The sequence below is a fragment of the Zea mays genome, chromosome 10 (genome assembly GCF_902167145.1).
Source record: "Zea mays cultivar B73 chromosome 10, Zm-B73-REFERENCE-NAM-5.0, whole genome shotgun sequence".
Taxonomy (NCBI): domain Eukaryota; kingdom Viridiplantae; phylum Streptophyta; class Magnoliopsida; order Poales; family Poaceae; genus Zea; species Zea mays.
Window position 1 is genome coordinate 81,978,424 of NC_050105.1, and position 72,089 is coordinate 82,050,512.

Genomic DNA, 72,089 nt, shown 5'->3' on the forward strand with positions numbered 1-72,089 from the left:
TCCAAAATGTTAGAAATGAAGAAACAATCCATATGCATCTTATAAGTATTTATTGGCTCAATTCTAAGCAACCTTTGCACTTACATTATGCAAACTAGTTCAATTTTCGACTTCTATACTTGCTTTGGTTTGTGTTGGCATCAATCACCAAAAAGGGGGAGATTGAAAGGGAATTAGGCTTACACCTATTTCCTAATTGATTTTGGTGGTTGAATTGCCCAACACAAATAATTGGACTAACTAGTTTTGCTCTAGTGTATAAGTTATACAGGTGCCAAAGGTTCACACTTAGCCAATAAAAAGACCAAGATTGGGTTCAACAAAGAGAGCAAAGGGATAACTGAAGTGTGCCCTGGTCTGGCGCACCGGACTGTCCGGTGTGCCACCGGACAGTGTTTGGTGCACCAGGGGACTTCATGCTGAACTCCTCACCTTCGAGAAAATCCAGAGGCGCTCCGCTATAATTCACCGGACTGTCCGGTGTACACCGGACAGTGTCCGGTGCCCCAAGGAAGAGCAACTCTGGAACTCGCCAGCTTCGGGAATTCGCTCCGCTATAATTCACCGGACATGTCCGGTGTGCACCGGACTGTCCGGTGAGCCAGCGGAGCAACGACTACTTCGCGCCAACGGTCACCTGCAGAGGCATTAAATGCGCGCCAGAGCGCGCAGAAGTCAGGCACGCGTGATGTGGCGCACCGGACACTCTACAATGCATGTCCGGTGTGCCACCGGACATCCAGGCGGGCCCAGAAGTCAGAGCTCCAACGGTCGGAACCCAACGGCCTGCTGACGTGGCTGGCGCACCGGACACTGTCCAGTGTGCACCGGACTGTCCGGTGCACCATGCGACAGACAGCCCCACCAAACGTCTAGTTTGGTGGTTGGGGTTATAAATACCCCCAACCACCCCTCATTCAAGACATCCAAGTTTTCCTACTTCAACTACTTACAAGAGCTCTAGCATTCAATTCTAGACACACCCAAGTGATCAAATCCTCTCCAAATTCCACACAACGCCTTAGTGATTAGTGAGAGAGATTTGCTTTGTGTTCGTTTGAGCTCTTGCGCTTGGATTGCTTCTTTTCTTTCTCAATATTTCTTGAGATCAAACTCACTTATAATTGAGGCAAGAGACACCAATTGTGTGGTGGTCCTTGCGGGAACTTTGTGTTCCAAGTGTTTGAGAAGAAGAAGCTCACTCGGTCCGAGGGACCGTTTGAGAGGGGAAAGGGTTGAAAGAGATCCGGTCTTCGTGACCACCTCAACGGGGAGTAGGTTCGTAAGAACCGAACCTTGGTAAAACAAATCTGCGTGTCACACTCTTTATTTGCTTGCGATTTGTTTTACACCCTCTCTCGCGGACTGGATTATATTTCTAACGCTAACCCGGCTTGTAGTTGTGATTAACTTTGTAAATTTCAGTTTCGCCCTATTCACCCCCCCTCTAGGCGACTTTCAAGGGGTGTTGGGAGTATCCCTAATTACGGTACCCGAAAAAAGTGGTCTACTATGAGACCGATTCTTCATCGGCCTCCACCTTCGGCTCCGACGCGCCGTCCGTCACTTCTAAGCGCCATGAAAGCAAGAAGTTTAGTAAGATCCCCCTACGCTATCCCCGCATTTTCAAACGCGCTCCTTTACTTTCCGTCCCATTAGGCAAACCACCGTTTTTTGATAGTGAAGACTATTGTATGTGGAGTGATAAAATGAGGCATCACCTAACCTCACTCCACGCTAGCATATGGGATATTGTTGAGTTTGGAGCGCAGGTACCATCTGTGGGGGACGAGGGCTATGACTCGGACGAGGTCGCTCAAATCCGGCACTTCAACTCCCAAGCCACTACTATACTCCTCGCCTCTCTATGTCGAGAGGAGTATAATAAGGTGCAAGGGTTGAAGAGTGCCAAGGAGATTTGGGACATGCTCAAGACCGCACACGAAGGAGATGAGGTGACCAAGATCACCAAACAGGAGACGATCGAGGGGGAGCTCGGTCGTTTCGTCCTCAACCAAGGAGAGGAGCCACAAGCCATGTACAACCGGCTCAAGACCTTGGTGAATTAAGTGCGCAACCTCGGGAGCACAAAATGGGATGACCATGAAATGGTCAAGGTTATTCTTAGATCACTCGTATTTCGTAATCCTACTCAACTTCAATTAATACGTGGTGATCCTAGATATAAGCTAATGTCTCTCGAGAAGGTTATAGGAAAGTTTATGAGCTTTGAATTGATGATCAAAGGCTCCAAACAAATTGTCAACTTGGAGCAAGGCGGCACCTCCACACCCGAGGTGCAACCCGTCGCATTCAAAGCGACAGAGGAGAAGAAAGAAGAGTCTACTTCAAATAGGCTCCCCATCAACGCCTCCAAGCTCGACAACGAGGAGATGTCGCTCATCATCAAGAGCTTCCACCAAATCCTCAAGCAAAGGAGGGGGAAAGATTACAAACCCCGCTCCAAGAGGGTGTATTACAAGTGTGGTAAGCCTGGTCATTTCATTGTTAAATGTCCTATGTCTAGTGATAGTGACAGGGGCGACGACAAGAGGGGAAAGAAGGAGAAGGAGAGATACTACAAGAAGAAGGGCGGCGATACCCACGTGTGTTGGGAATGGGACTTCGACATGAGCTCCACTGACTCCTCCTCCGACGAGGATGCCGCCAACATCGCCGTCAATAAGGGTCTCCTCTTCCCCAATGTCGGCCACAAGTGCCTCATGGCAAAGGACGACAAAATGAAGAAGGTAAAATCTAGAGCCTCCACTAAATATACAACATCTAGTGATGAGGGTAGCTCTAGTGAAGATGAGGATAATTTGCTTACCATTTTTGACAACCTTAACATGCAACAGAAAGAAAAATTGAATGAATTGATAGGTGCTATTCATGAGAAGGATGAACTCTTGGATAGCCAAGAGGACTTCCTTATTAAGGAAAACAAAAGGCATGTTAAAGTGAAAAATGCTTATGCTCAGGAAGTAGAGAAAAATGAAAATTTAACTAGAGAGCTTAACATTTGCCATGACACTATTTCCATCCTTAGAACTGAAAATGTTAGTTTAATTGCTAAGGTTGAAAAGTTAAATGTTTGTGATGGTTCAATTGTCAGTCTTAAAAATGAAAATGCTAGTTTAATTGCTAAGATTGATAAATTGAATGAATCAATTTCTAGCCTTAAAATTGAGAATGATAATTTAATTTCTAAGGCTAAAGATTTAAATGTTTGTAATGATGCTATTTCCAGTCTTAGAAATGAGAATGCTATTTTACATGCTAAGATTGATGAATTAAATGCTTGCAAACCATCTACATCTACTGTTGAGCATGTTGCCATTTGTACTAGATGTAGAGATATTAATGTTGATGCTATTCATGATCACATTGCTTTAATTAAACAACAAAATGATCATATAGCTCAATTAACTACTAAAATCAATGAGTATGAGATAGAAAATGAAAAAAATAAATTTGCTAGAAGCATGCTCTAAAGTGGGAGACGCCCTGGCATTAAGGATGGCACTGGTTTCCAACAGGGAAGCAATGTCAAGCTTAATGCCCGCAAAAGGTTGTCTAATTTTGTTAAGGGCAAGGCTCCCATGGCTTAGGATAACGAGAGTTATATTTTATATCCTGCTGATTATGCTGAGCACAAGATTAGGAGAATTCATGCTAGGAAGTCTCATTCTGTTTCCCATCATGCTTTTATGTACAAGAATGAGGCATCTAGCTCTAGGCATTCTACCCATGTTAAAATGACTAAAATAAAAACTCCTACTGCATCAAATGATCATAATGTTTCATTCAAAACTTTTGATGCTTCATATGTGCTTACTAACAAATCAGGCAAAGTAGTTGCCAAATATGTTGGGGGCAAACACAAGGGCTCCATGACTTGTGTTTGGGTACCCAAGGTGCTTGTTTCTAATGTGAAAGGACCCAAGACCGTTTGGGTACCTAAGAATAAGGACTAAATTGTTTTGCAGGTTTATGCATCCGGGGGCTTAAGTTGGATCATTGATAGCGGATGCACAAACCACATGACATGGGAGAAAAGGATGTTCTCCTCCTACGAGAAAAACGAAGATCCCCAACGAGCTATCATATTCGGGGATGGAAATCAAGGTTTGGTCAAAGGACTTGGTAAAATTGTTATATTACCTGACATTCCATTTCCAATGTTTTTCTTGTAGATTCTTTAGATTACAATTTGCTTTCTGTATCTCAATTATGCAAAATGGGTTACAACTGTCTTTTTACGGATATAGGTGTTACTGTCTTCAGAAGAAGTGATGATTCGGTAGCATTTAAGGGAGTATTAGAGGGTCAGCTATACTTAGTTGATTTTAATAAAGCTGAACTTGATACTTTCTTAATTGCTAAGACTAATATGGGTTGGCTCTGGCATCGCCGACTAGCCCATGTTGGAATGAAGAACCTTCACAAGCTTCTAAAGGGAGAGCACATTTTGGGACTAACCAATGTTCATTTTGAGAAAGACAGGGTTTGTAGCGCATGTCAAGCAGGAAAGCAAGTTGGTACCCACCATCCACACAAGAACATCATGACAACAGACAGGCCACTGGAACTACTCCACATGGATTTATTCAGCCCGATAGCTTACATAAGCATCGGCGGGAGTAAGTACTGTTGTAGGAAACGGGTGACGCCTAAGAGGGGGGGTGAATTAGGACTTTTAAAACTTTTGCTAAACTAGGCCACAAATAAATCCTTAGTGCAAAACCTATGCAAATAATCAAACTAGAATGTGCAAACTAAGTTTTGTCTAAGTGTTGCTATCTCTACTGCAATGTCTAAGTTTCAATCTACTATATAAGCATGAATACAAGATTGAAACTTAAATGCTTAATATAAATGCGAAAACTTAAAGAGCAAAGTAGAGAAGCAAACTCTCGTGGATGACGCCGGTATTTTTACCGAGGTATCCGGAACCGCGCAAGGTCCCGACTAATCCCCGTTGGTGCCCCTATGCAAAGGGAAGCCCACGCGAGGGCCAAGCACCTCGGTCGAGTAACTCCGTAGAGAGTCGCGGGCCTTCTCCACACGCAAGTGGTGCTCCGCTTTCGGCTCCTCTCAGACGCTCCCCGCCGTCTCCACTATCGAGCTTCCGGCCGAAACGCCGCGGGCCTCGTTCCCTCCGGTACACGGTGGCGGTCGTGACACAAACACGATTGTCACGGTCTCGCAAGACTCTCACCCCACTCGGTACAATTACAACGGCCCGCGCAAGAGCCGAGGGGTTGTGTGGTTTGTCTAAACTCACTCAACTAACTAGGATTCACCTAGAGCAAGCGCTAATGCGGTCTAACTAACCTAAGCACTTCGCAAAGCACCTACGCTAATCATCGAGTGATTATATTAAGCACTTGGGTGTTTGAGCACTTGGAAATGTCTACAATATGCCTTGGTATGTTGCTTGGGCTCCCACACCTCTAAATGGCCGGTTAGGTGAAGTGTATATAGGCCTCAACTCAAATATAGCCGTTGGAAAGCAGTTCTGCAGCTTTCTGCGGCGCACCGGACAGGTGCACCAGACTGTCCGGTGGTGCACCGGACATGCCACGTGTACTAGCCGTTGGAGCTTCCGAAGATGGCGCACCGGACATGGCGCACCGGACGGTCCGGTGTGCACTGGACAGGTCGTGCTCACTTGTCGTTTGCCATAACTTTTAGCTCCGAACTCCGATTTCGATGATCTTGTACTTTTTGGAAAGCTTATGAAATTATCTATATCCCAGAGTTGAAGCCATACCAGTTTGAGCAAATTTGGCACACCGGACAGTCCGATGTGCACCAGACATCCCATATGCTGCTCTTGTTTTTTCAGCAATTCCGACTTCGTATTGTGGGCACAACTTTTAGCTCCGAACTCCGATTTTGATGATCTTGGACTTTTTTGGAAAGCTTATAAAATTATCTACATCTCAGAGTTGAAGTCATGTCGGTTTGAGTAGATTTGATTTTGTGAAACACTTCCAATTCAGTCAGTCCTTCCTCTCAACTTTGTCAAGTTCACTTTTGTTTTGCATCTTTGTATCTCACTTCTACTTCTTGATGTGTTGGACTCTTAGCATGTATAACGTGTCTTCAATATGACTTTGTAATGTCTTATATGAGTATTATAATGTCTTCTTTGAGGTGTTGCCTCCTCAGAGCCTCAGTCCAATCCACTTCGCATCATGTGAACTACAACACACAAACACTTGGAAAAATACATTACTTCATAGGTTGTGTTAATCATCAAACACCAAAATCTATTAAGCCAAATGGCCCGGTGTCCATTTTCCTTACAACTGTCTTGTAATTATGGATGATTATTCTCGCTTCACTTAGGTATTCTTTTTACAGGAAAAATCTCAGACCCAAGAGAACTTAAAGGGATTCTTGAGACGAGCTCAAAATGAGTTCGGATTAAGGATCAAGAAAATAAGAAGCGATAATGGGACGGAGTTCAAGAACTCTCAAAATGAAGGATTTCTTGAGGACGAGGGAATCAAGCATGAGTTCTCTTCTCCCTACACACCTCAACAAAATGGTGTAGTGGAGAGGAAGAATAGAACTCTACTGGACATGGCAAGGACCATGCTTGATGAATATAAGACTCCGGACCGGTTTTGGGCTGAGGCGATTAACACCGCCTGCTACTCCATCAACTGGCTCTACCCTCACCGAATCGTCAAGAAGACATCATACGAACTCCTCACCGGTAAAAAGCCCAATGTTTCATATTTTAGTGTCTTTGGTAGCAAATGTTTTATTTTTGTTAAAAGAGGTAGAAAATCTAAATTTGCTCCTAAGGTTGTAGAAGGCTTTTTACTTGGTTATGACTCAAACACAAGGGCATATAGAGTCTTAAACAAATCCACTGGATTAGTTGAGGTTTCTTGTGACATTGTGTTTGATGAGACTAATGGCTCCCAAGTGGAGCAAGTTGATCTTGATGAGCTAGTTAATGAAGAGGCTCCATGCGTCGCGCTAAGGAACATGTCCATTGGGGATGTGTGTCCTAAAGAATCCAAAGAGCCCACTCATGCACAAGATCAACAATCATCTTCCAATCAAGCATCTCCACCAACTCAAGATGAGGATCAGGCTCAAGACAATGAAGATGAAGATCAAGAGGATGAGCCACCTCAAGAGGAGGACAATGGTCAAGGGGGAGATGAAGTTAATCAAGACAAGGAAGATGATCAAGAAATACAGGGTCAAAGACCGCCACACCCAAGAGTCCACCAAGCGATTCAAAGAGATCACCCCGTGAACTCCATTCTCGGTGACATTCATAAAGGGGTAACCACTCGATCTCGAGTCGCTCATTTTTGTGAACATTACTCTTTTGTCTCCTCTATTAAGCCATACATGGTAGATGATGCACTAAGAGATTTAGATTGGGTGTTGCCAATGCAAGAGGAGCTCAACAACTTCACGAGGAATGAGGTACGACATCTAGTTCCATGTCCTAACCAAAATGTTGTAGAAACCAAGTGGGTATTCCGCAACAAGCAAGATGAGCATGGTGTGGTGACAATGAACAAAGCTCGACTTGTAGCCAAGGGATATTCACAAGTTGAAGGTTTGGATTTCGGTGAAACCTATGCACCCGTAGCTAGGCTTGAGTCAATTCATATATTACTTGCATATGCTACTTACCATGGCTTTAAGCTTTACCAAATGGACGTGAAAAGTGCCTTCCTCAATGGACCAATCAAGGAAGAGGTCTATGTTGAGCAACCTCCCGGCTTTGAAGATAGTGAGTACACTAACCATGTTTATAAACTCTCAAAGGCACTTTATGAGCTCAAGCAAGCCCCTAGAGCATGGTATGAATGCCTAAGAGATTTTCTTATAACTAATGACTTCAAAGTCGAAAAAGCCGATCCTACTCTCTTTACTAAAACTATTGCAAAAGATTTGTTTGTATGCCAAATTTATGTTGATGATATCATATTTGGGTCTACTAACAAATCAACTTGTGAAGAGTTTAGCAGGATCATAATTCAAAAATTCGAGATGTCTATGATGAGGGAGTTGAAATATTTTCTAGGATTTCAAGTCAAGCAACTCCAAGAAGGCACCTTCATCAGCCAAACGAAGTACATTCAAGACATACTCAACAAGTTTGGAATGAAGGATGCCAAGCCTATCAAGACACCCATGGGAACAAATGGGCATCTCGACCTCGACATGGGAGGTAAATCTGTAGATCAAAAGGTATATCGGTCGATGATAGGATCTTTACTCTATTTATGTGCATCTCGATCGGATATTATGCTTTATGTATGCATGTGTGCAAGGTTCCAAGCCGATCCTAAGGAAGTTCACCTTAGGGCCGTGAAAAAAATCATGAGATATTTAGTTTACACTCCTAAGTTTGGACTTTGGTACCCCAAGGGATCCACCTTTGATTTAATAGGATATTCAGATGCTGATTGGGCAGGGTGTAAAATTGATAGAAAGAGCACATCAGGGACTTGTCAGTTTTTGGGGAGATCCCTGGTGTCTTGGGCTTCAAAGAAACAAAACTCAGTAGCTCTTTCTACCGCCAAAGCCGAGTACATTGCCGCAGGTCATTATTGTGCACAATTACTTTGGATGAGGCAAACCCTCAGGGACTATGGCTACAAATTGAGCAAAGTCCCTCTCCTATGTGACAATGAGAGTGCAATCCGCATGGCGGATAATCCCGTTGAACACAGCTGCACTAAGCACATAGACATTCGGTATCGCTTTCTGAGGGATCACCAACAAAGGGGGGATATCGAGATAGCTTATGTTAGCACCAAAGAACAATTAGCCGATATCTTTACCAAACCATTAGATGAGAAAACCTTTACCAAACTTAGGAATGAGCTAAACATTCTTGATTCCCGGAATTTTGATTAAAACATTGCACACATAGCTCATTTATATACCTATGATCATATCTCTTTTATGTCTACGACTAATGTGTTTTCAAGTATATTTCTATGCCAAGTCGTAGATTTAAAGGGAAATGGAGTCTTCGGCGAAGACAAGGCTTCCACTCCACTCTATCGATATCATTTACCCTTCGCCATCACTCCACATCACTCTCAAATTGGTATAATCTTTCACTCATATTTACTTTTACCAATGGGGGAGATATAAATAAGGCTCTCAAAAGACTCTATTTTTGGCGATTAATGCCAAAGGGGGAGAAATATTAAGCCCAAAGCAAAAGGACCGCACCACCACCTTTCGAAAAAAATCTCAATTGGTATATTTTGGCATGTTTACTTTAAAGAGTTTTTCAAATTGGTATCTAAATATTGCTCAAATTGGTAAAACCCTCTTGAAAGCTAAGAGGAGAATTTCATCCAGGGGGAGTTTTGTTTAGTCAAAGGAAAAGCATTTGAAACAGGGGGAGAAAATTTCAAATCTTGAAAATGCTTCTCGAAATCTTATTCACATACATTTGACTATTTGCAAAAAGACTATGCACTTACCTTATGCAAACTAGTTCAATTCTGCACTTATATATTTGCTTTGGTTTGTGTTGGCATCAATCACCAAAACGCGGGAGATTGAAAGGGAAATAGGGTTTAACCTTTTCCTAAATGATTTCGGTGGTTGAATGCCCAACACAAATAATTGGACTAACTAGTTTGTTCTAGATTATATATTCTACAGGTGCATAAAGGTTCAACAGAAACCAATAAAAGATCAAAGTTAGGGTTCAAAAGAAAGGAGCAAAAGAAACCGCAGAGAACCCTGGTCTGGCGCACCGGACTGTCCGGTGTGCCACCGGACACTGTCCGGTGCACCAGGGTCGTACGACTATGAACTTGCCACCTTCGGGTTTCAGAAAAGCCGCTCCGCTATAATTCATCGGACTGTCCGGTGTGCCACCGGACTGTCCGGTGCACTAGCGGAGCAATGGCTACTTCGCATAACGGTCGACTGCAAAAGTACCTGACACGAGGAATAGTGCGCGGTAGAGTCAGAGCGTAGAGCCAGAGGCGCACCGGACAGTGCACAGTACTTGTCCGGTGCGGCACCGGACTGTCCGGTGCCACATGAAGACAAAGCTCCAACGGTCGAAACCGTCAGAACCCTAACGGTTGGGTGACGTGACTGGCGCACCGGACTGTCCGGTGCGCCCTTCGACAGCAGCCTGCCCCAACAGTTGAATTGGTGGTTGGGGGCTATAAATACCCCACAACCACCTCCACTCCAACCATCCAAGCATTCAGCACACTCCATTCAATACAAGAGCAAAACACAACACTCCAAGACACAAATCAAGGCCATCGATCCGATCAAAGTCCCCAATTCAATTCTAGTCTTTAGGACTTGTGAGAGGATCGTTCTGGTGTTTCTTTGTTGCTCTTGTTGCTTGGTTGGCTTTCTTCTTCCTCATTCTTGTTCTCTAAGTGACTTGTAATCAAAGCAAGATACACCAAGTGTGTGGTGGTCCTTGTGGGGTCTAAGTGACCCGTTTGATTAAGGAGAAGCCTCACTCGGTCTAAGTGACCGTTTGAGAGAGGGAAAGGGTTGAAAGAGATCCGGTCTTTGTGACCACCTCAACGGGGACTAGGTTCTTTGGAACCGAACCTCGGTAAAACAAATCACCGTGTCATCTGCTTTATTTTCTTGGTTGATTTGTTTTCCCCTCTCTCTCGGACTCGGTTTTTATTCTAACACTAACCCTGGCTTGTAGTGTGTTTAAAGTTGTAAATTTCAGATTCCGCCTATCCACCCCCCTCTAGGCGACTTTCACAAACGAAGCCAGTGACTGCATAAGCTTTGTTCTAGTGCACGCAAGACCATGAGGAGTACTTGCAGGCATACTTCCGAAGGTTCTTGTGGCTGAGAGCCCAGGCGCCAACGGTGCCTAATGAAATCGTCATTGAGGCCATGATCAAGGGGCTCCGACCAGGGTCCACCACACAATATTTTGCAAGGAAGCCACCACAGACGTTGGAGAAGCTTCTCCAGAAGATGGATGAATACATCCGAGCTGACAACGACTTCCGTCAGAGAAGGGATGAATCATACATGTATTATGAGATGACTAGGGGCTTCAGAGGAAGACTTCACCCAGGCATGTCCGAACGATCCACAATCCCAACACAAATGATGACAGGGCCAATCATACCCAGAGCATCCAGCAAAGCTCACAGTCTTCGGGAATGCAGCAAACTTCCTATAGGCCACCAGCCCCGAGATGCAGAGGAGGTAGAAGCTTCGGAGGAAGGTATGGTAATCAGCCCAGGAGACTGTTCTGCCTATTCTGTGGGGAAGATAAGGGACACATGACAAGGACGTGCCAAGTCACGATCCAAAAGCAGAAAGAAATTGTTGAAGCTGAAGCATGACAAAACCAGCTGAAGTAGGTCTTGCACACTGCTTCATGCTACTCTCCATATATCCCTAAATATGTGGGCAATCAACAATCTACGACGTCTATTGCTTCGGCAAGTCACTCCCAAGCCTCCTGGGCTCAGTTGCCACCACCGCCACCACTAGCGCCTACATTGATCCATAATCAACAGCCAGAAGGGCATCGCCAGGCTCAGCAACAGCGCGACACTCGGGAGGAATCCGAAGCTCGCACAGTCAATAGTATTGTGCCCGAGTCAAGGCATATCTACTGAGTGTCTTAATCCAATGTATCTTTCCCCTTTTTGCCTTTATATTTTTCTTCTCAAAAGACAATACAAGAAGGGTTAACCTTCAGCTTGATGTAATAAGTCTGTGGTTACACCATCAAGTGTAACAAAAAAGGATCACGAAGTTCCAAAGTCATTCCTAAGGGAATGCAGAGCCAAGTTACCACCTAAGTGAAAGGTGAAGAAGCTCCAAAGTCGTTCCTAAGGGGATGAAAAGCTTAAATGCCACCTAAGTCAAAGGTGAAGAAGCTCCAAAGTCGTTCCTAAGGGTATGCAGAGCTTAAATGCCACCTAAATGAAAGGTGAAGAAGCTCCAAAGTCGTTCCTAAGGGGATCAGAGCTTAGCTCCAAATTCGTCCCTAAGGGAATGCAGAGCTGAAATGTCACCTAAGAAAAAGGTGAAGAGACTCCAAAGTCGTTCCTAAGGGGATGCAGAGTCATGTCTTTTATGATTCGTGCGCCAACATCATTTGCATCATGCCATCACATCATACTGGATCATGACATCGCATCATACATCATTTTGCATCAACAAAAGCAGTGCAAAATGGGGATTTCTCCTTCAGCTTCGGCAAACATTTATGAAAGAATATTAAAGATGCACGGTTCATGCTTGAAGCTACTGCCATGTGAAGATTATGCTTCCGACAAAACTATTTCCACGCAATGTCTACACCAAGAATCAAATATCATACGATAGCTTCAGTAAAGAAGGGGGGTTTCTCCCTGAAGCGTGAAAAGAAGGGAAGGTGTTTTTTCGCCGCAGGCTCAAAAACGGTATGTACAAAGATTCCACGCTTCATAAAGAAATATATTACATCAATATACACACAAATTGTTTACAAGTGTTTCTTACAAAACTAGGAAGCATCTTCCATGACATTAAATTAGCAGAGGTATAAAGTTTTTAGTCCTCCCTAAGGACTTCATCGACAGCTTCATTCAAAAGTCTATCGACAGCATCATCAATAGCATCATTAGCAATTTTAATAATGTCTGATGCCTCTTTGATAGACGGGTCAGCCTCAGGAATGTATGGTTTGGGAGGTGGAGAGAGCTTAGCTGCATTGAGGCACAAATATCTGTTAGTGTCAAAGCTGAAAAACTTACAAAAATGAGTTAAAAATGCATACCTATGAGTCTAGCCCGCTCGATAGCTTCTTTAGCCCTTTTTGCCTCTTTTGAAGCATCATGAGATTCCTTTTCATTTCTTTTGATGGCTTCATCGACGATTTCTCGCCCGCCCTTCAGCCATACTTCGGAATAAAATTTCCCACCTAGGGTAGTAGCTTCGACTGAAGGGTTTTTGATATCATCAGCTGAGAAGGCGAAGTCTGACTGAGCTATAGCCTTAGCATGATCGCAACCACCCTTCTCCAAGATGGACGTGGCCCCACGAGCACCAGCAAAGGCACAAAAATCTCCTCGATCACTAAGAACTTCTTCGAAAGCTTCAACTTTGCCATTTATCCATTGAATGATTTCATGAGGATTTCCACGAATACACATCTGCTCGGAGGAATAGGTTCCAACCTTAGCAAAGCTATTTCTTAAATTTTTAGTGCATTCCAAGGATACTTCATAACATTTTTCTTTGGTGGCACGAAGCTCATCGACATTCTTTTGCGCTCTTGATCTTTCAATTTCACATATCTCATGCTTCACCACTTCAACTTCAAAGTTTTTAGTTGCTTCGGCAACCTTCCTCTTTAGTTCTCATACTTCATCTTCATGAGCTTTGGCTTGAGCGGAAAGCCTGGCCTCGCTAGTTTTCAATCTTTACACTAAAGAGAGTAATATTTTATCCTTTTCAAGAGCTTCGTTTCTTAATGTAATAACTTCTGAATGAAGGTTCCCAAGAGCTATTCGGCAGCTCTCATCCTCTGCATCTTTCTGGGCCTTCAAAGACTTACTTAGAATCAAGCCCTGGAAAACGAAGAGTGAGCACGTAACGATGACAAGAAAAATCATAAAAATAGTTTATCGTAGCACAAATTGCAGAATGACAAATCAAAGTATACACACCTTCAGGATGTTGTAAGCGAGACTGTCTGCAAGTTGATCTTTCAACATTGCAGATAGGCCAAGTTCAAGCTTCGGGTATCCCATGTTGTCCATTATTTTTGACAGACATTTATCTCTTTAATGTCTGATAGACAGTAAAGGAAGTCATCTTCTTCATTTCCACCATATACCAAGGACCCTCGGGGGTACGTTAGATCCTTGGCATAGTGTTGCACTTCGGCAATCTGCTCTTCTGATAGTTGCTTTCCCGAAGCATGTCGAACAATATTGTTGGTCACTTGTTCTCAAATGTTGTACATCAAGAACAAGACAACACAATCGTTAGTTATTACAGACCTTCGTCTTCCGAAGCATATTTCCACATGGGCATAATGCTCATCAGACGAAGGTCAAGTAAGACATACCTTCATCATTAATCATGTGAATAAAAATGCATAAGGATGAAGACAATAACTGCATCTTATTAATTCATTCATATTTGTATTCCATAAAAAACGTATGAATATTAACAGGATTAATATTACATTGATACCTTCGGCTTGCTCGAAGGCGTGGATGTGAGAGAGTGATTACAATCCAGCGTGAACAGTATGATATTACTGTTCATCTATTTATAGGCACGGGACGTAGCCTGGGTAAAATTACATCCATGCCCTTGAACATTTGTTTATAAGAAACTTAAACTAATAAGGGCTATCTAGTCTTTTCCTTCTTTGCTTGATCTTCGTCTTTGAGAACCTTCGGCAGAGGTGGGTAGACCTCTTGTGGCATTTTGTCGAAGGTGTTTATGTCTTGAGGACCTTCGGCGGAGAAGAAGACCCCCAACAAATATTGTCCAAATCACCCTGGGAAGGTGCTTTGGGAGCAGGAGCCGAGGGTTTCTCTGGAAGGCTCTCTTCCGTAAGATTTTCTGGTACAACCTCCGAAGGTCCCGCCTCAGCATGGGCAGAGGTACTGCCAGCAATCTTCTCTAGGACATCTTCAGTTTTACTGCTAGAAGCTTCAGCAGAAGAAGGAGGCGGCGTTTTTATAGATTCTAGAACAACTTCCAAGACACTAGCCATCCTCCTCTTCCTTGGAGTTCCTGTGGTAGTTGGCAGCCTCGGCAGTGCTGTCATCATCATCTTCGGCTGCTCTGGTACTTTTTCTGCTACCTTTTCTAGCTCTGGCTGTATCTGCAGTAGTTTCAATAGGCACATCAGGAACAGTCTCTATGGCCAGGGGTTGTTTTCACTCTTTCACTTAACTTCGGCACATCGGGCATCTCGATGCGCCTAGGTCTATGTGTCAAAACCTTGATTTTCTTTGACCTCGACACGCCAGTAGATGCCGACGCAGCGGCCTTCCTTTTTCTCCCTTGCTTCTGGGTAGGGTAGCAGTAGTTTGGGTAAATGAACCCAATCACATCAAACACTCTATTCAACCTCTTCTTGCCGCGAGCGCCAAAGGCAGCCGTCATAGCTTCATCTTCTGCCTTCGAGTACGCCCCAAGTACCTCATCACCTGTTGCTTCTAAAGCATCCAACCAATCATCATTTGGCTCATTAAACTGGTTTCTGAACCGAAAAGTATACTTCAGATAAACAAGACCACCCTGGCTGGAGCCAGCGGTGGTCTCCTTCGGCATTTCCCATTCGCTCGCAAGGGGCCACACTTTGTAAGCAATATGCTCTTGAACTAAGTCTCTTGTGCCAATATAGGTGCACACTGTGTTGAAAGCAGCCTGGCACGCTTGCACATCATTCCCAAGTGCAGTGGATGGCCTTCTAATGCCAAAGCGAGACCATATAGGGCGTTGGATAATTTCTTTCACTTCTTCCCTCTGATTCAGGTCATTCTTCACGTAAAACCATTCCTCCATCCAAGAACTCGACCACCTTTTCTGAAACGTGGGCACAGGGTAATTCGCCTCAGATCGAGGCACGAAGCTGTAACAACCAAAATTGTTATGATACTGCTCCTTTTCGGTTGCCTTCGTCTAATAGGACAGCTCATGAATATTGTAGAAGCATCTTGCATCTGGCTCCAGTCCTTGGCTCCTCATGGCCCAGACAAAAACTCACACTGTAATAAGAGCTTCGGGGGTAATCTGATGAAGATATATCTCAAATGTTTTTAAAAGATCGACCAGCATCTTATGGAGCGGGAAACGAAGCCCAGCTTTCATGGAGCTCCTGAAGATAACCACCTCATCACTTTTAGGTAGGGGAACAATGTCTTCTCCTCCAGCCCTCACTATAGATACATCATGAAAGTATTTGCCTTTCATTGCTTCAATTTGACCTTGTTTGATTGTGGATATCCCAAAAACAACATGACTGGGTCTCCATGGCCGATCTTCGACATCTTCATTATCACTCTCCACATCAAAACTGTCATTATCGCTGGAATCGCTAGATAGCCCAGCTAATATCTCGTTGGTGATCTTCTCTACGTTGGTCCCTTCCATGGCTTCGTAAAAACCAGCGAGTGTGGGGTCAGTGTTTTTCTTGTCTTCGGCCATTTCGGGGATGGTCGCGTCAGAAAGCCGAAGCTCGCAAACAATTAAACTCAGAGAACATGAAAACTAAACAGCAGCTACAACACGAAAGCTAGATGACATGAAAAATATATGTGACACAACCTTCTATATATATACTCAGAGCCCCAAAGCTCGGTGGGCCCCACGGGTCAGAATGATTCGCTATTCTAGCGAAGGGAAGGTGTTTTTTCGACCTTCGGCTAAAGGCCTTCGTTCACGTCGCAGTCTGAATTTGCTATAATAAAACAAATTAATACTGTGAGGGGCTACTGTTGGGGGCCTTCGTCTTCCGAAGGTCCTCAAAAACATAATTAACCATTTGTTTTCAGCATAAGCTATTACATGAAGCTTCGTGTTCAGGATGCAAGCCTCTTCCTCATAATGAAGGCATATGAGATGAAGATAGATCTAAAGATGATAAGAGTAAACGCCGAAGCTATCGCCAAATGGACAGCTTTGGCTCATAACAGAGATGAAGTATGATGATGATGATGATGACCGAAGGGGAAAAAGACTACTTAGTCCTTAATGATTTGTATTACGGTCATACGTGAATATTGGGGACATAAATGTACTTTTACCTAGGCTGTGTCTCGTGCCTATAAATAGATGAACAGTAGCAGCGTACTGTTCACGCTGAATTGTAATCACTCTCTCACGTCTTCACCTTCGAGCAAGCCGAAGGTACCAATGTAATATGAATCATGTTGATATTCATATATGTTTTGTAGAATGCAAATATGAATGGATTAACGATATATAGTTATTGCTTTCGTTTCTTTGTATTCTTGTTCACATATTGAATGATGAAGGTATACCCTTCATGACCTTCGTCTGATGATTATTATATCCTTAGGGAAATAATGCTTCGGAAGACGAAGGTCCCTAATGATTAACAATTGTGTTGTCTTGTTCTTGATTCACATCATTTGAGAACAAGTGACCAACAACAGGCAATCACCTTCCCCACGATCTGAGGGCACGAGGATGGTACACTTTTGGGTCGACGGTGGCGGCTACGCTCCTAACTCAGGCGCCGGACTCCTAACCTCACACTAGTATGGCGTCTCGGCTAGATGGTTCAAGGAAGAGGTCTCAGGTTATTTAGCCGCTGAGGGGCACTAGGATCACAACAAACTCTGATTCCCCGATCATTCCAGCTGGCGGCGGTTACGACGAGTCGGTTCTCGCGAAGAAGATCCATAGGGCGAGGGGAGAGGGATTGACATGAGGGGCCCTCGGGGCAGTGGTGGAGATGCTCGGGTGCGCGCGTGCATGCGGCGAGGGGCGGTTGGTGAGCGGGCCTAGGCTGCCAGCGAGGGAAAAGGGAGAAAGGCGCTGCCGTAAGATGACACGGCGACTCGGGACACTGACAGGTGGGGCCATCCTGTCGACGCGGCTAGTGGGAGCGGTGGCCAACTGGGCCGGCCAGATTCGGCCCAGCCGCGAGGAGGAGCTTCTTCTTCTTCTTTTATTTATGCTTTCTATTTTCTATTTTTATTTTCTCCTTTTGTTTTCCTATTTCACTTTTCAAATCTCAACTTCAAATTCAAATTTAGATGCAACATCATAAAATAAAATTCAACATGATGCATTATTTTGAATATTTCTTTTAGTATCTATTTTAACAAAGAGAAACATGTTCCATTAATAAAACACATAATCATATAACACTAACATTACTTCTTAAATGACTCAAGCAGTGAGAATTCCATGTTAGGGTTTACATAACAATGGCGGCATAGGTGGACATAGGAGAAGAGCGAGGACTGAGGAGGGTTGAAGGCGGAGGCGGACCTCAGGCCGAATTTTTTGCATTTTAACCCTTCCTCGAAAAAAAATTCACGTTTAGACCTTAGAAAATTTTAATGTCATTTTTGGACCCTTTGCTCGGCGCCGTAGCTTATGGCGCCGAGGTAACACACCTCGGCGCCATAGTCTATGGCGCCGAGGTACGTGCTGCGTTGGCACAAACGGACGTCGTGGCGCGCGATGTGGCACCGAGCTCGGCGCCATAGATCTTGGCGCCGAGCTCAGTTTTGTACAAAAAGTTGGTTTAGCTCAGTTGGCAAAACACAAGGTTCTTAACCTTGATGTTGCGGGTTCGAGCTCCATGGTGGACGTTTTTAATATTTTTTGTCTTTGTTACTTATTTGTTTTTTTTTGTTGTACAAATTTTTCGTTTATGTCACTAATTTCCTTGATGTTTGGGACAATTTGCTGGAAATTCGGTTCTAGAAGGTATGCTCCCTGATTGATTTTACCGCTAGCAAATTTATCTGAATACTTACACAATTTTTTTTCTGCTGAACTGAAGCGACCAAATTTTTTTTGTTGATGTGTAATTGCCAGGGAGACCCAACATGATATATTCAATGCGATGGGTGCCATGTATGCAGCGGTGCTGTTCATAGGAATTACCAACGCCACTTCTGTTCAGCCTGTGATCTCGATCGAATGATTTATATCTTATAGAGAGCGAGCTGCTGGGATGTATTCAGCGTTGCCTTTTGCATTTTCTCTGGTAACTCCTGTCAAAGTGTTACCCCTGTTAGAAATAATCGTTAATGCTTACCCCCTGCTAGAAATAATCGTTAATGCTCATAAACAAAAAATCTGAACAACAAAAAAAACAAATTAGTGACAAAGACAAAAATATTAAAAAATACTCACTGTAGGGCTCGAACCCACAACCACAAGGTTAAGAGCCTTGTGTTTTACCAACTAAGCTAGGCAGGCTTTATGTACAGAATGGAGCTCGGCGCCAAGATCTATGGCGCCGAGCTCGGTACCACGTCGACGCCACGACGGCTGTGTGTGCCAGCGCAACACGTACCTCGGCGCCATAGCCTATGACGCCGAGCTGTGTTAACTCGGCGCCATAGGCTACGACGCCGAGCAAAGGGTCCAAAAATGACATTAAAATTTTCTAAGGTCCAAACGTGAATTTTTTTCCGAGAAAGGATTAAAATGCAAAAAATTCGGGACCTCAGGGGGTGTCGAGACGATGATGCTAGCTGGCGAGCGGCCGGCGGTAGCCATGCGGCCCATGCCAAAAGGAACTTTAAAAAGAAGAAGAGACAGTTTGGTATTATCACGCCAATCATGCTGCACCGGGACGGCGGGTCGACGTCGTCACGTCACCAGCGCCTGCCTCCCTTTGTTTATCCCTCGCAGGTCGCAGCTACGGCTACGCAAAAGCTTCCCTTCCTTCCCTGGAACGGCAACGAGACGTGGGAGCTGGGACGGGCAAGTAGTAGAAACCTTCTCTCCTTCCCCAGCCAGGACGCCATACAGAATCCGACGCGATCCAGAAGAAGCCAAGGGCCTCTTCATATCCTCCCGCCTCCCTCTGCGAGGTTCCCAGACCGAGCCATCGCCGGCGCTAGGCTCGGGGATCTTGTCGGGTCCCGTCCCGTCCTACCACTTCGCCGGCGCTGCGTCGCCGTCACTCGTCAGTCAGGACTCAGGATCCCCAAGGTGAGCTTCCTGCTCCCGCGCGCGATTCTCTGCTGCCTGCTGCTTGGTCGTCGGAGCTGGGACGGGCACGAATCGTAGCGTGCGGTACGCGCAAGCGCAAGCCATTCGGTTCAAGAAATCAAGAGTTTGACGGGCGGTCGAGGCTGGTGCCCGATTAATGACTTCGTCAGGTTCGAGAGCCTGATTCGGCTCAGCGGGAGCTTCTTGGGGGTCTCTCCTAGCTCATTGCTCCTGCTTCTATGCTGCCCCTGGGCAAGTTCTTGCTTGTGGAGTAGCTGGATAAGGGACTTGGATTCTCTAGCACAGTGTAGAGCCCTGCGAAAAAAAAGAAGATTTTGCCCCTTTTCTCTGCAGTTGTTGAGCTGCAGAACCTTAAGCCCACAGGGGGACGTTCCCAATTCTGCCAGTCACTCAAGGAACTGAAGGCGTGTGGTAATGGAATGGAAGAGTTTAGAGCTAGAGGTGTTTCTACCTCCATAGTTGGAAGCAAACATTACATCGGCAAAGCTATGCCCTTCTTGCTGAACTGGAACTAATTATGTAGGCGTCCAATTGTCACGGTTGCATCGTAGTTATTTGGTCCTAGTGTTCGGTTCCACATTACCCTGTTCTGGCTGTATAATGCTTCTTCATGGTTGGATTGCCTCCTATTTTGACTATTTTGTTGTGTAAAAAAATGCTGCTCTGTGCACTACACTATTAGTGCTACTCTCCGGATTACAGCCATGCCACGGAGTGTATGTTAGGTTAGTGTTTGGTTCCGGAGCTAGTTCGGATGGAGCGACTCTATACCAGTAACGGCTCCGTCCGAGAGATTTTGGAGAGCCGGATCATTCAGCATTTAAACATATTTTTCCTTTTTTAGAGCCACTCTGTCCTATGCAGAACCAATCTAAATAACAACAACAAATTAGGACTGGAGTGGCTCCGTCAGTCTTATCATACTCCGGAACCAAGCACTAACTTAATCTTAGCCTTCTGGAACTACTGTTTTTCCATAGTTGGTGATACGTTTTTTAGCGAAAGAGTAGGGGAAACCCTTAATGTGGTAAGTATATTTTATTATATTGAAAAAATGAAACACATATGGAAAAACTGTACATGGCCTCAAGAGCCAAAAAAACCCCCCAAATCCCAACAGAACAAGCACCGATTAGTAAACATTCTTGACGATGTGTTAATCACCAACTACTATGCAAATTTGATCACTCACCTAGATGTAAAAGCCATTTGGAAGAAGGATTTTTCGTCAAATATTAACATCGCATTAAGGCGGTAAACGTCTTCATTCAATGTTACAGACCTATATCCCTTATTTGCGAGCAAATTTATGAATTTACACAAGTCGGTGCTTTTGCTGGTGCAATCTAAATTGTATTGTAGTAAGCATTATCATTGCTCTGCTAGCCTTGTGCAACCTGTATATCATAGTCTGTTTCTATTTGTGTGAGAACTCTCAGTTTTAAAAGTACGCGTGTAACTCACTATACCTGGGGATTTTTTCCCTGTAGATGGCTTCTTCAAACGGTGAGGCTGAGCAACAATGGATAGAGAATATCAAGTCAGGAGGAACAGTTCCCTGTCTAGCACCTGAAAACTGTCCTAATGGCTGGGCTACTCCTCCCGGTGATTCATTTATGGTCAGAGGCCCAGAATATCTTACAAACAAGGTAAAAATACCAGGTGGAGAGTATCTTCTGAAGCCTCTCGGCTTTGATTGGATCAAAGGACCAGCAAAAATCTGTGAGATCCTCAAAGACAGTAACCATCGAGTTAGAAAAGCTATCGATGATGAGGTTTCACGTAGTAACCAGCCTTTTGTCTGGGCATTCAACCTGCAACTGCCCAAGGATAACTTCAGCGCAATATTCTACTTTGTGTCGCTGGAGGCTATACCTGAAGGCTCCCTTATGGACCAGTTTTTGAAAGGAGATGATGCCTTCCGAAACTCCAGGCTTAAGTTAATAGCGAACATTGTCAAGGGGCCCTGGATTGTCCGGACGGCTGTTGGTGAACAGGCCATCTGTATACTGGGGAGAGCCCTCTCGTGCAAGTATGTTCAAGGATCAAACTTCATCGAAGTCGATGTGGATATCGGGTCTTCTATAGTTGCAAATGCGATCGTTCATTTGGCATTTGGCTATATCACAACGCTAACTGTAGATTTGGCCTTTCTCATTGAGAGTCAAACCGAGCCGGAGCTCCCTGAGAGACTTATTGGAGCAGTAAGGTTTTCTGAGTTAAATCCAGGATCAGCTGGTTTGTTTGAAAGGCGGTCTGAAGAGCATCAGGAAAGCACTCAGTCTCGGCCTGTAGGATTTTGGCAGGGTTTCTCTCAACTGTTGAACAACCAAGGCAATACAAGGGAGCCATCCCCTAATTTACAGAATACTAATGGAACTTTGCGCAAAGAAGAAGCAAATGAGGATGCCAAATGGTAAGTACTTATCTAAGTGCTTTGTGAGTTGTTTGCCATTGGAATTTAACCTTGCCAGATACACAAAATATCTCTAGTGCATTTTTTTTTAAAAAGAAACAAACAAAGACTGTAGTGTGAGTATGAAAAGGTTGAGTGGATAAGTTATGGCATGCCTCATGACTCATGAACAGTGAAGTACTTTCCTTGTAATTTTCTGTGTTATGTTGAGGACGCTACTCAATCAAATGGCTGTTGCGTCAGCATCATTCTGCTATATCTTTGAAACCTGTCAAAATAAAGGTTTTCTTTTGTTTGATGAAGCTTTATCATGTGAAATAATGGTATATTTGCATGTGCCTCTCTCTTGCAGATTCAGACCCCTACCATTGTTTCGGGGACAATTTATCAGTAGATCACGGCGTTACAATTTACCAGATAGTCCCAGGGCTTTGTTTCTTTGCCCTCACATCTGCTGTAAAAATTATAACTTTGGCCACAGACAAACTGCATAACTTTGTACATAAACTGAATGCTTCCTAAATATTTGTTCCCTTATATAGTTATATGTGAATTGTATGAAGCTCAAGGAAAGATGTTTCATTCCACAGAATGTGATAGTTGAAAGCATCTGCATTTCAAAAAGATAAAAAAGTTTAGGATATCTTATTCCAGTAAAGACGGAGAGGAATGCATCTGGCGGTGAAGTGTAATAAAAGCTATTCTCTTTGTTCCAAATTATAAGACATTTTGACTTGTCTAGCTATATTGTTTTTGCTAAGCATCTAGATATATGTCTATGTATAAATACAATAATGTTTCTAAAACAGAACAACTTGTAACAATGAATGAAATAGGGCAACATATCTAGTGTAAAAACGATTAAGGTGCTAACTTGCTAACATCAAATATTGTCCATCAGATTCACCAACTATGGTTGAGTGTAATCTCACATGGAAACGACACACCATATTCTATGAAAACGCAAGGTTTCCTTAAAATAGTCTATCATCGACTTTTTTCGCAATATCATGGAGTTTGCTACTAAGCTTGGCTCCACCGCTCCACCGATGCTCCTCTACACAATGAGGTCCTCACCTATCTGCTGGCGGCTTTCGACCGATTAGACCCATTCGTCGTTGTCATGACAACCAAGATCAAGCCATTCTCACTCGACGATGTGTTCGCGCGCCTTGTTGCTTTTGAGGCTCGCCATCTTCAACATTTGGTCAATATCAGGAAACCTTTGATTGGTCCACTATTTGGAAAGGTTTGTAGGAATCTAAAATTAATTTCATACTGTCCAAATTGAAGGGGTGTTAAATATAGAAAATTTTACATATTAAAAGTAGAAGGCTATATATATGAAAGATAGAAGGTCACATGTAGTAGGAAAGTGTGGGGGGACAGATATCCCCCGGGTCTACTGGAAGGATAAAAGACCTCACGAGAGGCCCAAGGGCCAAATAAATCGTAAGGTCATCCCTTCGTGGGCCTGGGGAGGAACGACCAGTGAAGCAAATTGATGTAAGGCCGGATCGGTGCGAGCCCAGACGGCCCAATGACTTCGAGCAAGTAATCACAACAGTGACCCGACCTTCCTGCGCTGGAACCCCGTACAACGGAACCAAGCGAGGATGGGTCGGCGGAACTATAGGAAGATAGACTCAATTGGTTCACTATCATTTAGGCGCATACTGTTATCATATCCGCATGTAATGCCCCACGGTCGAATATATAAGGCCTAGGGGCACCCCTTCAGAACGATCGAACTCACTACTCAGCCATCCACCTCAACTCTCTACGTTTCCCGCACTAGAGAGCTCCCTTGTAACCAATCACATAAAGCATTCTCGCCAGGACGTAGGGTATTACGCATCTCAAAGCGGCCCGAACCTGTAAACCATTGTTTACTATTTCTCGTGCACCCGGCACGAACCATTGAGCTACAGTCGGTAACACCGTCCTACTCCTAAAAACACCTTGAGGGGCAACCCCGGGTGTTTGGTCGGACCCAAAACACCGACAACTGGCGCGCCAGGTAGGGGGTGTGTCTCCGATCCAAGCTAGCTCAATGGCCGTCACCTTCCAGCACAAGATCGTCTTCCGCCCTGGGTCCACATTCTGCTTCAGAACCATCTCATCTGTAGCGGATGAGGAGGGAACTCTACATCGCATCGCAGATCCGCCAAGGAGGAAGTCTCCTCCAACAACCTCCGAAAATATCGAGGCGAAGCAGGGAAAACCGCAACCTCCAGCGCTCCGAAAAAAGATCGCCTCCAGCAAGCCAGGAGCCGAAGGCCCGCTGACCCGGAGAACTCCACTGTCTACCTCTCCGACGAAAGAATCCAATGGACACAAATTGCAAGTAAGAAAGAAACAAATAAAACCGGGAGGAAGCAAGTTGTTCTTTCTGTGCCTCCACCCTCAAAGGAGAACAGAAAGAAGATCGCCACGACAGCTGCACCATTCTACCCCGACGTCCTCTTCATCGGGAGAGTGGAGTCGCCTCCCATCTCCGACGACGAGCCGACTGCACCCGGAGAGGAACCTCCTCAGCGGGAATCCCGCCGACGAAGGAACCGATGTCGAAATATCCGACGACATCACGAGGCCGGAGAGCGGGACCCGGAGCAGCCTGTATCGCGAGATGAGGTCTTAGAGATAGGAGAAACTCCGGAGGAACGTGTCTTCAGGGAACGAAGGAATTCCCGACGGCGTGATCGCCGACGGGCTCAGGAACAAGCCGAGCAGGAGGCAAGGCAACGTCGGGAAAATCCACTCTTCGGGCGCAACCTGAACCTCGACTTCGCCCGAGCCATGAACACGCTGAGTGAAGTCGGAGGGGTGCTGGCTCGGATAGCTGATGGGCTCCCTCAGACTCCCGACGTCGAGGGCTATCGGCGGCTGTTCACTCAGGCAGCCAATCACCTTCTACCTCTCGCTCACCCGCCGAACGATCTACGACACACCATCAACAGTCGCCGGGACGCACGGAGCTCCATCAATGCCTCGCGTGAACGACGACACGAGAACGAGATCCGCCGCCGGGAAGAGTACGACAGGGACCACGACATCCCAGCCCGGAGTCAGGCCGCCAGGACTGAGTCGGCAACGGCTTTGACTGGCGGTACCACCCGGGGACGGTCGAGGCACCACGACAACCACTCCCCTCCCCGGGACAGACATCATCCCCGACGACAGGAAGACACGTGTGGAGTATCTGCACTTACTCCACGCCTCAGGGCCATTCAATGGCCTCCTAACTTCAAGGTATCCAATGTCGACAAATATGAAACTAAGCAAGATCCAGGAGGCTGGCTGGCCGTCTACACCACCGCTGCTCGAGCTACCGGGGCGACCGAGGACATAATGACCGCATACTTACCCATTGTCCTCGGGCAAGACGCGCTGCAATGGCTGCGACATCTACCCCGACACTGCATCGACGACTGGAGCGACTTCAGTCGACGCTTCATCGCCAACTTTCAGTCCCTCTCCGAAAAACCGGCGCAACCATGGGACCTCAAATCCATCAAGCGTCGGGGGGGACGAAACTCTCCGGTCATACCTCAAAAGGTTCCAGACCATGAGAAATCGTATCCCCGAGGTCGCGGAGGCAGCAGTGATCGAGGACTTCTACAGAGGATCCAACGACTCGGCCTTCGTCCGCACCATATTACAGAAGGCGCCGACTACCTACGAGCAACTGTTCCGGGAAGCCGACCTCTACATCACCGCCGACGAGCGAGCTCAGGACCTCATCGGAGGAGCGAAGCCTGCACCAGCAGCACCACGATGCAATGCAAACCAGCAACCCGACAAACGCTGGGAGAAGAGGCCTCGCGAAGAAGTTCACGCCGCCGGACCACCCGCCTCTCGCGCCCGGGGAGGACCTCATGGAGGCGAACGTATGCTGGATGACATCCTCGACGCCTAGTGCCCATACCACAAGGACATGCGCCACACCCTTTGGAACTGTAGAGACTTCAAGCACTCCGTCGGGCACGGCCGACCCTTCCAACCTCTACCTCCTCCTCCGCCGCGGGGAGGACCAGGAGAACCGCGACAACCCCATCAACAGGAGGAGGGAGGAGGTGGAGCCTTCCCGCACGTCGATAGAGAGGTCAATGTCATCTTCGGCGGACACGGATCGCAGGAGAACAAAAGACAACAAAAGCTCAATGATCGCCAAATACTGGTGGCGACCACCGGTCCTCCCGCTCCGTACCGATGGTCGGAGCACCCGATCACCTTCACTCGGGCGGATCAGTGGCTCAACTTCAACCACCCAGGCAAATACCCGCTCCTCGTCGATCCGGTGATCCGAGAGAGCAGGGTGAAAAAGGTATTAGTGGACGGGGGGAGCAGCATCAACGTCACCTTCCCCGGACACTCCAAGGCTTGGGAGTTCACCTCAAAGAGTTCCACGAGTCAGATATTCCTTTCTTCGGCATCGTGTCGACTGAAGGAGAATACCCGCTGGGCCACATCTACATGCCGGTCACCTTCGGAACCCCGGAGAACTACATAACCGAGTTCCTAAGGTTCGAAGTGGCAAACTTCGACTACGGGTACAACGCCATCATCAGGAGGCCTGGATTGGCGAAATTCATGGCCATTCCACATTACACATACATGATATTGAAGATGCCAGGGCCGCAAGGGATCATAACTGTGTGCGCTGACTTCTAAGGCACCGCAGAATGTTTCCGAGTGGCCATCCAGGCGGCACTCACCACCAAACCGTCGGCGACTTCTTCTGTGCAGGCAAACTCTAAGCCTGAGGAAGACCTTGCAGTACCTGCAAATGAAGCTCAAGCCGCGACCTCTATGCGGCCGACTGAAGAAACCAAAAGGATCAACCTCGGGTTCGCTGATGAACGCAAGACCGCCATCATCAGCTCCAGCTTGGACGACAAATAGGAAAGCGCGCTCGTCCAGTTCCTGCAAGATAACCGAGACGTATTCGCATGGCAACCTGCGGATATGTCGGGAGTCCCGAGAGAACTGGACGAGCACAAACTGAAGGTCTACCCCCAGGCGAGGCCTATTCGACAAAAGTTACGTCGTTTCACGCCCGACAAAAGAGAGGCCATTCGCGCTGAGCTGGCTCGCTTGGTCGCGGCTGGATTTATTAGAGAGGTGTTACATCCCGAGTGGTTAGCCAATCCTGTTCTTGTACTCAAAAAGAATAAAGTGGATTGGCGCATGTGCGTCGACTATACAGATCTCAACAAACACTGTCCAAAGGATCCCTTCGGGCTCCCTAAGATAGATCAGGTGGTAGATTCCACCGCTGGATGTTCTGTGCTGTCTTTCTTGGATTGCTACTCTGGATATCACCAGATTAGCCTGGCGAAAGAAGATGAGGAAAAAACAGCGTTCATCACTCCATTCGGTGCTTTCTGCTATACCTCCATGTCGTTCGGCCTCAAAAACGCTGGAGCAACTTATTAGAGAGCTATTCAAACATGCTTAGCCGATCACTGGGGCAAGCGTGTGGAAGCTTACGTGGATGATGTGGTAATCAAAACAGAAAATTCGGAAAATTTCATTGAAGATTTATAGCTGGTTTTCAACAGTCTACGGCGATATCGATGGAAGCTTAATCCTGAAAAATGTGTCTTCGGGGTACCAGCAGGAAAGTTACTCGGGTTTATTGTCAGCCACCGGGGAATTGAAGCCAATCCAGAAAAGATCGAAGCTATCATGAAAATGGAGGCACCACGATCACAAAAGAAAGTTCAAAGACTTACCGGATGTATGGCAGCCCTGAGCAGATTCATATCCAGGCTGGGAGAAAAAGGCTTACCATTTTATAAGTTACTCAAGAAGGTGGACAAGTTTCAGTGGACTTCAGAAGCACAGGAAGCCCTAAACGCATTGAAAAAGTTCTTGACAACACCACCAGTGCTGAAACCGCCACGACGGGCCACGTCGACTCAACCAACTGAAGATTTGCTGCTATATATCTCTTACACGACTCACGTGGTGAGCACCGCGTTGGTAGTCGAGCGAGCAGAAGAAGGACATGCCTACCCAGTGCAACATCCTGTTTATTTCATCAGTGAAGTTCTGGGTCCCTCGAAGAAAAAATATCCTCAAGTTCAGAAGCTATTATATGCAGTACTTCTAACTGCACGCAAACTATGTCACTACTTCGACGACCACAAAGTCATAATAGTCACTGGTTTTCCGATAGGGGATATTCTTCACAACAAAGAAGCCATTGGCAGAATAGCCAAGTGGGCTTGCAAGCTGGGGTCTCATGACATTGAATTTCGACCTCGCACCGCCATCAAAACTCAAGCACTGGTTGATTTCGTATCAGAATGGACTGAACAACAAGTACCAGATAACCCAGAAACCACATAAGTATGGCGAATGTATTTTGATGGCTCGTTAAAGCTACAGGGAGCAGGCGCGGGGATCCTCTTTACCGCACCTGGAGGCGAGCACCTCAGATATGCCCTTCAGTTGTTATTTCCAGCCTCTAACAATGCAGCTGAATATGAAGCTCTGATTCATGGAGTGAACATTGCTATATCACTGGGCGTCAAGAGACTGATGGTATACGGAGATTCTCTGGTAGTCATAAGCCAGATAAACAAAGAATGGGAATGTTCGAGCGATTCAATGGGAAAATACTGCACTGCCGTCCGGAAACTAGAAGATAAATTTGAAGGTCTAGAATTTCACCATATAGAGAGAGATCGTAACACGACAGCTGATGTATTGTCCAAGCTAGGATCCAGTCGAACTCAAGTCCCACCTGGAGTCTTTGTTCAAGAAATACCACACCCAAGCATCTCACTGGATCAGACAGAAGAATGTATTACCTTGAGCCAGCTAGAGTCAGATCCCAATGACTGGAGGAAGCCGACCATCAGATATATAAAGAATGAAGAGGAACCAGATGACAAAAGTGTAGCCGAGCGCATTGCTAGACAGTCAGCTCACTACACGCTCATTGGGGAAACACTATACAGAAGGGGCGCATCGGGCGTCCTCATGAAATGCATTCTCTTATCTACTGGAAAGCAACTTTTGGATGAGGTCCATGCTGGGCAATGTGGAATACACGCAGCATCCAGGACACTAGTCGGGAAAGTCTTCAGGTCCGGATTCTACTGGCCAACAACAAAAAGTGATGCAACCGAGTTAGTTCAGAGGTGCGAAGCCTGCCAGTACTTGTCAAAACAACAGCATCTACCAGCACAACAACTGCAGACCATACCAGTAACCTGGCCATTTGCATGCTGGGGACTGGATATGATTGGACCTTTCAAGAAAGCTCAAGGAGGATACACTCATATACTTGTAGCAATCGACAAATTCACTAAATTGATAGAGTTCAAACCCATTGCTTCTTTAACTTCAGCTAAGGCCGTGGAATTCATACAAGACATAATATTCAGATTTGGAATACTGAATAGTATCATAACTGACCTGGGATCCAACTTCACAAGTTCAGAGTTCTTCGATTTCTGCGAACAAAAGAGCATTCAGATCAAATATGCTTCGGTGGCACACCCAAGAGCCAACGGGCAGGTTGAAAGAGCTAACGGGATGATATTGGAGGCACTCAGGAAAAAAGTCTTCAATAAAAATGAAAAGTTCGCAGGAAAGTGGATAAGGGAGTTGCCCTATGTCGTTTGGAGCCTAAGAACTCAACCCATTCGAGCTCTGCATGGAAATACTCCTTTCTTCATGGTCTATGGTTCAGAGGAAGTACTACCTGCTGATCTCAAATTTGGGGCGCCAAGGTTGATCTTTGAAAACATAGCAGAAGCCGAGGCTACTAGGCTGGAGGATGTTGATGTACTCGAAGAAGAACGACTGAACGCGGTAATTCAATCAGCACGGTACCAACAAACTCTGAGGCGCTATCACGATAAGACCATGCGACATCGATCCTTCGCAGTAGGAGATCTCGTCCTCCGCCGAATTCTAATGGGGGAGGGACGGCACAAGTTGTCACCTCTATGGGAAGGACCATTCATAGTAGCAGAAGTCACTCGGCCGGGATCATATCGTCTCACTCAGATGGATAGCACGGAAATTGGGAACTCATGGAACATAGAACACCTCAGGAAGTTTTACCCCTAGCTGTATTCCAAAAGCTATTGGGGCGACAATGTACTCTGTAAACTGGGAAATATATCATCAATAGAAAGGCTTCAAGAGCGCTCAAATTATTCATTGTCGACCTGCATTCTTACTTAACTCGGGGTGACCACTATGCCCTATCCACGGAGTAATCGACTTAAGTCAGCAATGACTTAAGACGGTGCAACATGCTCACGCTTACTTAACTCGGGGTGATCACTATGCTCTGCTAACGGAGCAATCGGCTTAAGTCAGCGATGACTTAAGACGGTGCAACATGCTCGCGCTTGCTTAACTCAGGGTGACCACTATACCCTACCAACGGAGCAATCGGCTTAAGTCGGCGACGACTTAAGACGGTGCAACATGCTCGCGCTTGCTTAACTCAGGGTGACCATTATACCCTACTAACGGAGCAATCGGCTTAAGTCGGCGATGACTTAAGACGGTGCAACATGCTCGCGCTTGCTTAACTCAGGGTGACCACTATACCCTACTAACGGAGCAATCGGCTTAAGTCGGCGACGACTTAAGACGGTGCAACATGCTTACGCTTGCTTAACTCAGGGTGACCACTATACCCTACTAACGGAGCAATCGGCTTAAGTCGGCGATGACTTAAGACGGTGCAACATGCTTAAGGGCCCAATAACTCGGGGTGATCACTATGCCCTGCTAACGGAGCAATCGGCTTAAGTCGGCGATGACTTAAGACGGTGCAACATGGTCGCGCCTGCTTAACTCGGGGTGGCCACTAAACCACACTAACGGAGCGATCGGTTTGAGTTAATTCTAGCTTAAACTGGCGCAACACACTCGACGCGCATACAGTTACTCATCGAGGGGGCGGCCTCTATGTCCCATGAAGAAGTCTCGAAACCATCACGCTGCATTTTACTTCTACAAATTTAGATACTGCTGAATTCTAAACAATAGGCGAATAATAGTAGCATTCAATACTAAGAAGGTGTCCTCTAACAAAATATCCGAGCACATTAACCGCGTGCTCAAAGCACGCAATGTTTTTCTATTTTGCAACATTCTTCTCAGGAGCAACCGACGAAGAAGGGCGACTTGAGGAATCAGGAGCAGCGTTCACATCAGCCCTTATGTCGTCGGGGACAACCACACCAGGTCTCCTCATCAAGATCCGCCTTGCGCGAATGGCTTTATCCATAGCTCTATCGCGCTGGGCCCTCAGAGTAGTGGAAGTTTCTTCAGCAACCTTGATAGCCAACTGAGCGGTCTCTAGCTCCTGGGCGACGGATTTCTTGGAAGCACGCAGTTCCTTGATGACAGCATCTTTAGCCGATATCAACTGCCTAAGGCGAATCACATCATCCAAGGATTCCTGCAGCTTATAACGATGATTATCTAACTCTTTCCTGGTGAAGCGATGACTCCTCTCCAAGATGGTCAACGAGTTGCTGGAATCACGGTATAGCCTGTCAAGATTATCACGAGAAGTAACAAGGGCACATTTTTCTTCCTGCAAACAAGAATCAGATTCTTCAAACGTGAAGCAAGCAATAAGAACATGGCAAAACAAAGCCCTGATTCACAGGTCACCTTTTCAGAGTCGAGCTGAGCGCGAAGAGTAGAGTTCAGCATGTTAGCATCATTCAGAGAAGCAGAAACCTGGGCCAGCTCAGTCTGGCTTTGGGAATACTTTTCCTCAAGATCAGAGCACCGCCGGACCAGTTCAGTCTGACTTTGAGAATGTTTTTCTTCAAGAACAGAATACTGCCGAACCATATCTGGCGAGAAATAGTCAAGCAAAAGAGTTAAAGTAAGAAACAGTTTAATAAAGTAGCCAAAAGGAAGCAGAAGAGCTCTAACCAGCATTCGCCGCCTCTAAGTCAGAAACACGCTACTGAAGCAGCATCGGATTCCAACGCGCCAGAGACAAAGCTCCTTCTGGAACAGAAGCACCCTGCAACTTCAGCTGACTAGCCATCCCGTCCACCAATGCCTGACATTAAGAACAGATGAGTATAATAACAGCAGTTTATTCGGTGTAAAAGTCAGACTAGGATAAACCACAATACCTGGAGGTTAGAGAAGAATGAGGGGACTCCCAAATCGTGAGAGATCAACTGATGGCTCGGTGAAGGATCACCACCCGGAGCAACTTGCAATGAATCAGCAGGAACCAATTCAGTGTCATCAGTAGAACCCAAAACTTTGTCGTCGGGTACGCTGTCCTCTAAAGCGACTCCTTGACCAAAGGCTTGGGCTACCACCATGCAACCAGAGTGTGGAGGAGAAGACCCTATGTGAACATCCATGGAAGTGCAAGAGGGAGAACCCGCTCGGACACCCTCGGGGGATGGGTCATAGTTTGCGCTACCCATTCGAGCCGGATCGTCTCCGGCAACACCCTCGGGGGCTGGGCCGCAGCTTGCGCTACCCATCCGAGCCGAATCATCTCTGGCAACACCCTCGGGGGCCGGGTGAGCGCCAACACCACCTTTGAGGGCCGAGTTCTCTGCAGCAGCCACCTCTAAGGCTGAAGGTCCCTCAGTCACTTCCATGGGAGCAGGGTAATCCAAGTCAGCTTCCTGACCCTCAAGACCGCGCTCCAAGGTCAATGAGGCGCGGGACGCTGCCCGGGATGACCCCAGCCCGGCGTCGAGCACATCAGCACAAACATCCATCGCGTCACCATCCGCCGGTTCTGATAACAGATCCTCTGGAACCATATCTTCAAGAGTTTGATCAAAGTTCGCCAGAGATAATTCTTGTAGACCAATGAGGGCAGACAAAGCAGAAGGAACTCCACTACTTTCCCCACTGGCTATGTAGCACCGACTGTTCTTCCGAATCAGAGGGATTTCATCTTCTTCTTCCTCTTCATTTTCATCAGCAACACGGACAGCACACCCATTGGGGTCAGCGTCAGATGGGTCACACCCATTGGGATTAGTTTCAGTAAATTCAGGCACGGGCACTTCCTCAGCAGCAGGAGCCGAAGGACCAGCATCCCGATCAGCAGCAGGAGAAGCAGGCTGATTGGCTCGGCAAGGGCGTTTCGGGCGAACACTGACAGGCCTCTGAATATCCAAGGCTTTACTAGCTTCTGGGAGAGGCGCCACCGCCAATGTTCCAGCAGGAGCGGCATCAGAAGAATCCTCGGCTAACATATCAAGCATAGCACTTATCTCTGCATCACTGGGATCCAAAGGCACCTCAAAGTGAACCTGCCATTCATCATCAGGAATTTCTTCAAGCAAAGCAACCAAAGCACTAACTTCTTCGGCAGAGGGTCGCACTCTAAGGCCCAAACCGCCATCACCAGCAGGAGGATTTGACACGAAAAGGGTAAAGGCCTTGGAAGGAGGCAAGTTCCAGGCCGAGTAGGCAACAAGGGCACCAACATTTGATACCTTGCCTCTAAGTATCATTTTGAGCCGGCTCACCAAGTCCATAGCAGGAATTCTTCTATTGGTGACCCGGGTGGAGTCAGCTAGGCCTCGGTACAGATAGGCCGGGTATGCCCTGTCCTTCAATGGCTGAATATTCTTGAAGACAAAGTCAACAACCACAGCCTCTGCAGTCAGACCCCTCTCCTTCAACACTCCAACTTCAGCTAGCAGAACTCCTGCCTCAGCCACATCCTGGTATGTGGGGGATTCGGTCCAGCTAGGAGCGCGAACATCCGGCTGTCTCCCTGACCGTGGGGGGAGAGAATTTCCGTGATTCTCAACGACAAACCACTCCAAGCGCCATCCTTTAATGCTGTCCTTAAGGGGGATGTCGAGATAATCAGTCTTCCTTCCGCAGCGCATCTCCAAGCTCGCGCCCCCACCAGCTGATGCTGTCCTCCGGCCATCCCAGGGCAACAATGATACAAATATTTCCACAGTCCAAAGTGTGGCAGGATGCCAAGAAAAGCCTCACATAAATGAACAAAGATGGAGATTTGCAGAATAGAATTGGGGTTCAGATGGGTCAGATTCAAGTGATAGAAATCAAGAAGACCGCGGAAAAAGGGGGAAATTGGAAGAGTAAGACCGCAGAGAAGAAAAGGAACATAAACAACGGATTCGTGGGTGTCCTCTGTTGGAACAGTGACCCCGTGGCAAATCCGCCAAGAACAGAGCTCCTTCGGAGGAAGAACTCCGATGGACACGAGATGGAGAAGATCAGACTCAGAAACAATAGACATATGGTTACCTGCGAAAGGCAACTGGCTGTTGGGATCGATGGGGGGAATGACAGCAACGGATGAACTTGATGCTTTCCGCTTGGGCGCCATCTCAATCTTGCTGGCAAGCGGAGCGGAAGCAGTATCGCACGGGCGCAAAGAAGGCTTGGATGCAAAAAAGCAAGAACTAGGGCACGAAAAGCAGAGGCGCGCAACAATGCAGTACATATGGGGTTTTCCCAGGCCAGATACCATTTCCAGAAAGCGCCCAGTCATCACCCGACGGTTATTTTTAAAATACTGGCCTGCCATGTCATCACTCAGCTGATATTCCTAAAAAAGCTGGTGTGCCATGTCATCACTCGGCCGTTATTTCCAAAACGACCAACGCGGCCTGTTCTAACTCGCCTGTTACCTCTAAAACGTCGACGTCACAATCAGTCATTCGGCTGTTACCTCTAAAACGCCGACGTTGCCATCAATCACTCGACTGTTACCTCTAAAACGCCGACATTGCCATTAAGTCATTCGGCTGATTACCTCTAAAACACCGATGTCACATCCATCACTCGGCCGCTATCACTAAATCGGTAAGGTAGCTCCAAAGGATTCAGCCGTTACTTCTAAAATGCCGGTATCATCAGCAACCGTTCGGTCGTTATCTCTAAAACACCGACACGACCCACCGTAACTCGACCGTCATTCTTAAAGCAACGACGGGATTTCGGATGACTCGGCCGCATCCACCAAAGCGGTATCATTACAAATAAGGCAATCAGAAATGTGATTCGATGATCACAAATACTCCTCGCGCATTGATAAGATTGGCGAACAGCGAGAAAGCAACATAACACACACAGAAGTGGAGCGAAATCACTTTTCATTATAAAGGGAAGATATAGAACTTACAAATCAACTCGTTATGAGTTGATGACCTCCCTACTACTACATTACACTTCACTACTCTATACTACTAACTACTACTACATTATTTCATTATACTACTTCTAATCTATACTAACATTTAAAAAACCAGTGGCATCTAACCACTGGCCTTGTTGCTGCCCTTGCTGCCGTTGCCATTGCCGCCCTTGCTGCCGCCGTCGCTGCCCCTACCGCTGTCGCCGCCGCCACCACCGTCGCCTCCGTCATCACCGTCATCACCGCCATCGCCGCCGCTGCTCTCCTCGGACGAGTCCGAGGAGTCCTCCTCGTCCGAGGAGTACTCCGACTCATCCGAGCCCTCGAGCCCGGAGCGCTCGACGGCCCGGATGTAGGTCCAGACCTCCGCGGCAATCCCCTGGGAGTCGTTTGAATCATCAGACGACGCCGGGTGAGAGACGGGAGCCGGAGATCCCTCGGACTCGGAGGAGAACTCCTCCTCCGAGTACTCCGAGTCGCCGAAGTCCTCTGAAGGAGGAGTCGGCTCACGTTTGCGCTTGTCACCAGAGCGAGGAGAAGAACCGCTACCTTTCTTACTCTTGCCCATGGTGGCAATGGAGGGAAGAAGAGGAGAGTAAACAGCAGCAAGAGATGTGAAAAAACCGGAGAAGCAAAGGCACTATTTATAGAAGAAGAAGGCAACCGCTCACCTCCTACCACGGTCACTGAATAGTCGCAAAAATTCAATATGCACTTCAAACCGTCTGAAGACACGTCTGACAGCTGACGCCGCTTCACGCAACACAACACCCATTGGGACTCCAGTCAACTGCGCGGGCGATATGATCACACCCACGGTCACATCAAATTACTACTCAGAAGCAGTTTGCCAAAACACTCAGCGTACCAAGCCGTCCCTTGCCTACACCCATTGGGGGGGAACGCCCAGGAATTATCAGTATATTTTTCAAAACTGTCACATCCGTGCAGTGCATGCAATGAATACCTCAAGACAAAAGTGAGATATCAGCAAGAATCAAAGGAAAGCCAAATATAGCCGGTGAGGTACAAGTCTGATCGACAGAAGCGACATGAAGACTAGCCAGGGGACATCTATCGAACGTCCAATCAGTTGCAGATCAAATAAATTGCACTACCTAGCAAGATATGGGCAAATCATGAACTCGGCCTCAAAGACAAAATATATGCTGACCTCTAAAGCATAATATCAATAACATAATGCTGACCTCTAAGGCATTTGGCAAGAAGAGAGGGTGATTCTCAGAAAAAGGGCATGAAATGAAGACCTTCGAGTGGATTATTTTCAAAAAACTCACTCGAAGCTCGGGGGCTACACCTCCGGTGCACCCAATGAATCGTCATCTTAGATCAAGACAATGCTGACCTCTAAAGCATAGGGCAAGATCAAAACAAGGCTGACCTCCGACAAAGTACAAGTGGAAAATAAAAGTGATTTCTGATAATACTCGAAGTGAAGACCTTCGAGTGGATTGTCTGCAAAAATCCACTCGAAGCTCGGGGGCTACACCCATTGGGTGCACCTTTGGTGCGCCCAATGAAGTTCGAAGTCCTACAATACGAAATGCTGACCTCCGAAGCGTGAGTCTGAGACAGAACACCAATTTTCGAGTGATAAAAGCAGAAGGAGACAGAAAGAAATCGTTTTTACCGGATTACCCAGAAAGCACTTCTGTTACAAACAAAGATCGCAAGCTGGACTTAGGATCTTTGGGCCGATTATTTCAAAATCAACCCAAAGATCGGGGGCTTGTGGGGGACAGATATCCCCCGGGTCCACTGGAAGGATAAAAGACCTCACGAAAGGACCAAGGGCCCAATAAATCGTAAGGTCATCCCTTCGCGGGCCTGGGGAGGAACGACCAGTGAAGCAAATTGATGTAAGGCCGGATCGGTGCGAGCACAGACGACCCAATGACTTCGAGCAAGTAATCACAACAGTGACCTGACCTTCCTGCGCTGGAACCTGTACAACGGAACCAAGCGAGGATGGGTCGGCGGAACTATAGGAAGATAGACTCAATTGGTTCACTATCATTTAGGCGCATACTGTTATCATATCCGCATGTAATGCCCCACGATCGAATATATAAGGCCTAGGGGGCACCCCTTCAGAACGATCGAACTCACTACTCAGCCATCCACCTCAACTCTCTACGTTTCCCGCACTAGAGAGCTCCCTTATAACTAGTCACATAAAGCATTCTCGCCAGAACGTAGGGTATTACGCATCTCAAAGCGGTCCGGAACTGTAAACCATTGTTTACTATTTCTCGTGCATCCGGCACGAACCATTGAGCTACAGTCGGTAACACCGTCCTACTCCTAAAAAACACCTTGAGAGGCAACCCCAGGTGTGTGGTCGGACCCAAAACACCGACAGAAAGAGTCATGCCTCTAATCTTGGTAATGTTGTTACCTAGCATGTAAAGTTTGAGGTTACGCCCTCTAATCTAGACAATATTGTTACTTGCCATGTAAATCATATTCTATATATACATGAGTACAACTTAAAATAAACTTTTACTTGTGCCAATTTAACACGACGCATTTGAAGACAAATAAATACGTCATATATATTTATGAAGAGCTTCGTTGAAATGTAGGAGTAGGGATTTTGCAGAAACTATACAGAAAATTTATGAAAATCAGTTATTTCTATAGAAAAACAGATGAAACAGGAAAGTTTCCTACACTCAAACGGGGCCCAAACGACAAAAACAAATCCAATTCGCTCCTTTGCTGATATTGATTTGGCGACTGAGGTTGCTCTAAGAAAACAAGAACTTTGGTGAGACTTTATAGACCCTGTTCATTTCAGTTTTTCTGTAGAGAAATCTAAGTGTCACGAGGATTACATATATAGAAAGATAAATGATTTTATAGAGTTTAAGATCAAGATAGTGACGGATGCATACTATCACGATATGCATACTATCATGATGGCTCTGCAGATTCTATATTTACGTTAATTTTAGATGGTTTTCACTAAAAACGATTCTCACAAAAGCGAGCTGATTCTGACGGTCAGAAGCTGAAACAAACAAGCCCGTTATCAAAGAAGAATTACAGGAGTTTGTTAAAAAAAAGAATTGCACAAGTAGGAAATTATGCTTGAAAATCCTAATTTTCCGGTAACACCATGGACCATGGTGCGCGGGGTAGTTGCAGCTGTTAGGAGCACCGAGCACAATAATTTGTCTGTTCTTCGGCCTCCATCCCCGCAGGATAGAGAAAGAGGGAGCTCTAGACGGGGAGGCTCCCAAATCGATATTTTTTCGCATCTGTTCGTTCTCCGACGCGGCGGCGAATCTGAGAACCCCTCGCTGAGTGGTCGGCGGCGAGTCCGTGATGGTCGGCGGCCGGCGGGCGCGGACATGCACAACCGCTCCTCCTCCTCCGCCGCCGCTGCGTCGTCGTTGCCGCTCTCCCCCGCCGACGGCTTCCTGCGCGGTAGTAACCGTGACGACCAACCTCCCTCCCCCGTTCTCATTCTCGCTACTCTTCTGGGATTCCCGTCGAGCACCTCGCTTACCGCATGATTTTCGCCTGTTTCCTGGGTCGTCTGGTGGTGGCTGTGCAGTGAAGGACGGCGTGGACGGAATGATCAAGTACGTCGCCAACGAGCCCTCCGTCGGGCTCTACTTCGTCCAGCAGCACGCCCGGGCTTCCATGCCCCTCCTCCTTGACGTCAAGGTCCACCGCCTGGCCTTGCTTCGCTTCCTTCCCTTTGCGCATGTTGAGCTGTGCTTTGGGGGATTAGGAGGCGATTTGTCTGTAAGGAAAGCATATCACCCAAGGGATGGATGAAATCAAAGATTTGTGCTTTATTGGGAGACAAGCTGAAAAGAATAAGATATTCTTTTGTGTGTCTTTGCTGCATTACTAGCAAATTAGGGTGTGCATATCTAGTAGCTTGTTAGTTGGTTGCATCGCAGATTTGAGTTTATGCACATCCTTACTAGATTACCATGATACCGTTCAAGTGCTTGGTCTAATATAATTTCTTGCTGTTGGGTATCTATATGGTTTAGTTTGGATACAGTTAAGCTTTAGTGTTGTGCTTGATTAGCAACTAGGTTTCCAGTGGTGTAGGATTGCAGGATATAGTTTCATGAAAACTATTCACTGTTTTTAATGGCTTTATGAGCACAAATTTGTGCCACTTTTTTAGTGTAAGATAAGATGTAGGCCCGTTTGGTTAGAGGGACTAATCTTTAGTCCCGTTTAGTCTCAATTTTGCCAAAAGGAAGGACTAAAGTAGGGACTAATTGGTTCTAGTCCCTCACATGGGTGCTAAAAGGGACTAAAGGGCAACATTTACTCCAATTGTCCTTGCCTAGAAAACTGGTGTGAAACAAGAAAAGAGGTATTTTGGTATTTTTGTGTTGCATTTAATGTTTAGAATATGTGTAGTCCCTACAACTAAACAAGGTAGGGAGTAAAGTTTAGTCTTTGAGCTAAACTTTAGTCATAGGACTAATGGAACCAAACGGGCCATACTATCATCTGAATTAGTCAAATACAATTCTGTAGCAAACAAAGTAATATTTGTCTTGCTGCTGGTAAATCTGCTGAACCGTCTGTTGGTGTGGTCTGCTATTGGTAGTTGGTACAACAAATCAAGATGCTGCATTTCATGATCTTTGATCTAACACAAGTTTTGTTTCTGTCATCAGGGTAAGCTCGTAGAGAAGACGCGTGAGGTGACATTGCACACTGAAGACATGGAGGATTCTATTTGCGCTGTGAGATCCATGGCTGATTTTGGACTTCCACTTGCTGATGACATGATCAAGGACATAAATAGATCACTGCAAATAATGTCAAAGACCCAGCCAAAGAGAGGGTACAGATATACTAATTCTTGGGAACTTTACTTTATTTTTACGATTATTAGCTTTACAAGTATGCTAGACTTTTTTCTTCACCTTTTTTATGACTAAAATGTCTTGGCCTTTTTGCCTTATTCATTTAAGAGCAGTCCAACTTCATATCTTCTATATATAGTCTGAAGTTAATTATCTTTTGCATAAGCTCTCCAGTTAGGTTCCAAACCAGGATCTTGCTTCTTAGCCAATAAACTACTATAGAACTTCACTTGTCAAACCCATAATGCCCTGTTGTACATATCTTGTTTTGGCTGAACGTCATCTTGTATGGTTTGTTTTAAGACAACTTTCATTGCTATCAGGTTGATCCAAAACCCCAGTTGGGGGTTCCAGTCAAGGAAAAGCTCAGGAACTTGGGACGAACTGGGCTCTACCAATGGAAGTAGCAGCAGGAACTACCTCTCTTCAATGTTCAACACGGCGAAGCAAAAGGCATCGGGTCTCAGGTGGCCGCAGCCTAATTTTGCAACAAAAGATGATACTAGCGAGAACTCGGCGTCGTCTTCTGCCCTGGAATCGCCACAAGCTGGTGGGCAAGGTGCATCTACACCAGATACAGAGAAGGATGAGCTCCCCATTTCAAGTCGGTTGTCAGAGGGTACGGCCGCAAACCGTAGCCTGCCTGCTACCGGCGTCTCGGAAACAGTGGAGGCTTACAACAAGTTCAAAGAAGAGCAGGAGCTGAAGCTTCGTGAGTGGCTAAGAGACTCTGAAGAAGCCGTCAATGATAAAGACTGAGTGTGCTAAAGCTGCTTCGGCCCTGTGCCTCTGTTATTAGATATATGGTACATTCTGAACTAAAAAGAAACATAGCACTCTGTTAATGAAACAGAGGTTGATTGGTATAGATGCACAAGATGCCGAAAGACTGTAGTTTGTGATGAAGGGGTTGGTCCGGACGATTGTAACGTGACTTATTTATAGATGCCATTGCATAGTGTTTGTCTCAAGCCTCATGTGTAATTGAATCACGATAGATAATAGATAAAAGATGTTGTCTGTTTCTGTTCTTGTGATCCAAGTATACAGCTCCCAGCATATAAGCATTGGAAAGTTTCTGTATCTGACTCCTATGATCCTATCAGCAGTTGCCCCAACAGCATCTCAAGTTTTCAACACAGAACAAACAAGATCACAGCTGCTCCGCCTGTGTGGTCAGTTCATCTAGTTCTTGTCAGAGCACGCAACGCCGTGTCAGCCGGTGCTAGTTTTTATTCCGAAACTGATTCTATTTTTTTACAGTATTTTATCTCTGAATTGTAGCAGTAGCGTTCGAACAGCTGGTTTAACTGGTTTAAAGCTGCAGCGAACAGAATTGGTTTGAAGATAATTTTAACGTCTCCTGATTACGCATTCCCATGTGCGTACATGCCGAGTGCATTCGCGTATATGCTGAACTCTAAAGCCTTAGACGAGTCTCCGTGTACCAATGGATTGAATATGGCAATCCAAAAAGGATTTCGCACTAAACGAGCTACACTTGAAATTAGGAATAAAATATTTTTTTAAGTTTGGGTAAAATAAACAAACATCTAGAGTTATCCTAATAACTCAGACTATATTTTAAGTTGGACCGAGGTAGCATTTGAATGAATTAATGGTTTACTGCCTTGTTTAGAGGTAAATTGAAGTCGAACGTTAAATAATGACAAATGAAAGAAGCCACCAGGATACCGCGCATTTATCTCATGCTAATCTTTCCTGCTATATAAACCAGACCAACCCTGCAGGCTGCAGGGTGAAGCAGCCGGTAGTACTCAACCCTCAACACACCCAGTCACAATGGCGACATCCGTGAAGCGCAGCCACAGCTGCAGATGCCAAGTACTCTTCCTGCTTGCGTTGGTTCTTCTGGCATTCGTCTCTGCGAGTCCTACACCCATCAGCGGCAAGTAGTGCACGACTCAGTCTCGTATTTTGGCCATATACGTTTCGGTTTGTACCCGTCGTCGGTTCATCTGTTCCTTTTCCTTGGACATGGAGAAGATCGATTACATGTCTGTTTGCGATGTTCAGGTCAGAGCATTGACGACGGCAGGAAGAGCAAGACAACGGTCGTCGTCGGCGGCGGCAACGAGGCAATCGTCGACGAGGACAACGACATATTCAACGGGTGCCACTACAATAACCAGAATCCCCATTATTCGTCGGCGCTGTTCTGCTGCAGCAAGGACAAGCTGTGCTGGGCGTCGTTGCCGGAGTGCGCCGCCAACTGCCCTTGCAAGACGAACTGCTAGACGATGATGAGCTTCGAGTCTCCAGTTCATACATGATCCATGGTTGTGTTATTGGATGAAGATGTACTAGAGAGGCAATCGCCAAAGATGCAGTCTTGATAGCAACTGAGAATAATCGTACGATAGATATTGGGCTAAACCAGGACCAGGAGTATCCAAAAATTGTTTTATAGCACCCTTGGCCCCGGCGCCCCGCCCTCACCAATCATGCATGCGCACTGCTCCACCTCACGCCGCCTCCTCCTCTCCGCCCCCTCGACCGCGCTTCCACTACCGGTGGTCGGCGGCTCTCGCTACCTCACCTCACGCCGCCGCGATCTCATTCCTACCCTCTCCTGACCACAGTGTTACCAACGACCACTTTGCCACGACGCCTCTGCCCTAGCTCCGCCCAACCGTTGCCTCGAATTGCATCCTCTCATGACCCGATTGTATCCTCTAATGGCAAAATAAACACAACACATCACCTTGGACCTTACCACAATGCGGGCGATCCAAATTTTTCCTTGAGACTCTTAAAAATTCTAGTTCAAAAATGAATACAAATAGAGGCTGATTATAATCCGATTCGATCCTTAAATTTTGCTTACATTTTGTAGTGTAAAATCTAGAGCCCGTTATCACCCCTAACCACACCGCATCACATCTATTGGAAAATATGACATATGCTCAATCCCCCAATGGATGTGACGGTTATCTCGCCAAGCAACACACCTTTTCCTTCACTTTTATATATATATTAGGTGAGTGCCCGTGCGTTGCAACGAGACCACTACATTGCAACCTTTAATATCATACAGACTTCTCTATATGATAGTACAATACTTGCACATTGCTACGGTTTATATATATCATAATAGCTACATGTTAGATCAAGGACACACATAATTGAGAGGTAAAAATTAGATTCCAATACTTTCTCAAGTAGTTTAACTCAAATTTTAGCCCGCCCGTCGTCTGGGTCGTCGTCGAGCCCGCCGCCGACGCGCCCGCCACCGCCGAGGTGCTCCGCGGCACCGACATCATGTACAGGCACCTCGCCTTCAAGCCCGAGGACAACTTCACCACCGCCGACACCGAGGCTCACGTGCAGCGGAACGCCGCGCTCGCGCACGTCGAGAAGCACCGACTCGCCGGCGTCCTGCACTTCGCCGACGCCTCCGGCGTCTACGACGTCGGCTTCTTCGACCAGATCCGCCAGATCGACGCCAGATTGATAAACTGTCACACCCGTCTTTAAGGAACAAAGCCGGGTGCATCTCATACATACGCCAAGAAGATAACATATATAATAACAGAGTGTATAGAGATAAATGTCACAATAATCAGAGTATTTATTACATAGCAGAAGTCTTATTACAAAATAAAATATAAATATAAAACGAACTAAGGATCGTCCTTGACGCAGAAGTCAACTGGGGAAATGCCATCTAGATCAGATCAAACTCCTCGCCTTGTGGCTCTTCCAGAACCACCTGTTCTTCTCCTGTGGGGGTGTGAGACAGCAAGGGTGAGCTCACACATGATCATAGCTCAACAAATTGTGGGGAACCAGTGGGCATGAACTCACCAAAGATGGGAGTTCATGTGATGTGTAAGGCTAGTCAACAACAGGGGTTAAAGCTGAGCATTGCTTTTAATTAGTTGGTCAAAATTTTATTAGCAGTTACTAGATGTAAGTAAATACCAAACCTTAAATAAAGTAATAGAACAAAATTTAATAATAATCCCATGCATATGCAAATGATAAAATTGAATTTAAGTTCCATAAATTAATCATCAGAGAGTCCTGAGCTGCTCATGACCGTGAGCTCGGCTAGTATACCAGTTTTACACTCTGCAGAGGTTGTACCCTTTACCCACAAGTCATGTTACCCATTTGCCAAGGGATCACGACTCCTATACACCTCTACCTAGGAAGCAAGGCAGGGAAACACTACGACGCCTTTACAAAGTTCCACTAGCTTCCGAAAACCCGCTACAGTTTATGGGAAGAGCACTTGCAAGAATCCCCCGTCTGACCACCATCGTAGCAAAATCAACCCGAGAACCTCCTTGCATGCAACTCCCCTACTGCCCTTGCTCCTTTCAGGTAAGGTAGTCTTCCACTAGCTTTCCTAATTAGTTAGCCAAGGGGTTCCATTCCTCCCTTGTGGTGGCACATGTTTCTCAAGTTAAGCTCTATGTTCCAATTAACATTAATGATCTTGACATGAACATAAATATAATAACAAAAGAATTGGAACTTAGATATAATAAATGATTATCCCAGAACCATGTAAAGCAATAGCAAACTACCCAAGTGATTCAGGGGTAAACAAGGTAATGAGATAAACAATCTAGGGTGACCTATCGGGTCCCATCAAAATTAAACCTATGCATGAGTAAGTGACATTAAAGAACATTATTGGGTAAAAAGTGGTCAAGGGCACAACTTGCCTTCAATGAGCTCCTGCTCAGCTACTTCTATCTGCTGCTCACCCGGATCCTCAGTCACGGGCTCTTCTACTCGCCACAATACAAACAAGCATAGTATATATAGAGAAAATGAACATCACACCAAACATATAAACAAAATACACAGTAATAATCTACACATTAAAATAAAGTCCTAGGAACAGGAATCATAATTTTTGGAGTTATAGATTTTAAGATATGAATTTCCAAAGGTTTTATGTGCTTAAAATAGGATTAAGTGAGAATTTATTTTTACTGTTGTTTTCATGACAAAACAGAGACTCTATGTGATAGAGAATAATATTACAAAATTTTAGAAACTGGAATGGGTTAATTTGAATTAACAATGAATTTATAAGTTCTAGACATTATTTATACATTAAAAATCAATTTATAATTTAAATTCTCGGGTTAAATACCATTCTGGAGTGGGCCTCATTTTCCAGAGAGTACAGGGGTGCCTGGGTAAAATTTCTAAGACATAGGGAACAGTGTCCCTGGACCGTGGGTTCATTCCTCTGTTTCACGTGGACTCTTTAGCAATTTGCGCAACCGAAGGGGTATCGCAAGATTCTGGCCGCTAGATCACGATTGAACGGCCCGGATTAGATCGTCATTATAATGAAGCGGTACGCGATCATGGCCCTTGGATCTAAATCCAACGGTACAGATATAATGAAGCCGAGATCCCGCCACAGCCCTTGGATTCCGATCTAACGACCCGGGGAAGTTCTAGCGAAGGGGGGGGGGGTACGTGTGCGCAAATCCGGGCATCCATCCGCAGATCGACGGTGCGCCCAAGTCAACACGCTCCATCATCAAAACAGAGCGGCACCTCCATCCGACCGTGGCGGAGGCCATGGCCGGAGTTGCCGACCACGACACAATCACCCAAAATTCCAAGCTAATCAGTGCTACGCGTTTCAGAAAGGAAAGTAAACTTAAAGGCGCGGCTCATATCGGAAATCGCAGGGCAGAGTTATCCCGACCACGATGCTACGGAGGCGATACTCGACGGCGAGCAAATCCAAGGTCCACCTATAAATACCCCCGTACAGTGCCCTTGAGAGGCTGGATGAACAGAGCAAATGCCATCTTGAGTTAAAACCTTGTTTGCATTCCTTTCACTCCCCCGTTGGATCATCTTGTCCAGGAGAGCAAGTTCCAACATTTGACGCCCACCGTTCGTGCTACGAACAAACCACCCGCGATGGCACCCAAGAGAGCTAGCTCGAAGGCAGCCCCATCCGTTGACGAAGCAGCAAAGGCGGCACTGCTAGCCGAGAAAAAGGGCAAGGCCCTTGCAGACACTACCCATCAAGAAGCCTGCGAAGACGATACTATCAGCAAGAGACAGCGCAACGACCAACCAACTCCCGAGGACAGCCTCCGCACCTGTAGCTCCAGTGGACAGCCATAGGAAACACCCCCAGGCTTCGCTCCGCTAGAGGGCGAGGACGCCACAGAGGACGGCGAAGTCATCGGCGTTTCAGCAGAAGAACAGCTATAGCTGCGGGCCCTCCGCATCAAGAACCGCAACCTCCAGAAGCAGAAAGAAATCCTCGAGGCCAAGCGCCAACATGTTTCCGCGTAGGCCAAGGTGTGCCAGATGATACGAGACGAGGAGCAGAGGGCTCAGGAACTCGAGCAAGAGATTGCGCTCATGCAGCGCGAAGGCCAACATGATCTGCAGCACGACCCGCCCCTCCAACAACGCGTGCCAGTCGGAGACCTATTCATTCCTCAGCGTGGACCCTTCATCCCGCACACCGCAGCATTCCAAGGCGCCAACTACCTTGATGAGCGGAGTCCCCTGGTGCCGCAACTGCAAGTGTCATCGTGGCCCGCCAACTTCAGGGCAGGGACCTACCCCAAGTACAACGGCAGCACCGACCCAACACAGTACATCATGAGCTATCAAGTCGCTGTCGCATCATCCGGAGGGGACGACGTCACGATGGCCAAATCCTTCATCATCGCCCTCGAGGGTCCGGCCCTAACCTGGTACACCAGGTTGCCCCATTGTCCATCGAATCCTGGAGAAGTCTCAGGGACAAATTTCTGCTCAACTTCCAAGGGTACCGCCCAGACACCGATGCTCTGGCCGAAATGTCACTCTGCAAGCAGCTGGAGAAAGAAACCCTGTGGGAGTACTACCGCAAGTTCCTGACTCTTAAGTCACAACTGCCTTCGGTGAACGACCAAATTGCCATTCACTACGCCATCAGTGGCCTTCGGGCTGGCGTCCTTTGCAGTCACTGCATCAGGGACCCATCCAAGAACCTCCAAGAGCTCTATCAGCTGTTTGAAAAATATGCCAGATCCGAAGAGCTCCACCAGCGCAAGGTCGAGTCCTAGAGGAAACCCAAGGACCCTCCGCAGTCCAGCCGAACATGGACAAGACCTTCGCAGTCAGACTCCGGTCGGGACAGCCGCAGTCAGGAGCAGGTGCATAACATTGCCAACCAGCACCCCACCGGTGAGGCCCCTTGCCGTCAAGATTACCCCCCAGGGACACGGCAATGGCACCCGTGGTCGGGGCCGAGGACGGGCGTAGCAGCTGCGTAGATTTTACTGCCAATTTCACGGCGAAGACTGGCGCACCCAACGAGGGACTGCCCGGAAACGAAGGCCACCAGGGATAGGATGTCTCGGGCGCAACCAGCCGACAACCCAAGAGTTGTCGCGCACACATATCAACACCACCTCCCACAACCATACAACCACGGCCTCGCTCAGCATCCACCTAACCACGCATACCAACACCACCAGGAGGTACAAGTCATACCACCTCCACTACCGCCTCCGCACCCGCATCAGCCAAACATCCACCACCCAAATCACCCCCAAGCACCAAAACAAGAAGACTTCGCTGAGCAGCCGTATCGCGGAGTCATTCACATGATCACTAGGGGGTCCAACGTCGACTTTGACACGAAGCGACAGAAGAGGGACCACTACCGAAGCATCAACCACGTCGTCGTCACTGGCCCAGTCATGCAAACGAAGTGGTCCCACGTGCCGACCTACGCAGCGCACCCCACATTGACGCGATGGTAATCAACTGCAGTGTGGCAAGCTAGGACCTACACAAAGTCTTAGTTTACAACGGCAGCCAGGCGGACATCATTTTCCTCCATGCCTTCGACCGCATGGGCATCAACCACAGTTTACTTAAGCCTTCAGACAACCCCCTATATGGCTTTGGCGGCAAGGGCACCTTTCCCGTGGGCAAGATAGAGCTACCCTTGTCCTTCGGTGTAGCACCCAATGCACGAAGTGAGCAGGTCACCTTCGACATTGTCGACATGGTATACCCGTACAACGCCATAATGGGTCGGGGCTCCATCAACAAGTTTGAAGCGGCCATTCACGGACTTTACCTGTGCATGAAAATCTCGGGTCCGCAAGGCGTGATCATAGTCTATGGCAACCAGCAAAACGCGCGCAACATTGAAAGAGACTTCGTTCCAGGCCAACGGAACGTACACTGTCTTACGACGCAGCGCGAAGCTCCCGAGGCTACCCGCCCAACCGCCAAAGAGCATGAAAAGGCACAGCTGCAGAGCAATGATGGAACGCAGACAAACAGTCATCATAAGTGAAGACCTGACTTCGCAAGACGAGGAGAGACTCATCTCCTGTCTTTCCAGAAATAAGGACGTCTTCGCCTGGTCTGCCCTCGACCTGGTCGGAGTCAGTCGCACTATCATCGAACACAGCCTGGGCATCGACCCTTTGGTGCGGCCGAAGAAGCAGAGGCTGCGCAAAATGTCTGATGAAAAAACAGAAGCCGCTAAAGCCGAGGTACACCGCCTGCTTGAGGCCAATTTCATCGAACCAATCGCCTACCCTACGTGGCTCGCTAACGTAGTCATGGTGCAAAAGAAGAGTGACAAATGGCGGATGTGCATCGATTTCACCAGCCTCAACAAGGCCTACCCCAAGGATAATTTCCCGCTGCCTCGGATCGATAAGGTCATCGATAGTGCGGCTGGATGCGAAGTCATGTCACTCATCGACTGCTTCTCTGGCTATCACCAAATATATATGAAGGAGGAAGACAAGGCCAGTACCAGTTTCATCACGCCCTTCGACACGTATTGCTTCGTTAGAATGCCGGAGGGACTAAAGAACGCTGGGTCCACCTTCTCTCGCCTCACCAAGATGGTGCTCGAGAGCCAAGTAGGCCGGAACATTTTCACGTATGTGGACGACATCGTCGTCGCCAGCAAAAACAAAGAGGACCATCTAGCCGACCTCGCAGAAACATTCGCGAACATGCGGGAAGCACGACTTCGCCTAAACCCCGAAAAGTGTGTCTTTGGAGTTCGCCAGGGGAAGATACTGGGCTACCTGGTGTCGCACCGTGGGATCGAGGCCAACTCAACCAAGATCCAGGCTATCATCAACACGATGCCTCTGCAGTCAACCAGAGACACCCAATGCCTGACAGGCAGATTGGCCGCCCTTAATAGATTCATTTCCAAGTCCGCAGAGCGAAGCCTACCCTTCCTCAAGACGCTATGCGGCGCAAAAGACTTTGCATGGGGACCAGAGCAAGCGGCGGCCTTCGCATCACTCAAACAACACTTGTCAGAATTGGCAACCCTTACAAGCCCCGACCCCTCGCTACCTCTGTTGCTCTACGTCGCAGCTTCGCCACACGTAGTCAGCGCAGCGTTGGTCCAAGAGCAGGACAGAGAGGGCACAACTCGGCAGTGTCCAGTTTATTACGTCTCCGAAGTCCTCACGATTTCCAAATGCAACATGACGGAGTTGGAAAAAATTGCCTACGCAGTCGTCATGGCATCGCGCAAGTTGCACCACTACTTCGAAGTGTTCAAGGTGCGGGTCACCACGGACAGGGGACTCAACGAATTATTCAGAAATTCGGAGGCGTCCGTCCGTATCACCAAATGGGCAGCTGAACTCTCTGAATACCACATCACCTTCGAGCCCAGGACATCAATCAAGTCGTAAGTCCTCGCAGATTTCATCGTCGACTGGATAGGGCCGACACGGCAGCAAGAAGAGCCCTCAGAGAAGGTGTGGACAATCCACTATGATGGCGCATGGTGCCATGCGGGGGCAGGCGTGGCTGCAATTATCACATCACCCACCGGCGTCAAGCACAGATACGTAGCATGCCTCAGCTTCGCTCTGGAATCCGACAGGTGCACAAATAACATAGCAGAATATGAAGCCGTTATCCTGGGTCTTCGCAAGCTGAAAGCACTTGGCGTGGCCACCTGCATAATCAAGACAGACTCCAAAGTTGTTGTTGGCTAGATCGAAAAAGACTATTCAGCAAAAGACCCTGCACTTCTGCAGTATCTTACGACCGTTCGCAGTCTTGAGAAACAATTCAAGGGTTTCACCCTGCAGCACATGGACCGCGCTAGGAACGAAGAAGCCGACACGTTAGCCAAAGCAGCAGCCAGAGGCGAAGCCCTGCCCTCCGACGTGTTCTACCACGTCATTGGCACACCAGCCGTTCGCAACCCAGAGGGTCTGCAAATAACCACCAACGCCAAGGGCCATCGCATTGTCAACCTCATCATGGCCGAAGACTGGTGGGCCCCAATAACCCTGTTCTTGCAAGGATATTACCATCCAGGCGATGTCAACGAGGCCAAGCGCCTCAAACACCGAAGCCGGGACTTCACACTCATTGAGGGCTAGCTATACAAGAAAGGGATCAGTCAACCCATTCTCAAATGTGTCATAGAGACCGAAGGCCTCCAGATCCTGCGCGAAGTCCACAGCGGCACTTGCGGCTCTCACTCAGGGCCCAGGGCCCTCGCTGCCAAGGTGATCCGTCAAGGTTTCTACTGGCCCGCTATAATCTGTGCCGTAAATCGAGTCACGAGGTCGTGCGAAGCTTGCCAGAAGTTCTCTCCCCGTTCGGGCAACCCCTCGCAATTCACAAAGCTGATCGCCCACACATGGCCACTTCAACGCTGGGGGCTAGACATTGTCGGGCCACTACCCACGGCCCAAGGGAACCTCAAGTTCACCTTCGTCGCCGTCGAGTATTTTACCAAGTGGATCAAGGCAAGAGCAGTATCCACAATAACGTCGAAGACTGCCCAGAAATTTTTCTACCAAAACATTATCTACCGATTTGGAGTCTCGTCTGAGCTCACAGTCGACAATGACAAACAGTTTGACAGCCATGACTTCAGGGATTTTTGTTTCTCCATTGGCACCAAGCTTGCCTTCGCCTCAATATATCACCCACAATCTAACGGCGTCGTGGAGCGCGCCAACGGCAAGATTTTCACTGCCATCAAGAAAATGCTTCTCGATGACAAGAAGGGTAAATGGGCCGACCTGCTACCTGAAGCAGTCTGGGCGCTGAACACGACCGAATGCTGGGCAACTGGATTCACTCCCTTTCGCCTGCTATACGAATCGGAGGCCATGACCCTGCAGGAAATCAAACATGGGTCACCATGGACAAGCGCTTTAGCCGTCCCCGACATAGACGAACCAACAAATACCAAGCTCAAACGAAGGCCTGGCGCGACCACAAAGTCGTCCCAAGAGAATTCAACGAAGGGGACCTCGTACTCGTTCGGACAACTCGGACAGTCACGAGGCAAGCTGTAGCCAAAGTGGGAGGGTCCTTTCATCGTCAAGACGAAGGCTTCCCCCAGCGCGTACAGGCTAACAACGCCATCCGGCGAGGACCTAGAGCATTCCTAAAATATCGATAATCTCCGCAATTTTTTTGTTTGAATCCTCAAGGCCAACATGCCCTTGTAATTCACCAAACAATATCATTCCAGCTCGCACTCTTTTCCTCCTGGGGGGGTGAGGTTTTTAATGAGGCGGAGCCATGTAATATACCCGCAAAAATCCCCCACAAAAACTAAGACACAATATGTCGAAAAAGACCGCATCAACGGTCTTCGGCATTCGACCACACCGAAGTCATCGCGAGGGGCAGCGCTGACTACCCTCGCGTGCGACACTCCGTGCAAAAGTCGCCTAAGGGTGCAACCAGACTAGCACAATAAGTGCGCAAAATCAAAGTCTTTTCGAAAAGACTTTCTGTGCAAAAGTCGCCTAAGGGTGCAGCCGGACTAGCACAATAAGTGCGCAAAATCGAAGTCTTTTCCAAAAGACTCTTCGTGCAAAAGTCGCCTAAGGGTGCAGCCGGACTCTCCGTGCAAAAGTCGCCTAAGGGTGCAGCCGGAATAGCACAACAAGTGCGCAAAATCGAAGTCTTTACCAAAAGACTCTCCGTGCAAAAGTCGCCTAAGGGTGCAGCCGGAATAATAGACGCGCAAATTCGAGGTCTTTCCCAAAAGACTCGCCGTGCAAAAGTCGCTTACGGGCGCCGCCTGAACAACACAACAAGTACGCGAAGATCGAAGTTGTTCCCAAAAGACTCCGTGCAGAAGTCGCCTACGGGCGCGACCGGATCAACGAAGGCGCACAACCTTATCACATAAATTAATTTACGGTTACATACACACAGCGAGGGCATCATATATTACATTGGCTCAACCTTCGGGATGATACCCATCTCCCTATAGTTGAACAACATTATCCTCAATTCCTCACCCTCAAAAAGATTTCGCAGCTCCCCCTCACCTACATTCACCCCAATCGGCGAGGACAACAATTCTCGCTTACCAGTCCCGTCCACGCGAAGACGACCACTCTCCATCTCACTACGATGACGCCTACCACTTCGCGACAATCCACTCACTCTCCGTTTCGCCACCGCCCTTCACCGCCTATACCCAGTACTCGCGCCCGGGAGCTCCTCGGAACCCTCCGCACGCGGCGAAGGCTCCGCTGCAGCCACACCTAACGCTGCAAAATAATCCAAGTCCTCGTCTGAAGACTCCTCCGTCCACACAATCAAACTCCCAGAATCATCAGACTCAAAACACTTAGACACAGAGCCAAATGAATTGTCATCAGCAGCCACGGTCGAAGCCACCACAAAAATAGCATTGTCAGTAGTGGTTGCATGCGCAGGCCCAAACCTCAGAACCTGCGCAGCAACCGAGGTTCAGTATCACATAGACAAAATTTACAAACTCCTCAACACCTATTCAGCCACCTGCGAAGGCCCGGCCGCGGTTGTGGGGTCTTCGGCCGCCGGCTCGGCTGCCAGCTCGGCCACCACCTTCGAGGCGTCTTCGCCCGTCGGCACAGGGGGTGGTGCGGGGATTTCGCCGGCCGCAGTCGGCACGGGGGTCGCCGAGGGGCCTTCACCGGCAACAGATGGCGGCACCGGATCGACCTCCGCAGCCCGGGCAGTGCGCCGTCAAGACCACCAAGGTCCTCGACGTCTTTGGCATGCGCCATCTGCAGCAACAGCACACTTGAAAGGGAATTAGGCTTACACTAGTTCCTAAATAATTTTGGTGGTTGAATTGCCCAACAAAAATAATTGGACTAACTAGTTTGCTCTAGTGTATAAGTTATACAGGTATAAAAGGTTCACACTTAGCCAATAAAAAGATCAAATATTGGATTCAACAAAGGAGCAAAGGGACAACCGAAGGCACCTCTGGTCTGGGGCACCAGACTGTCCGGTGTACACCGGACAGTATCCGGTGTGCACCAGAGGACTCCAACTCAAACTTGCCACCTTCGGGAATTTCCAGAGGCACTCACGCTATAATTCACCGGACTGTCCGGTGCACACCGGACAGTGTCCGGTGCTCCAAGGAAGAGCGGCCTCAGGAACTCGCCAGCCTCGGGAAAACACAGCGGCTGCTCCGCTATAATTCACCGGACATGTCCGGTGTACACCGGACTGTCCGGTGCAATCGCGGAGCAACGGCTACTTCGCGCCAACGGTCACCTGCCGGCGCATTCAATGCGCGCCAGAAGCGCGCAGAAGTCAGGCACGCACGCGCTGGCACACCGGACATTGAACAGTACATGTCCGATGTGCATCGGACATCCAGGCGGGCCCAGAAGTCAGAACTCCAACGGTCGAATCCCAACGGAATTGGTGACGTGGCTGGCGCACCGGACATGTCCGGTGCACCATACGACAGACAGCCTCCACCAACGGTCATGCTTGGTGGTTGGGGCTATAAATACCCCAACCACCCCCACATTCAAAGCATCCAAGTTTTCCAGCTTCCAACCACTATACAAGAGCTAGCATTCATTGCAAAGCACACCAAAAGAGATCAAATCCTCTCCCAACTCCACATAAAGCCTTAGTGACTAGAGAGAGTGATATGTAGTGTTCATTTGAGCTCTTGCGCTTGAATCGCTTCTTTTCTTTCGCATTCTTTCTTGTGATCAAACACTCACTTGTAATTGAGGCAAGAGACACCAATTGTGTGGTGGTCCTTGCGGGAAGTTTGATTCCCAAGTGATTTGAGAAGAGAAGCTCACTCGGTCCGAGGGACCGTTTGAGAGAGGGAAGGGTTGAAAGAGACCCGGCCTTTGTGGCCTCCTCAACGGGGAGTAGGTTTGAGAAAACCGAACCTCGGTAAAACAAATCCACGTGTCTCACTTCATTATTCGCTTGCGATTTGTTTTCTCGCCCTCTCTCGGACTCGTTCTTATTTCTAACGCTAACCCGGCTTGTAGTTGTGTTTATATTTGTAAATTTCAGTTTCGCCCTATTCACCCCCCTCTAGGCGACTATCAATTGGTATCAGAACCCGGTGCTTCATTAGAGCCTAACCGCTCGAAGTGATGTCGGGAGATCACGCCAAGAAGGAGATGGAGACCGACGAAAAGCCCACTACAAGCCACGGGAGCACTTCATCGGAAGAGTCCCGCACCAAGAGGAAGGAGAAGAAAGACTCCTCCAAAGGGAAGGAAAAGAAGAAGGACTCCTCCAAAGGGAAGGAGAAGAAATCTTCTTCACACAAAGAGAAGAAGGAGAAGTCTTCCTCCCACAAGCCGCAACGGAGTGGGGACAAGAAAAGGAGGATGAGGAAAGTGGTCTACTACGAGACCGATTCTTCCTCAACCTCCACCTCCGGCTCCGACGCGGCATCCGTCACTTCTAAGCGCCAAGAGCGCAAGAAGTATAGTAAGATTCCCCTACGCTACCCTCGCATTTCTAAACATACACCTTTACTTTTCGTCCCATTGGGCAAACCACCAACATTTGATGGTGAAGATTACGCTAGGTGGAGTGATTTAATGCGATTTCATCTAACCTCACTCCACAAAAGCATATGGGATGTTGTTGAGTTTGGTGCACAGGTACCATCCGTAGGGGATGAAGACTATGATGAGGATGAGGTAGCCCAAATCGAGCACTTCAACTCCCAAGCCACAACCATACTTCTCGCCTCTCTAAGTAGAGAGGAATACAACAAGGTGCAAGGGTTGAAGAATGCGAAAGAGATTTGGGATCTACTCAAGACCGCGCACGAGGGTGATGAACTCACCAAGATTACCAAGCGGGAGACGATCGAGGGGGAGCTCGGTCGCTTCCGTCTTCGCCAAGGGGAGGAGCCACAAGATATGTACAACCGGCTCAAAACCTTGGTGAACCAAGTGCGCAACCTCGGGAGCAAGAAATGGGATGATCACGAGGTGGTTAAGGTTATTCTTAGATCACTCATCTTCCTTAACCCCACTCAAGTTCAATTAATTCGTGGTAATCCTAGATACACACTAATGACCCCCGAGGAAGTTATCGGGAATTTTGTGAGCTTTGAATGTATGATCAAGGGCTCAAAGAAGATCAATGAGCTTGATGATCCCTCCACATCCGAAGCACAACCGGTGGCTTTCAAGGCGACGGAGGAGAAGAAGGAGGAATCTACACCAAGTAGACAACCAATTGACGCTTCAAAGCTCGACAACGAGGAGATGGCTTTAATCATCAAAAGCTTTCGCCAAATCCTCAAGCAAAGGAAGGGGAAGGATTACAAATCCCGTTCCAAGAAGGTTTGCTACAAGTGTGGTAAGCCCGGTCACTTTATTGCTAAATGTCCATTATCAAGTGACAGTGACAGGGATAACGACAAGAAGGGCAAGAGGAGAGAAAAGAAGAGGTACCACAAGAAGAGGGGCGGCGATGCCCACGTGTGCCGCGAATGGGACTCCGACGAGAGCTCCACCGACTCCTCCGACGACGAGGACACCGCCAACATCGCCGTCACCAAGGGACTCCTCTTCCCCAACGTCGGCCACAAGTGCCTCATGGCAAAGGACGACAAAAAGAAGAAGGTTAAATCTAAATCCTCCACTAAATATGAGTCCTCTAGTGATGATAATGCTAGTGATGAGGAAGATAATTTGCGTACCCTTTTTGCCAACCTTAACATGGAACAAAAGGAAAAATTAAATGAATTAATTAGTGCTATTCATGAAAAGGATGACCTTTTGGATTCTCAAGAGGACTTCCTAATTAAGGAAAATAAGAAACATGTTAAGGTTAAAAATGCTTATGCCCTAGAAATTGAGAAATGTGAAAAATTATCTAGTGAACTAAGCACTTGCCATGAGACAATAGACAACCTTAGAAATGAAAATGCTAATTTGTTAGCTAAGGTTGATTCTCATATTTGTAATGTTTCAATTACCAATTCTAGAAATAATGATGATGATTTACTTGCTAGAATTGAAGAATTGACCATTTCTCTTGCTAGCCTTAGAAATGAAAATGAAAAATTGCTTGCTAAGGCTAAAGATTTTGATGTTTGCAATGCTACAATTTCCGACCTTAGAACTAAGAATGATATGTTACATGCTAAGGTTGTTGAATTAAAATCTTGCAAACCATCTACATCTATTGTTGAGCATGTATCTATTTGTACTAGATGTAGAGATATTGATGTTAATGCTATTCATGATCACATGACTTTAATTAAACAACAAAATGATCATATAGCAAAATTAGATGCTAAAATTGCCGAGCATAACTTAGAGAATGAAAAGTTTAAATTTGCTAGAAGTATGCTCTATAATGGGAGACGCCCTGGCATCAAGGATGGCATTGGCTTCCAAAGGGGAGACAATGTCAAACTTAATGCCCCTCCTAAAAATTTGTCTAACTTTGTTAAGGGCAAGGCTCCCATGCCTCAAGATAACGAGGGTTACATTTTGTACCCTGCCGGTTATCCCGAGAACAAAATTAGGAGAATTCAGTCTAGGAAGTCTCACTCTGGCCCTAATCATGCATTTATGTATAAGGGTGAGACATCTAGCTCTAGGCAACCAATCCGTGCTAAGTTGCCTAAGAAGAAAACTCCTAGTGCATCAAATGAACATAGCATTTCATTTAAAACCTTTGATGCATCATATGTTTTAACTAACAAATCCGGCAAGGTCGTTGCCAAGTATGTTGGGGGCAAACACAAGAGCTCCAAAACTTGTGTTTGGGTACCCAAAGTTCTTGTTTCTAATGCCAAAGGACCCAAAACCGTTTGGGTACCTAAAATCAAGAACTAAAATTGTTTTGTAGGTTTATGCATCCAGGGGCTCAAGTTGGATACTCGACAGCGGGTGCACAAACCATATGACAGGGGAGAAGAAGATGTTCTCCTCCTATGAGAAAAACCAGGATCCCCAACGAGCTATCACATTCGGGGATGGAAACCAAGGTTTGGTCAAGGGTTTGGGTAAAATTGCTATATCTCCTGACCATTCTATTTCCAATGTTTTTCTTGTTGATTCATTAGACTACAATTTGCTTTCTGTATCTCAATTATGCAAAATGGGTTACAACTGTCTTTTCACTAATGTAGGTGTCACTGTCTTTAGAAGAAGTGATGATTCAATAGCATTTAAAGGTGTGTTAGAGGGTCAGCTATACTTAGTAGATTTTGATAGAGCTGAACTCGACACATGCTTAATTGCTAAGACTAACATGGGTTGGCTCTGGCACCGCCGACTAGCCCATGTTGGGATGAAGAATCTTCATAAGCTTCTAAAGGGAGAGCACATTTTAGGACTAACAAATGTTCATTTTGAGAAAGACTGGATTTGTAGCGCATGCCAAGCAGGAAAGCAAGTTGGTACCCATCATCCACACAAGAACATCATGACGACCGACAGGCCGCTTGAGTTACTCCACATGGATCTATTCGGCCCGATTGCTTACATAAGCATCGGCGGGAGTAAGTATTGTCTTGTAATAGTGGATGATTATTCTCGCTTCACTTGGGTGTTCTTTTTGCAGGAAAAATCTCAAACCCAAGAAACCTTAAAGGGATTCTTAAGACGAGCTCAAAACGAGTTTGGATTAAGGATCAAGAAAATAAGAAGCGACAACGGAACGGAGTTCAAGAACTCTCAAATTGAAGGCTTTCTTGAGGAGGAGGGCATCAAGCATGAGTTCTCTTCTCCCTACACGCCACAACAAAATGGTGTAGTAGAGAGGAAAAATCGAACTCTACTGGACATGGCTAGAACTATGCTTGATGAGTACAAGACTCCGGATCGGTTTTGGGCGGAGGCGGTCAACACCGCCTGCTACGCCATCAAACGGTTATATCTACACCGAATCCTCAAGAAGACATCCTATGAACTCCTAACCGGTAAAAGGCCTAATATTTCATATTTTAGAGTCTTTGGTAGCAAATGCTTTATTCTTGTTAAAAGAGGTAGAAAATCTAAATTTGCTCCTAAGACGGTAGAAGGCTTTTTACTAGGATATGATTCAAACACAAGGTCATATAGAGTCTTTAACAAGTCCACTGGACAAGTTGAAGTTTCTTATGACGTTGTGTTTGATGAGACTAACGGCTCTCAAGTAGAGCAAGTTGATCTTGATGAGATAGGCATTGAAGAGGCTCCATGCATCGCGTTAAGGAACATGTCCATTGGGGATGTGTGCCCTAAGGAATCCGAAGAGCCTCCAAATGCACAAGATCAACCGTCCTCCTCCACGCAAGCATCTCCACCAACTCAAAATGAGGATGAGGCTCAAGTTGATGAAGTAGAAGATCAAGCAAATGAGCCACCTCAAGATGACGGCAATGATCAAGGGGGAGATGCAAATGATCAAGACAAGGAGGATGAAGAGCAAAGGCCGCCACACCCAAGAGTCCACCAAGCAATTCAACGAGATCACCCCGTCGACACCATCCTCGGCGATATTCACAAGGGGGTAACTACTAGATCTCGTGTTGCACATTTTTGTGAGCATTACTCTTTTGTTTCCTCTATTGAGCCACATAGAGTAGAGGAAGCACTCCAAGATTCGGATTGGGTGGTGGCGATGCAAGAGGAGCTCAACAACTTCACTAGGAATGAGGTATGGCATTTAGTTCCACGTCCTAATCAAAATGTTGTAGGAACCAAATGGGTCTTCCGCAACAAGCAAGATGAGCATGGTGTGGTGACAAGGAACAAAGCTCGGCTTGTGGCCAAGGGATACTCCCAAGTCGAAGGTTTGGATTTCGGTGAAACCTATGCACCCGTAGTTAGGCTTGAGTCAATTCGCATATTATTGGCCTATGCTACTTACCATGGCTTTAAGCTTTATCAAATGGACGTGAAAAGTGCCTTCCTCAATGGACCAATCAAGGAAGAGGTCTATGTTGAGCAACCTCCCAGCTTTGAAGACAGTGAGTACCCTAACCATGTCTATAAGCTCTCTAAGGCGCTTTATGGGCTCAAGCAAGCCCCAAGAGCATGGTATGAATGCCTAAGAGATTTCCTTATAGCTAATGGCTTCAAGGTCGGCAAGGCCGATCCTACTTTATTCACTAAAACTCTTGACAATGATTTGTTTGTATGCCAAATTTATGTTGATGATATTATATTTGGATCTACTAACGAATCTACATGTGAAGAATTTAGTAGGATCATGACACAAAAGTTCGAGATGTCTATGATGGGGGAGTTGAAGTATTTCTTGGGATTTCAAGTGAAGCAACTCCAAGAGGGCACCTTCATTAGCCAAACGAAGTATACTCAAGACATTCTAAACAAGTTCGGGATGAAGGATGCCAAACCCATCAAGACACCCATGGGAACTAATGGGCATCTCGACCTCGACACGGGAGGTAAGTCCGTGGATCAAAAGGTATATCGGTCGATGATAGGTTCTTTACTCTATTTATGTGCATCTCGACCGGATATTATGCTTTCCGTATGCATGTGTGCAAGATTCCAAGCCGACCCTAAGGAAGCTCACCTTACGGCCGTAAAACGAATCTTGAGATATTTGGCTTATACACCTAAGTTTGGGCTTTGGTATCCTAGGGGATCCACTTTTGATTTAATTGGTTATTCGGATGCTGATTGGGCGGAGTGCAAAATCAATAGGAAAAGCACATCGGGGACTTGCCAGTTCTTGGGAAGATCCTTGGTGTCTTGGGCTTCAAAGAAGCAAAATTCGGTCGCTCTTTCCACCGCCGAAGCCGAGTACATTGTCGCAGGCCATTGTTGCGCGCAATTGCTTTGGATGAGGCAAACCCTGCGGGACTACGGTTACAAATTAACCAAAGTCCCCTTGCTATGTGATAATGAGAGTGCAATCAAGATGGCGGATAATCCCGTCGAGCATAGCCGCGCTAAACACATAGCCATTCGGTATCACTTTTTAAGGGATCACCAACAAAAGGGAGATATCGAGATTTCATATATTAACACTAAAGATCAATTAGCCGATATCTTTACCAAGCCACTTGATGAACAAACCTTTAACAAACTTAGGCATGAGCTAAATATTCTTGATTCTAGGAATTTCTTTTGTTGATTTGCACACATATCTCATTTATATACCTTTGATCATGTCTCTTTCATATGCTATGACTAACGTGTTTTCAAGTCCATTTCAAATCAAGTCATAGGTGTATTGAAAGGGAATTGGAGTCTTCGGCGAAGACAAAGGCTTCCACTCCGTAACTCACCCTTCGTCGTCACTCCAAGCAACTCTCCATTCTTGGGGGAGAAAAGCATGAGCATCAAGCAAAAGGACTCCATCTTTGGTATAATCCTCACTCATTTATTCTTGACCAAAGAAGGAGAAAGTATTTCAAAGGGCTCTAATGATTCCGTTTTTGGCGATTCATGCCAAAGGGGGAGAGAGTAAGAGCCCAAAGCAAAAGGACCGCACCACCGCCAATTTCAAAAACTTAGTTTTCAAAGAGTATTTCCAAATTGATATCCTATTGTGTTCAAAAAGAGGAGAAAGTAGTGTTTTCAAAATTGATATCTTAAAACCCTCTTGAACACTAAGAGGAGGATCTCATTTAGGGGGAGTTTTGTTTAGTCAAAGGAAAAGCATTTGAAACAAGGGGAGTCAAATCTTGAAAATGCTTTGCAAAATCTTATTCATTTACCTTTGACTACTTGCAAAAGAACTTTGAAAAGGATTTACAAAAGAATTTGCAAAAACAAAATATGTGGTGCAAGCGTGGTCCAAAATATTAAGAATGAAAGAAACGATCCATACATATCTTGTAAATATTAATATTGGCTCAATTCCAAGCAACCTTTGCACTTACATTATGCAAACTAGTTCAATTATGCATTTCTATACTTGCTTTGGTTTGTGTTGGCATCAATCACCAAAAAGGGGGAGATTGAAAGGGAATTAGGCTTACACCTAGTTCCTAAATAATTTTGGTGGTTGAATTGCCCAACACAAATAATTGGACTAACTAGTTTGCTCTAGTGTATAAGTTATATAGGTATAAAAGGTTCACACTTAGCCAATAAAAAGATCAAATATTGGATTCAACAAAGGAGCAAAGGGACAACCGAAGGCACCTCTGGTCTGGGGCACCGGACTGTCCGGTGTACACCGGACAGTATCCGGTGCACAACGGACAGTGTCCGGTGCACCAGAGGACTCCAACTCAAACTTGCCACCTTCGGGAATTTCCAGAGGCACTCGCGCTATAATTCACCGGACTGTCCGGTGCACACCGGACAGTGTCCGGTGCTCCAAGGAAGAGCGGCCTCAGGAACTCGCCAGCCTCGGGAAAACGCAGCAGCTGCTCCGCTATAATTCACCGGACATGTCCGGTGTACACCGGACTGTCCGGTGCAATCGCGGAGCAACGGCTACTTCGTGCCAACGGTCACCTGCCGGCGCATTCAATGCGCGCCAGAAGCGCGCAGAAGTCAGGCACGCACGCGCTGGCACACCGGACATTGAACAGTACATGTCCGGTGTGCACCGGACATCCAGGCGGGCCCAGAAGTCAGAACTCCAACGGTCGAATCCCAACGGAATTGGTGACGTGGCTGGCGCACCGGACATGTCCGGTGTGCACCGGACTGTCCGGTGCACCATACGACAGACAGCCTCCACCAACGGTCATGCTTGGTGGTTGGGGCTATAAATACCCCAACCACCCCCACATTCAAAGCATCCAAGTTTTCCAGCTTCCAACCACTATACAAGAGCTAGCATTCATTGCAAAGCACACCAAAAGAGATCAAATCCTCTCCCAACTCCACACAAAGCCTTAGTGACTAGAGAGAGTGACTTGTAGTGTTCATTTGAGCTCTTGCGCTTGGATCGCTTCTTTTCTTTCACATTCTTTCTTGTGATCAAACACTCACTTGTAATTGAGGCAAGAGACACCAATTGTGTGGTGGTCCTTGCGGGAAGTTTGATTCCCAAGTGATTTGAGAAGAGAAGCTCACTCGGTCCGAGGGACCGTTTGAGAGAGGGAAGGGTTGAAAGAGACCCGGCCTTTGTGGCCTCCTCAACGGGGAGTAGGTTTGAGAAAACCGAACCTCGGTAAAACAAATCCACGTGTCTCACTTCATTATTCGCTTGCGATTTGTTATCTCGCCCTCTCTCGGACTCGTTCTTATTTCTAACGCTAACCCGACTTGTAGTTGTGTTTATATTTGTAAATTTCAGTTTCGCCCTATTCACCCCCCTCTAGGCGACTATCAACACTCATTCAGCAAAACCACACATACTCGCACATATAACCACACAAAAAACAACCTTTACCTGCTCTATTGCCCGGTCGGACCGCTCCCTGACCGCCTCTCAGCCATGCGGACCCCACATCCTATCGAAGAGCGCCCCCGCCGACTGCTTCAGCATAGGGTCTTCGATCTTGAAGATTTCACGTTCAAAGTTTTCGTCCACTTGGTCGAAGACCTCGTAATGCCTGCACCCCTCGCGGGACAAAGCATTCACGGCCCCCTCGCAGGTGATGAGGGAGGCGAAGGACATGAAACCCGTCACAATGGTCGGGAGCACCAGCAGCTCCTCCTGCAACCATTCAAGGAAGCGAAGGCCCGCTTCTTGGCCGGGCACTTCGAAGTCAGCAGTCCGCGCACCCAGCTCCCGGTACGCATCCACGAACTACGTGTGCGTCCGCTCGACCTCCGCGCGCGTCGAGGCCTCGGCCTTGTCCACGCGGCTGCGCAGGGCGTTGAACTTCTCCTCCAGCTCCTCGATGCGTTGGCGGGCGAGACCGCCCTCCGTCCGCGCCACTTTGGCCTCGGCCTGCGCAGCCTGCGCATCAGTGATGGCCTTGTTCGCCTCCCACCTCTCCTCCGCCAGCTGGCGCCGGAGATCCGTCTTCTCGGCCTCCAAGGCGGCCACCTTATCCGAGAGCCTGGTGGCTTTTGCTCTCCGCAGCCGACTTCTCCCGCACAACATCCGCATGCTGTGCCTGGAGACTTTCGACCTCGACAGCAACGTCCGAAGTCAAGGCACCCGACGCGACGTGGTCGGCGAAGTCGACCGCCTGACATAAACCCATGAGACCCGAATCCTCATAAAAACAACAAACATCAAAGTCCAACACAACTTACTCGCTTCAGCTACTGTGACAGCTGCTACGACGCTTCCCTCAGTCGCTGAGACATGGAGCCCACCACGTCCCTAGCGGCAGCGGCCGACTGAATCTCGCCGCTCGCGCAGAAAGTGGCCCACGGGTCCCGCGCGGCATCCTTCGCCCCAACCACCACCGTCGGTGAAGTGGTTGCCACCGGAGGTGGGACAACAGCCAGTTGCCCCTCACCCAACCCTGCACCATGATACTGGTTAAAGGCCTAGTCGCGCCAAAAAAACTTCACTTACCAACAAAATAATCATCAACACTGATGTCCGTGCCGAAGTCGGCAACACGTCGCGCCGGCGAAGGCAGCCTTCATTCTTTCATGGGTCCGCACGGGGGCGGCTTACTCCTGCTAGAGGCGGCAGCCTTCGCACTCGCCGACGCCTTGTTGTGCCCGACGGCGGCCGGTTTTGCAACCGGCACTGGTTTGCTACTGCCAGAGGCAGCAGCCTTCGCGCTCCCCCACGCCTTCTTTGCCTCGCGCATAGGATCCGCGATCTTGACGACCGCCCGGTGTTTCTGCGCAGCATCTTGACGGTCCCTCTTCATCACTACCGATACAACAGCAGCAATATTCCGTCTGTAAGGAAAAACCTTCAAGTCACGAACCATGTGAGACGTAAAGAAGTCTTCGCCAGCCGCGCAGGGGATCGGAACATTCTTGGGCCATCGACCCCCGGTAACCTCTAGCATTCGCGCCGAAGACTCCCGGAGCTCGGGCGAAGACATCCTTCCCCCGGGGGCTGCGCACGTCCCCATCAACTCCATAGCAAAACTATCGGAGACCCCCAGTCCCCCCACTGCAGTATCTAGTTTACTCTTCTTAGTGGCTGGGGTGGCCTGCTACGAAGGGCCTTCCTCAGTCACAGCCACTGGCCTCTTCCCGCGGCAGTCGACAGCGTCATCTCCGGGATAGCCACCATATGGCAAGCGATTGAGCTCAAAGACCTTATTCAGGCGAACGTTGGATTCACGGATATCCCAACTTCACAGGGCCTCCGTCCTAGGCACATAACGCCCCACAATACGCGCAACCCCATCTTCTGCTTCACGCATGAACACGGCGGGATCCCGGCCATGCAGATCCAACGCGAAGGTTGGACTTCGCACTCGCTGCCCACCCACGGAGGGCATCTCGTGAGGGCATACTTCGCCCAACGCCCAGCCATGCGCCAAGGGCCATACCCCATACCCGATGAATTCCTCAACTAAATCACGCCCGCTACTCATGCGGGCAGTGCACCAAAGGGCTCCTTCATTTTCATCATCCTCCGCCACCTCAAATTGCGGGTACACCACATAATAATGGGAGCACATCACGGCCACGAGGAGCCCTGGGTGGTCTTCGACTTTGCCCTCGGAAACATAAAACCAGAAATCCCACCAGTTGCCCCACTTATTGTGGGCACAGGGAACCAAATCCACGACTTCCATCGAAGTCTTTTCGGTCTTCGGCGTAAACGTGCACGATCCAAACTGTGCAATCTTGTTTCCAATTTTTCTTTTTTGCCAATGCAGACAATAATGTTTGACGAAGACCTCCACAGAAGGCTGACCGCCATACGAAGTCGCCGCCCAGACATAGTTCGCTAGGGCCACCACGGCGTTAGGTGTCAGCTGGTGGACCTGGACCTCAAATCTCTGCAGGACCTCCGCCACAAAGCGATGTGCAGGCAGACGAAGGCCAACGGTGAAAAACGCCTCAAACACGATCAACTCGCCCTCGGGCTTGGGAACCTCCTTCGCCCCTGGGACACGCCTAACTCCGCTGCTAAAATACCCCAGCTGCTGCATATCCTGCACGCGAACCGAGGAAATCCGCGAAACGCCAAACTCTACCGTATCGCCCGGATGTAGTTCCATCGCCGCCACGTTGCTCAAGGTATCCTCGGACGATGCGTCGGCCGGCGGCGTGTTTGCAGCAGACGAGGAAGAAGACGACATGGCTACGTACCGTCGGCGGCGGCGAGCAGTCTGCTTGACGCGGGCTAGATCTCCGACGAACAGGAACAAGGAGGGCAGGCGAGCGGGCGAACGGTTTCAAAAGGAGGCTAGGGTTTTGCGACACACAGAAAAGTAAGAGAACCTGACCCGCGCTGCCCCCCTTTTATACACAGGACGCGACGCTTTGGGAAACCCGCAGTCCAACAGTACTGCGTCCATCAACGGTCATATCAAAAACCCCCGCGGAACCACTTCGAGCGAGGGCAGCGTCTCCACCATCTAGCGACGTCTTTGGCACCAGATGACTTAGTCGAACTGATCCCTCTGAGGGCAAATGTTGGGGCGAAGGCGAAGACGCTACCCTTCGCTCCAAGCCTTCGTCAACCTCGCTGCACCAACGGAAGCAGAACGACCGGCGAGGTCCACCCTTCATCCTCTACACTGCAAGACGAAGGCCTACGACGGAGTCGCCCCTTCCCTCGCCCTCACCCAACCTAGAGGCCCACGTGGGATTCGACCCATTTTAACAGGCCCCGCACAGAGTAATGTGTTACGGGTGGTCGGCGAGCGTTTCACGGCGAGGGAAGCGGTGCGTCGTAACAACCCAAGAACGACGACCGGCCTGACCCATGGGGCCCAGGCGATAGTGAGTCACAAGATGAGCACGTGCGCGCAAGAGACAGACGAGTGGGGGGCAGCTGTCGGCGCGGAGGAACGACTGCGCGCGGTGGAACTTGGTGGGCCGCGTGGATCAAAAGAAGAGTCGGGCCGAATGGGTGGTTTTGGGCCCAACAGTGTGATTTCACCTTTTCTTTTTATATATTTATTTTCCCATTATGTCTCCTTTTTATTTTGAATTCCACATTTGAATTTGAGACCTTTTTGAGAGTTTCACATTTAAGTCAAATGTGTAAATTCAAATCTGCGTAATAATAATATATATATATTTATACTTATTTTTATTCCACACAATATTCGTTTGCTTCTCTTTTTCTAAATTCTAGGGTCTCCTTTTATTTTCCGAATTCTATTTTGGGAATTTAATATATTTCTTCTTCAAATTATTTTATGTTGTCACAAGATGCACACAAAAACAAAATCCAGCATGATGCATAGGTTATTTATGAGTGTCTTTTGTCACTTATTTATTTATTTAATTGTGATGTTCACATGAAATGATAAACATAGATAACTCATATATGTATAACAGAATATAATTTCTCTATTTAGACTCTGTTTACAAAGTGGGTGTTACAAATCCTACCCCCCTTAAAAATAATCTCGTCCTCGAGATTTAAGAAGGTCTAGGGAAAAGATGGGGAAAGTCTATGCGAAGCTCTTCTTATCTTTCCCACGTTGATTCATTCTCTCCATGGTGACTCCATTGTACTTTGCACATCTTTATCACCTTATTTCTTGTAACTCGAGTCAAAGTATCCAAAATCTTGATCGGGTACTCTATGTAAGTCAAATCACCCTGAACACTGAGCTCTTCCATTGGTAACTATTCCTCAGGGACACGGAGACACTTCTTGAGCCGAGACACGTGGAACACATTATGCACATCCGATAGACTAGCAGGTAGCTCGAGTTGGTATGCCATCTCCCCAACTCGCCTAAAGATCAAGAATGGTCCAATATAGCGAGGGGACAATTTGCCCTTAACTTTGAATCTCCTCATTCCACGAAGTGGTGACACCTTGAGATACACATAATCTCCTTTCTCAAATTCCAGTGGTCTCCTTCTATTATCTGCATAGCTCTTTTGCCTGGTTTGAGCTACCCTCAAATTCTCTCGAATCATACGGACTTGTTCTTCTGCTTCTTGAATCAGTTCAGGCCCAAAGAACTGTCTTTCTCCAGTCTGATCCCAGTATAGAGGAGTCCTACACTTCCTCCCATATAAAGCCTCAAAAGGTGACATCTTCAGACTGGCCTGATAGCTATTATTATATGAGAACTCAGCATATGGTACACTTTTATCCCAACTTCCTCCATGCTGAAGGGCACAAGCTCTCAACATATCTTCCAATACTTGATTAGTCCTTTTAGCCTGTCCATCAGTCTGAGGATGATAGGCGGTACTAAAATTCAACTTCGTATTCATATTCTCATGAAAACTTCTTCAAAATCTCGAGGTAAACTGTTAACCTCGATCAGACACGATCTTCTTTGGTACTCACTGTAAACACACAATCCGAGCCATATATAACTCTGCCAATTGAGAGCCTTTATAAGTAGTCTTTACAGGAATGAAGTGAGCTACTTTAGTCAATCTATCCACAATCACCCATATAGCATCATATCCTTTCTGGGTGCGAGGCAATCCAGTAATGAAATCCATACCAATTTCTTCCCACTTCCACTCGGGTATCTTAAGTGGGTGCAGTAGTCCAGCTAGCCTCTGGTGTTCAGCCTTAACTCTTTGACACACATCGCACATCGCCACATGTGCAGCCACATCTCTTTTCAATCCATACCACCAATATTTCCGCTCCAAATCCTGATACATCTTGGTACTACTAGGATGAATAGAATAATCCGAGTCATGGGCCTCCTTTAAAATAGTCTCTCGAAGGCTTTCAATATCAGGAACACATATCCTGTCCTTGAACCATACGGTGCCTTGCTCATCTTCCGTAAATTCCGGACCTCGACCTTCAGTAATCAGATCCTTAATATCTTGTATTTTAGTATCACCAATTTGTCCTTTGCAAATTTCTTGTTCCAAGGTAGGTTCCACATCAATAGTAACTCCTTCAGTGTGAGCAACTATCCCCAGGTTAAGTCTCCTGAAATCCTCAATAATCTCATCGGGTAGGTAGGCAACAACAGCTGAATGAACATGCTCCTTTCAACTCAAGGCATCTGCAACCAAATTTGCCTTACCCGGGTGATAGTGAATTTCCAAATCATAATCCTTAATAAGCTCCAACCAACGGTGTTGCCTAAGGTTGAGATCCTTCTGAGTGAATATATACTTCAAACTCTTATGATCCATGTACACTTGGCACTTGGTCCCCATGATATAATGTCTCCATATCTTAAGCGCATGCACAATAGCTGCCAATTCTAAGTCATGAGTGGGGTAGTTCAATTCATGTTTCCATAACTAACGAGATGCATATGCAATCACATGTCCCTCTTGCATGAGCACACATCCCAAGCCTTGGCCACATGCATCATAATAGATGTTAAATCCCTTCTGTAGATCTGGCATAACCAACACTGGTGGTGACATCAATCTCTTCTTTAATTGATCAAAGCTGTCTCGGCACTTCTCGTCCCACTTAAATTCTCTGCCCTTCTCCAGAAGCGAAGTCATAGGCTTAGCAATCTTAGAAAATCCTTCAATAAATCTTTGATAATATTCTGCAAGTCCCAAGAAACTACGAATCTCAGTAACTGTAGTGGGTACTCTCCACTCCATTATCTCCTTAACCTTAGCAGGATCCATTGATATTCCTCCATTAGAAATAATATGACCAAGAAATGGCACCTCGCCAATCCAAAACTCGCACTTGCTAAACTTGACATAAAGTTGGTTATCTCGTAACTTCTGTAGCACCAATCTCAGGTGTTCCTCATGATCACTATCACTCTTGGAATAAATAAGAATATCGTCGATGAATACCACGACGAATCTGTCCAAATATTCCATAAACACCTTATTCATCAAGTTCATAAAATAAGCTGGTGCATTGGTTAATCCAAACGACATGACAGTGAACTCATATAATCCATATCGAGTTGAGAATGCCGTCTTGGGAATATCCAATGGCCTAATCCTCATTTGATGGTAACCCGATCGGAGATCAATCTTCGAGAATACCCTTGCACCTCTCATCTAATCAAATAAGTCCACAATATGGGGTAACAGATACTTGTTCTTCATAGTAACATCATTAAGAGATCTATAATCCACACACATTCTTTGTGATCCATCCTTCTTCTGTACAAACAGAACTGGTGCTCCCCAAGGTGAGAAACTCGGACAAATGTACCCAGCCTCTTGTAACTCCGTTAAATGTTTCTTAAGTTTCTTTAACTCCTCTACGAACATCCTGTATGACCATTTAGAAATAGGGACCGTTCCAGGTAAGAGGTCAATAACAGACTCAACTTCTCTATCAGGTGGCATCCCTGGTAACTCCTCTGGAAAGACACCCGGAAAATCTCTAACCACACGGATGTTGTCACCAACAAACTCCTCAGGTATAAAGAACATTGCACATTTGGATGAGGTGGTTACTGCAATATTAACTTGAAATCTTTCTCCTTTAGGGCTAGTGAGTTCTACGGTACCTCTACCACATGCTATAATGGCCTTTGCCTTTCTTAACCATGACATACCAAGGATCAGATCTATATTGCTTGCCTCTAATATTATAGCAGTAGCTCCAAATTCTCTACCCATAATGGTCAATGTCAATCTACGTGTCATTTGATTTGCCTCAACAGGCCCTTTAGGTGTAATTACTATCATTGGTTTTCTCATATTTAACAGTGGTATCTCATTTGTGTTGGCATATCGAGGAGACATAAATTAATGTGTAGCACCAGAATCAAATAATATGGTTGCAGGATTTGCATTAACATAAAACATACCAAGTACGATGTCAGCACCATCCGGAGTAGCATCAACGCTGACTTGATTAACCTTGGCAATAGAGTATCCCTTGCCAGATCCTGGAGTCTGTTGCTTATTCTGAACTAGAGTAGTAGCCATCCTCTGTGGGCAAACATTTACATAGTGTCCAATCTTCCCACACTTGTAGCAAGTAGTGCCTGCACTCTGCCCTGAGGATTTTGTCGGGGTGCCCGTGGGGGTAGCCTGTCGAGGTGGTGGAGTCCTCTGAGGTGATTGCTGAACTGGGCGCTGGCCCCGCCAGTGCGAACTGGTGTGCCCTAGGGTGAACTGTAGCGAGGACGAACGCTGCTGCTTCCTTGTCCTTGAGATATAGCTTTCCTCTTCAAATCTCACAGCTAAACACGCTTGTGTTCAATAGCTAGAGCCTTATCAAGCAGCCTCTGAAATGATGGGAATGTATGTGCCACAAGAGCATACTGCAGGGGTCCATTAAGTCCTTCAATAAAATGCTCTTGCTTCCTCTCATCCTCAGCAACTTCATCTGGAGCATATCTGAATAGCTGGATAAACTTGTCGCGGTACTCGCTAACTGACATACTTCCTTGCTTCAGCGATAGAAATTCCTTCTTCTTAATCTTCATCAATCCAGCTGGTATATGATAATTCCTGAATTGCGTACTGAATCTGCCCAAGTAATAGTATCAGCAGCATCGTGGGCAGTAGTATATGAATCCCACCAATCAGCAGCAGGACCTGTTAGATGTCCAGAAGCATATAAAACCTTCTCCCGGTCAGTGCATTGAGCAATGTTCAACATCTTTTCCACATATTTCAGCCAATCATCCGCGTCCAGTGGATCAGGAGAGCTTGCAAACGTCGGTGGCTTATGACTCATGAACTCCCGGTGCTTATCACGGGGTGGAACTGGTGGTGGAGGTGGAGGCAATGGTACTTGTTGCTGTTGCTGTTGTTGTTGCAGCAGCTGTTGCACCCTTCTCTCTTGGCGTATCTCTTCTCGCTCCTGGCGCAACTCCTGGCGTATCTCTTCTCGTTCCTGGCGCATCTCCTGGCGTTCTTGCTGCATCTGAGCACGCATATCTGCCATAGTGTCCGCCATTTGTTGCATCATCCTCATCTGAGCTGCAATCAGTGGGTCAACTCCGCCTGGTGGAGTATTACGAGGATTCATCTCTGCTGGCTGTGGCTGGGGTTGTCTAAATATCCTCCGAGTGTGTCGTCTGGGAGGTAAATAAATTCCACCACCCCTCTTGGTATTGACCATCTGAGTTAGATACATATGGTAAGAGAATAGTAGACAAGGCAGGTAGTTACGAATCATGTTACTTTGGGGGATTTATTAGCTAAGCAGATTAATATTTTACCTACCATAGCTAATTCATTACCTTATGGTGGTACATGCTAAGATGTCCATATATAATATTTCACTCAATTAAAGAAGCAAATCAGACATTTATCATCAGAACAATCAACCAACATTTTTAAATAGAGAAAATAGTTTTAATTTTTTTGTCTTAGGTTCCCTATCTCTTAAAAAGATCATAGTCATAGGATTCCAAGGTGTGAAATCCATCTTGTCTTAGAGTAGAAAGGATAAGATTAACCAGAGTAGAAAAGCAGAAGGTGAGACAAGAGCAAGATGAGACAAGTATAGAATGAATCAGAATAAGGTAAGTAGTGAAGGGTTTGTCCATTTCTATCTAGGTTTCGTCCTACAGTCAACATTTCCTCTGATACCACTTCTGTCACACCTAGCTTTAAGGAACAAAGCCGGGTGCATCTCATACATGCGCCAAGAAGACAACATATATAATAACAGAGTGTATAGAGATAAATGTCACAATAATCAGAATATTTATTACATAGCGGAAGTCTTGTTACAAAATAAATTATAAATATAAAACGAACTAAGGATCGTCCTTGGCGCAGAAGTTAACTGGGGAAACGCCATC

At 47.0% G+C, this 72,089-nt stretch overlaps 3 protein-coding genes across 4 annotated transcripts; all 3 read left to right on the forward strand.

The window, feature by feature from the left end:
• The first annotated feature begins 19,417 nt into the window (after window positions 1–19,417).
• LOC100282891 (uncharacterized) lies at window positions 19,418–22,704 on the forward strand. The gene is made up of 3 exons (NM_001369248.1): window positions 19,418–19,680; window positions 21,192–22,117; window positions 22,470–22,704. Coding segments are annotated over exons 2-3 (927 nt in total). The 5' UTR covers window positions 19,418–19,680; the 3' UTR covers window positions 22,471–22,704.
• A 15,716-nt stretch (window positions 22,705–38,420) lies between these two features.
• LOC100276076 (uncharacterized) lies at window positions 38,421–41,174 on the forward strand. Its single transcript, NM_001149956.2, has 4 exons — window positions 38,421–38,729; window positions 38,860–38,972; window positions 39,956–40,125; window positions 40,471–41,174. The coding sequence occupies exons 1-4, from the start codon at window positions 38,426–38,428 to the stop codon at window positions 40,904–40,906; spliced, it is 1,023 nt and encodes a 340-aa protein (NP_001143428.2). The 5' UTR covers window positions 38,421–38,425; the 3' UTR covers window positions 40,907–41,174.
• A 728-nt stretch (window positions 41,175–41,902) lies between these two features.
• On the forward strand, window positions 41,903–42,576 carry LOC541993 (androgenic embryo 3). 2 transcript variants are annotated; one of them, XM_035963212.1, is made up of 2 exons: window positions 41,903–42,103; window positions 42,185–42,544. In XM_035963212.1, the coding sequence occupies exons 1-2, from the start codon at window positions 41,986–41,988 to the stop codon at window positions 42,403–42,405; spliced, it is 339 nt and encodes a 112-aa protein (XP_035819105.1). In that variant the 5' UTR covers window positions 41,903–41,985; the 3' UTR covers window positions 42,406–42,544.
• Window positions 42,577–72,089: the final 29,513 nt, after the last annotated feature.

Bases quoted from the DNA above. Each gene is read 5' to 3' on its own strand.
- LOC541993 (XM_035963212.1), top strand. From the start codon at position 41,986: ATGCCAAGTACTCTTCCTGCTTGCGTTGGTTCTTCTGGCATTCGTCTC. The intron at 42,104-42,184 runs GTTTGTACCCGT...TGCGATGTTCAG, and splicing joins TTTTGGCCATATACGTTTCG to GTCAGAGCATTGACGACGGC.
- LOC100276076 (NM_001149956.2), top strand. From the start codon at position 38,426: ATGGTGCGCGGGGTAGTTGCAGCTGTTAGGAGCACCGAGCACAATAAT. The intron at 38,973-39,955 runs GTCCACCGCCTG...TTCTGTCATCAG, and splicing joins CCCTCCTCCTTGACGTCAAG to GGTAAGCTCGTAGAGAAGAC. The intron at 40,126-40,470 runs GTACAGATATAC...CATTGCTATCAG, and splicing joins AAGACCCAGCCAAAGAGAGG to GTTGATCCAAAACCCCAGTT.
- LOC100282891 (NM_001369248.1), top strand. From the start codon at position 21,192: ATGGCTTCTTCAAACGGTGAGGCTGAGCAACAATGGATAGAGAATATC.